This window comes from Marmota flaviventris, chromosome 5 (assembly GCF_047511675.1).
Source record: "Marmota flaviventris isolate mMarFla1 chromosome 5, mMarFla1.hap1, whole genome shotgun sequence".
In the NCBI taxonomy this organism is placed as follows: Eukaryota; Metazoa; Chordata; class Mammalia; order Rodentia; family Sciuridae; genus Marmota; species Marmota flaviventris.
In genome coordinates, this window is record NC_092502.1 from 63,044,335 (window position 1) to 63,116,423 (window position 72,089).

At 36.2% G+C, this 72,089-nt stretch overlaps 2 protein-coding genes across 2 annotated transcripts; both read right to left on the minus strand.

The window, feature by feature from the left end:
* Positions 1–11,652: 11,652 nt before the first annotated feature.
* Positions 11,653–16,542, minus strand: LOC114103543 (serine peptidase inhibitor Kazal type 9). The gene is made up of 4 exons (XM_071612800.1): positions 16,488–16,542; positions 15,390–15,418; positions 13,103–13,230; positions 11,653–11,698 (listed from the first exon to the last, which is right to left on the minus strand). The coding sequence occupies exons 1-4, from the start codon at positions 16,540–16,542 to the stop codon at positions 11,653–11,655; spliced, it is 258 nt and encodes an 85-aa protein (XP_071468901.1).
* Positions 16,543–25,508: 8,966 nt separating this feature from the next.
* Positions 25,509–29,047, minus strand: Spink7 (serine peptidase inhibitor Kazal type 7). Its single transcript, XM_027949279.2, has 3 exons — positions 28,987–29,047; positions 27,352–27,502; positions 25,509–25,554 (listed from the first exon to the last, which is right to left on the minus strand). The coding sequence occupies exons 1-3, from the start codon at positions 29,045–29,047 to the stop codon at positions 25,509–25,511; spliced, it is 258 nt and encodes an 85-aa protein (XP_027805080.2).
* Between the last annotated feature and the right edge of the window lie 43,042 nt (positions 29,048–72,089).

Below are 72,089 nucleotides of genomic sequence, written 5' to 3' on the forward strand. Positions count from 1 at the left end.
TTGCTCCTTTTTTTATTTCTCAGTGTCTGTTCACCTTACAGCTAAGCAGGGGCAACATGTGGGCAGTGTTTAAAAACAGGGGCTGCTGCTAGACTTTTTGAGTTCAAAGCTGACCTCTGTAGACTTGGGCAAATTAACCTTGCTGTGTTTTTGTTTTTGTTTTTTTTTTCTACCTGTATATCCTACCTTAATAGTCATTTTAAACACTGAATTAGTTTATGTGTGTAAAGTACAAAGGACAGTAGCTGGCATGTAGAAAGAGCTACATGTATTAGCTATAATTACTTTTACTATTTCTGTCTGGAGAGGAATTTTTCTGAAGCACAGAACTGCTTAGCAACTACCTGCCTATGATGCTGTACCTGTAAGGTGAAGCCTGAGTGGCTCAGCGCTGCACACGTTGGTTCTCACTGCCCCACACAACCTCACACCTTTTCGCAGCTCTGTGAGAGACCTCCAGTCCCATGAGCCAACCTGTACTTACCACCCTCAGCTAAATAACAATTGGCTGCTTGAGGCGTAGTGAAATTCTCCTCCAAAATAAATGTCATATATTTCAATGCCTTAGATACAGTGGCTTTTAATGTTTGCTTAGAAAAAAAATCTTATATATTCCTCCAAACCAGCTCACTTAGTCATCTCACAAACACTCCTCTATCACGCTTTTCAGAGCCCGCAAAGGGAAGCAAACAGGTAATAGCTGACACTTCCTCAATACTGGATGGCTGCCAAGAGCCAACTAAGCACTTGACATGTGGTTTACCTTTCAACCCTGCAATCCTTTGAAGTAGATATCATAAATTTCTTCTATAGAAAAGGAAATGAAAACAGAAAAAAAATTAATAGTTCATGATTACATAGTAATCAGCAAACCTATTACTAGAACCCAACCTTGTGACTTCGAAGTCCATATTCTTAACATATATGCTGTTATGGAGAGCTGCTTCAGAAAACACTCTGAAGTCAGAATTCAAATCAAAGAGAACATTATTTACCTGGCCAGGGACTGTCACCCATCCATAGAGACTGAAGCTCTGTGGGAGAACAGCAGTCTCCAGATCTGTTCATAAATTTTCAAGGAACAGGTCTCTCAAAGAACAGAACTGTTCCTTGAGAATTTATGACAAAAACCACAACTCAGGGGCTTGCTCAGCGTCCTGTAAGCAAGCCAATCACAGAAGTTAAAACAATAATAAGTGGGACCTGTTAACCCTAAGCAGGACTGGAATTTTCCAGTTAGCAAGCGAGCAAGTACAGAAGCTAGAAAAAAGCAATCAGCTTTGCAGTTCAGTTGACCACGATTCCCGGGTTCAAGCAGGTGCTAGACAACCATATCCTGAGTTTAAGCAGGGGTTGGTGGGGGCGAGAATCTATTTCAAAGTCATGTAGACCCACAAGTGCAGTCAAACCTAGAATGTAGCTCGCTATGACCACCGATGCATCCTGAGTAGGGTACAATTTATGGGGTACAAAGTACAGAAAAACAATTTTTATAAGAAAACAACTTTCATTTCAGTTTCTCCAGAAACAGCTCTTAAAACAGATTTTTATAGAAGGCAGCAAAATGGAGTCTTAGGCTTGTCTATGACAGTTCTTACTTTATAATTGTCTTATCTCACTTATATCTATAATCTATATTTTTTTACTAATCTATAACCTTTAACTTAGACTCTTACTGATTTTATGGATTAGTTTACACCACAACAATGCTAGTTTATTACCCTCTAACTTATAAGGCACAGACTCAAAGAGAACCAAGGGTGTTGCTTAAATAGCTTGCCCACTACTTGAAAGTTATTTATTACCATGTATTAGAATTCTCAAAAATGTATAAGTACTTTCAAAATGAACTAAAATGAAATTGCCAAATGATGTTTTTCATCCCCTGATGAGTAAGTAAAGATTTATAAGACCACTTTATAATACTATCAGCTAGCCATTCTACAACTGTTGTTATACACACAGGGCTATCATGAGCTCTTTGCAAAAATTATGGTATTTAAGCTCACAGTAATTCAGTGAGGTAGGTGTTATAAAAATTGTATAAGTGAGGATTTTAAGGTGCCTTTCCAAGTCACATAGTGACCAAGGTGGGAACCAACAGAGTTCCATCTGGCTCTAAAGCCATTGGCACTTGGCTACTCTTCTCTATTCATTCCAATTAATAATGGATTGAATCTAAAATTCTTTCAATAAGACAAGTTTTGGGCCCAGTGCAGTGGCGCATGCCCGTAATACCAGTGGTTTAGGAGGCTGAGATAGGAGGATCACAAGTTCAAGGCCAGCCTCATCAACAGTGAGGTGCACTAAGCAAATCAATGAAACCCTATCTCTAAATAAAATACAAAATAGGGCTGAGGAAGTGGCTCAGTGTTTGAGTGTCTTTGAGTTCAATACCTCCCCCAAAACAAAACAAAAAGCAAAACAAGCTTTGATATTAAAAAGTGTTAATTATAGCTACAAAGCAAAATTATAATTATTTCTGATGATTGTGGATACATGATTCTAAGTAATATCTTTTACAAATTAAAAGATACAAAAGAGCTTTTGATTTTGAGATAGAAAAAAATCCAATTTAACTTTTAGATTATGTAAGATAAGTAATTCTATACCACATGTTGTAATAATATTTTTTTTTTTCTGAAGCAAGTACATTTTGCATCTGGAGTAAAATCAAAACCATCTATTTTGGGGGATTTTCTTTTCAGCTCTTACTCTGTGCCAGCTTACATGGGCTTCTCTTCAAGACTTTGCATCAAAATAATGACCAGGTTCAACTCACTCAGCAAGAATGGGATTATGATTGCTTTTCTTGTGAGACTACAGGAAAAAAAGGACTTGACTGGGAATTAATCACACAATGAAGGATCAGTCTAGTATATGATACCAGGCTGTGTTCTCACTACATATGGACAAGTTCACAGTACATTTTTAAACTTTTAAAACCTTGTATTAGTCATAGATAATGAGTTGAATCCATATTGATTTTTACTCAATAAAGAATAGTCTATTGACATGAGCAGCTCAATAATGTGCTGTGTTTTTTTTGTTTGTTTTGACAAGAAAATTTTTGCATCAAAGCAGAGATTGGATGATGACAATCTTTTAAAGACCTCAGAGGAAGTTTCATTATCTAAAAGGAAATTAGGGCAGATGAGTCTTACGGTCGACACCTAACCATGAGATTATGTGATTCAGTGACTTCATAACAGAAAAAAAAAATTCAAACAAAACCAAAGCAGATTAGCTCATCTTTGATATGAAAAGATTCCAGGATTTTCTGGACATAGGTTCTCAATTAAGGTAGGAAATTAAAGTGATAGAGTCAAGAGGGATTATTGCTTCCATGCTGCTGAAAGTGGCTATAAAAGCATTATGGTGGAGGCAAGAGAAGTGACCTGCCATGATCAGCCTCTCCAATTTAAGGCTTGCATTATATCCAGGCCAGATGTGTCATCTCTATTAAGAAACAGCTCTTTTCATGAACAGGACCCTAGAACAAGTTTAAAAGATTCAATGAGTCATGGGAAAGAATATCACATGAAAGATGATCATACAATATGACCCAAATTAATTCTAGTTTACATTGAAATGGTGCATAAATAATTCTTAGTGTGTTCACATGTATTTTGTCATTTGACTAACATACACTGGATGTGGATATTACCGTCTTCTCCATCTTATAGAGGATGGAACTGGCCCTTAGAGAAGTAAAATAACTCGTCCAAGTTATGAGGACAAATAAATGACTGAAAAAAAGTTTTAAAAACAGGCTCTCTGTTGGACATTCTCATTCAAGATTCCAGAAGAAAGGGTCCTAGCATCTTCAAGCTAGGATGAGGATCTACGTGTGTATCTTAAGACAGCAGAAGCTGAGCTGTTCCTCACCCTTTGACTATGATTGCCTTGTTTCCCAACATGGTTAACTCTAAAAGGCCAAGTGTATTTGATGAATGGAGAACTGGAGACCATTATTACATTCGATTTGAAGGGTCAAATGTAGCTGTACTCATCAATTACATTGCTGTTGTTCAGCTTTGCCCTTCTTTCTCTTCCAAACATTAGAAAGCAACCTGCTTTGATTCAAGATTTTTAACAAAACATTGTTTATTCCCTTTTCTAAACTGACTGTGCAAAATATAATATTTTAGACCTGGCCTTTCAAGTTCAAAGGATTGAAGGCATTCTTTATCATTCTGATGGACATAGTACCCATGGCCTGAAAAGACTAGGTGACAGAGCTCATATTTATGTTTCTGTAAATCTAGAAATCTGTTCAGATGAGCTGCTATGGGAATAGGGATTCTGATGTTGCCTAGGAAGCACAATGCAGAGCTTAAGTCCTGAGGTCAAGTTGTGCACTTGTCTGTCATAACTCCATCATTTCCTATTAGTGTTGGACAGCATCTGTCTTCATTAAATGTCATTGTTCTTATGTTTTAAAAAAAGATTTATTAACTTATTACTCCTGATATTTTTGAAGTTCTATCTATGATCTATAATAAAATTAGATGTTAGGTATACCATGGTAAATGTGATAAACACTGTCTTCAGGTAAATGTTATAAACACTGTAAATCTAGTAAATATAGATTTACTAGAAAGTCTTATTCATAGATCTTTGTGAGTCAGATGATATCATCATGTGAAACATTTAGTATAACATCTGGTGCAAGGTTTTCCTTAAATTTATTAAACTCAGGAAGTACACAAGAACAGTCCTAAAAATACCCAGAGAGTTCTCAAGAGTTTTTATCTGGGATCTCATGACTATAGATAGGACAAATGAGGGGATAAATAATACAGGGACAATAACTAGACTGGCCTTGATAAAAATAAGACCATTTGATAGTAAGAGCTCATGATTGCCTCAGGCTCACTCCAGGGACTGAAGAAGGAGCCACACGAATGTGTTAGGAATTCCGTAGAGGCAATTCCTGCATCGTGTATAAGGATTAGAGCCATCAGTGTTTTGTATTTTTTACAGTAATAATAATGCTCATTGAGTTCTAATTATGTACCAATGAATATTCTAAGCTCTTCTCATTCACGAAGTCATTTAATACTTAACCAAAATTCTATGGGGTGGATACAAATTTAATGCCAATATAACTGAGGAAGAATGAAGTTGAGCCCAAGTTCAAAAAGCTGATGGACATAGTACCCATGGCTTGAGTGGCAAAGCTGAGGAATCCTATGTAAGCCAACAAAAATATGCATTTAAAAGAGAAACATCTCTGGCTCAAGTGGGACTAGAGTGAAGTAGTGTGGCTTCACTGTTGTGATGCTGTGGCAATGTCAGGGACTCCTGCAGCTCCTTAGAGTGCCCTTTGAGGACCACGGGTCTTTGTGTGTTCCTAAGTGCAGTGCCCAGTGCAGGTGAGACTTTTGGCCATTTTGAGGCAAAATGAAGAATAATAATAATATGCAATTATGTTGGAGATCCTATTATTTCAGATTATGAAATAGTTTTAAAAAGAGATGGTAAATTTTAAAGTACCGACTCAATTGACAACTCTATATTAATCTTCAGTCAACTACTTTTTAAAGGCCACTGTTTAATGGCAGTTTTTTAGGAGGTCATTGGGGAGGAAAGATAAAAAGGCAAAAGAAAAAAACATCTAAAGAAAGATTTATCAAGCAAAAGTAAATATGAAATTGTGTTTTTTATATTGACAATGTATGAAACTTAGATCTACATATGGGACTAAAATGAACTAAAATGGCAAGAAGTTTTCCTAAAGACTATGAGTGATTTTTTTGTTTGGAATTTCTATTGTGATTTTTACTTTATTTTGCAATAAATAATTATAAAAATGAAAAATAAATGGTCTGTGATATCCAGATATCTTTGTATTTCTGAAACATTTTTGACAAAATTTTTTTGCATGAAGATGCCCTTTTTACCATTATTTAAAATTTTTGCAGTATAGAGGATTGAACTTAGGGGCCTTGAATAGGCTAGCCAAGAAATCTATCACTGAGCTACACCCAGCCCTTTTTATTTTGAGATAGTGTTTCACTAAGTTGTTAAGGCTGGCATTGAACTAGAGATCCTCTTGACTCAGACTCCTGAGTTGCTGGGATCACAAGTGTGACATGCCCTTAATTCTTTGCTTTGATCCTCATGGAAACTTTCACAGAGGAGGAGAAAATATTCAAGCCAACTGAACAATGTAATTCTCAGGACAGCCTGTGCCACTTTCTCTGTAATACAAAATATACCTTTTGGGCTGGTTTCCTGGTCAATTTAGGATTATTTTAGAAGAATAGTGTCCCTTAAGGGAAACACGTCCTTGTAGTCAAAGACGACTGTAGATATTGGAGAAGGAAGAGAATTCCTTAAAGGGAAATATATTGATGCTATGAGTGAATCTCACATCCAGGGCCAATTTAGATTGGAGGACACCTTCTTTTCTCTTGGTTCTCCTTTTTATCCTTTCTCTATTTTGCCATAAATTAATGTATGTAAGAAACACATAGCTTAATAATAATAATACAAATGCTCAATTGTCTATCAGTATAAGAAATAGCACATGAGCATTATTTTTTAAGTCTTCGATGAGCATTTTCTCTAAACACCATTCTTTGCTGCTACTGAGGCTTCCGGTTCCCACCAGGGACTACTCTGCTTCCTTCCTTATACTAAGAACAGTCATGAAACTGTAGATTCTCAGAACATTTTCCATCTGTGGAAGTAGTGAGGTGGTTGTCCTGTTCTCTAAACTTGGCTAAATAATATTTATGCCCCACTACTACACACCCATACTAATTTGGTACCAGGAATTGAACCCAGAGGCTCTTAACCACTAAGTCAAATGCTTAGTTAAATTTTAAGATAGTTACTTAGGCCCTTGTTAAGTTGCTGAGGCTGGCTTTGAACTGCCTCAGCCTCCTGAGCCTTTAGGATTATAGGAATGTGCCACCATGTCCGGTTGCCATTTGTTGTTTGTAAGCAAGGTGTAGTATTCAGTGTGGGGCTCTTTATGACATTAGGATATTTAATACCTGACTTTAAATACATTCAATCTATAGTTTGTTTTTATGTTGTTTTCCCTGGCAGTTTAAAAACTACATATGTATGTCAGGCATTGCTTCTAATTAAGTCAAGGGGTTTCAAAACAAAAAGGGGTTTTGCATATGAGTTGAACTTATGAAAACCACAAATTTTTGTTGTCTTTATCATTTAAATCTACCATTTGTTAGTTAACTCTTGTCAGGCACAGTACTATATATCTCTATATATCTATATATATATATATGTTATACACATGTGTGTATATATATTATACATATGTGTGTATATGTGTGTGTGTGTCCAAGTCGTCTTTGACCAAAAGACTATATATATATATATATATATATATATATATATATATATATATATAGTCTTTTTAAGAAAAATCTGTAAAAACTAATGTTTTCTTGTTTTGAGAGGTGGGAACTGAAACTCATAGGTTAAGCTACTAACCCAAGGTTACTTAGAAGTGATGAACCTAGAAGTGACCTCAGGGCACTCTACCTTTCAAGTCAAACCTTACATTTTGCAGGCTTTACAAATAATTTCATTCTGACAGGGAGGACAAGTTATTATCGATTGGGTGTGGCAGCAAACTAATAGTAGTTTAAACAATTTGTGGGCTTTCAAAGACAGGAAAGTCCTCAAAGCCGGAACAGAGGTAGAGCAACCATGGAGCACAGTGGAAGTATTACCTGTGGTTTGGGGTGTCTGCCACTGGGCTCTGCTTCTCCAAGTGGTAAAGAGAAGAGGAGGAGGGAAAGGACACATGCTGCAGGGGTTGGGCTACCTGGGCAGGGACTGAGGCTGGGGATGTGACTGTGGTAAGAAAAGGAGACTCACACACAAGCAGAAGGAGATTCAGAACGGAGGCAGAATGCGTGCAAGGATAGAATAAAGTCCCAAATCCAGGCTTCTTGTTCTATGAGTCACAGGGCTTGGCTGGGCCCAGGCCAGGTGTTTCAACCACTGAGCCTATTTGTGAACACTAAATGCCTCATGTTCCAGGAAGAAGCACCTTAGAGTCTAGTGATTGGGAATGATTTGATGGTTTCCAGAAGCATTTTTCAGAACTCTGGTAGTCCTTTTCCTGTATTTAAGCAGGAGCTCTTAAAAAAGCATCATTCTGACTATTGACTTTGCACTGATAAGTTTTCAGGATCTCTCTGTGTGCATGTGTTTTGTTAAAGAATTTATTTGTAACCCTGACATCCATTTCCTTAATCTGAACCTTATTGTTAATGAACATTTCAAAGTTAATACTTGAGCTTAATGTTCTCTGACAGAGTAATGAGTTACCTGTTCCAGAAAGACTGGTCGAATGGGTGCAGTAACACGTGCTGCTTTGCTTAAATAGGAGGAGGAGTTAATTGGAAATGAAACAGTGAGACTCGAGTTTGAGTAGGCTTTGATACTAGCAACAGGTTTTGGTAATGTATTTACATTGTAAGGTAGCAAGCACCTTGACAGGATAATTTTTCCTGGTCGGGACGGGATAAGCCACCTGAAAAAGTCTCAAATGGCAAAGAAATAAAAGGCAAAGTCAGAAAAATAGTTTTAAATGCAGAGTGCCTGATGGGTCCAGCCCACACAGGTGCTAGAGCTGAAGAATTAGAAAATGGCTCCAGCGGTTTATTTAAGGGGGTACATCAAAGGCAAGGGTAAGGTTTCAGAGGTGGAGTCTTGCGTAGTGATGTCTTGCAGTCCAAAGGTTGATTGGCATCTTGGCGGGTTACACACATCTCAAAGAGGCTGTGTGACTACAGCAGGTCACCCCATCTCTGGTGCTGTGTGGGACCTTTTTGAGCAGAGCTGAGGGGAGTTCAAATGTATCTGGGCCATCTTACAGCAGAATTGCCTCTGTTAAGTTCCCAGATAACCAGACTTTCAATCGGCTTCCATGCAGATCTGATCAACACACACTTCACAGGAAGCTCTCAAAATATTTATGCGATTTTATTTGCATATCTAAAATATCATGGCAATTTTCCTTTCATGTTATAAGTGGGAAGTATTTTACAAGGTGGTCTTTCAAAAGGATGATAGGAATGTAATGAGGAGTCTTCCACTGTGGTGATTGCAAGGTAACTGCCATTTTGGTGACTTCTTCACAATCTTTATGAAAGCGTTCATGGATTATTTCTAGGGAACTTGAAGCAGCATTCAGAGTTCAAGTTGGTGCAGGAACACAAACAGATGTTATGCATTCTAATGTTGGAGCTGGATCAGGAGTTGACGCCTTGCTTCAAAGTTTTCTGGTATAAGACACCACGGTTTCCTCACTTACTTTTTGATAGAAACCAAATTTGTTTTATGTTAAGTCAGTTCATTCATAAGGCATTAGTTGAAGACATATGGCATGACAGCTGTAAGCTCACAGTATGGCAGAAGAGACAGATGGTTATAGAGCTGATCTGCTATATGATACATGCTAATCTAAGGGGGACCAAATATATAGAAGAGGAAGACAATGTGGAAATCAGTAAGATGGAAAAGTTGGAAAGAGTATTGTAGGAAGAGGGAAAAGCAGGTACAAAACTGTAGAGTGCATGGAAGATTCTGAGAGTGCTAACCACCCTGGTGTCATGTATGGAAAGGACACTGATGGCTTTGAAGAGTGAGGAGGCCAGTATGAGTGGGGTTGTAGGTAATGAGATTGACTAAAAGTGTTTTTAGGAACAGGATGATGAGAGGAGGCTGTGTTTTAGAAACATCATTCTGCATACAGTTGTAAAGTGGACTGTGAGGAGTGGGTGATTGAACCATAGGAAGGAAGAGTGATTGAAAAACGTGAACTGATCAACAGTTCTCTGTTGGTTTTCTATGGTACAGTCTCTCATGTTGCCTCTGCTTGGAATGATGCTTTGGCTGTTTTCCTTGGCTGTTTTCTCCTATCTGAATCAAACCTCACCCATCTATCTCCCTTTGCTAATTGTGGGGAACCACCTGTGAGCTACTTGAGGGGTCTTTACATGGTACTGAGTCATGGAGTCTTAGGTGTTTTTCTTGGGAACTATCCCAGCTTTCCCATGCATATCAGACCGTCCCAGACCATCTGTCTTCCCTTACTAGTGAAACAACTCTCATAGCTCTGGAGTTGGGCGTAACCCACTGGGAACTGGACAGCCCACCTCCCACCTTATTTGGCAAAGAACATTCCATCAAAAACCTTTGATGTTTCCCCATATAAATAAAGCAAGCGTGGGCTTCATCACTCTCTTTCCAGTGTGGAAGCTCATTCCCTTAGATTGAAGAACCGTCCTGTCTCCGCTTTTCAAAATTACTTCTTGGGTACTGTGGTTTTTTTCCACCGTTTTCTCTTTATTATCTTTTATTCTGCAGTCAGCTCATTCCATGAAGAGAGATACCAATTCCATCACCTGTGCAAGAGCTAACTTTTATCCATTTGTCAGATTTCTGGTTACAAATAACCTTCCTAGGGTAATTTCATGATTGCCCAGTCTAAGTCCAATTTATAAATATATGTATATACACACATACATATGTTTGGTATATTATTAATAACCATCACTGATGAATGTTATTATATTTGTTCACAGATACATTTCTAGAAGCATATTGTAGAGAATAGATATTTGAAAAGATGATTACGTTCATAATTATCCATTCACAGCACAATTTTTTGTAACTCTGTATATAAAGTATGTTCACACCAAATTATGCCATTATACATGAGCTCTCATTTTTTTGCATACAATTCTTAATACACCTTTATACCACCATTTATCATATGTCTGTTTGTATATAAGGTATGTTGACACCAAATTCACATCTTCATACATGTATTTTGTATAATGATGACCCTCTCCTTCCATCATCCTAGCAGTTTTCTAATTCTTGTGCCTGAAGTCACCTCCTTCATCTGTTCACATTTCTGGAATATGCAATAACTAAGAAATGCACAGTGTTTTTTTTTTTTTTTTTTTTTTCTTAGTCTGAGTAAGAAGGATATATTAGCTTCAGGGTTTTGATTTTTCAGGTTCTATTCTTTTTTTTTTTTGGTACCAGGAATTGAACTCAGGGGCACTCGACCACTGGGATACATCCAGCCCTATTTTGTATTTTATTTAGAGACAGGATCTCACTGAGTTGCTTAACACCTCGATTTTGCTGAGGCTGGCTTTGAACTTGTGATCCTCCTGCCTGAGTTTCCTGAACTGCTGGGATTACAGACATGCGCCCCACCCCCCAGCCCAGCTCTTATTGCTAGTCTTTTTTTTAAATATTTTTATTGTTGATAGGCTTTTCATTTATTTATGTGGTGCTGAGAATTGAACTCAGTGCCTTACACATGCTATGCAAGTGCCCTTCCACTGAGCCACAACCCCAAACCCTTATTGCTAGTCTTAATGACCTTTTTTTCTCTTCCTTGCAAATGTGGTCCTAAGATAGTCTACTAGACATGTCCTAAAATTAAAACTAATCTAGAAGATTCCAATTCACTCCCCATAGAAGAGTCAGATACATGTTTATTTCACTTAGGCCTATTTTATTCTACAAAGAAATCAACATATGGTGATAAGATTAGGCAAGGTGTGATGGATTTCTGGGAAATGAAATGTATCTCTTAGTAAGAAAATGCATTAAAAGGTATTTTGGAATCAGAAGATGGATTCAACATTTTCCAAAATGTATAAATTTAAGTCTTTCATCAGTTTCCCTGTAGAAAGAGAAAAGCAAGAAATAAGAAATGCTGAGCTCATTAGCATTTCATTAGCATTGAAAGTTCACCAGTAAAAACCCAAAGTGGAAAAGTCTCCCACTTACTGATGTTTTTAAAAGGAATGACTATATTTTAGCAGTATTTTCAAAACTGGTGCTGATTACATAAAGATGATACTCAAAAGATATCACAATTAGTTTATATCCTTGAAAATATTTTAATTGACTTTTTTTAATTTAAAGGAAACATTCATTTAGAAGGTTTTTTTTTTCAGGATGCATTATAACTTTTCATTAAAAAAGAACCAGGACAGTATGTCATGAATTTTAGATTTGGTTTCATTTCATATATATTTTGTCCTATATATTTTGAAAATACTTATAAGAACCAATATTTTTCTAGACTCTTTTTTTTTGGGGGGGAGGGTGGGTATCAGGGATTGGACCCAGGGACACTTTACCACTGAGCTGTAGTATATCCCCAGACCTTTTTATTTTTTATTTTGAGACTTATTCTCTAAGTTGCTGAGGCTGACCTCAAACTTGGATCCTCCTATCTCAGCATCCTGAGTCTCTGAGATTACAGTGGAGCACTATACTGTTCCTAACTCTAAACACTCTTGGATATCACTCAGCATTTCATGTTTTTTGATCTGATGCTACTCAAAGGTTATTTTTTAACCTTTGAAATGCTTTTGCCTATTTCATTTTAAAATATATTTTTTACTATATCTAAAATATACATTTCATTGAAATATCATACTGTAAAACAGATCAAATCTTTAGGTTTTTTTCAGATATGGTCCCTTTTGTACAATCATTAGGGGAATTTTTGCATTTCCAAACCTAGTTACTGAAGTTGAAAATTAATATAGCTCATTTTAACAGATGTGGATTGATATGCTGAGGGAGGGGGGCGGGCATTCCTTGCCTCTTGAAATAAGCATGGACTATGGGATTTCTTGGTGACGTCTTTGTACAGAGTCTCTACATAATATATTACAAGGTGAAAGTTGAACTAGATGATCTCAAGTTTCCTTCCAATTTGGAGATTCTAGGCTTCTCTGATTCTGAAGCTTAATTCCACAAAAGTACCCATTCTCAAGGAATTACCCAGAAGTATTCTGTATGAATTACCATGATACTTGTCTTTTTCACTCATAAAGTTCAATAGGAATGTTGTAAGAATAATTATTTTACTTTTAAGAATGAATGTACATCAAAATACATGGGGATATGACACCAGGGACTTTCAAATCCTCTGAGTCACAGGGTTCTGATTTTCCACAGTCAATATGATATGTTTCCCATAGTTTGTATGCCCTGAACTATTTCTCTAATTGTGGTATTTAGCACATAACTTTAACTCAAATATAAAAAAATATAATATTTCAGTACTTACTTAACTTTAAAACAAAAGATACATTCATTGGAATAGGTTTTGCCATCAGATCCACAAATTGGTTCATAGACTAGAGGACAAAATCTTAGTTCTTCTGGTGGTAGGTTTCTATAAGGAGTGCAATTAACCTAAAAACAAACATTAAAAGTTCAATTATTTCAATCACATATTTATTTCCAAGGATTTAGTATTTGCCAAGCAAGTCCAGAGCAAGTCCAAGTAAGTCCATGCATTTGTTTATTAGTAAAATTGTTGGTCCTTATCTAATCCATTTTAGATATACCATGTATAAAGATATTTTATTTTGGATAGAAAAATCATAAGCAGCCAGGCATGGTGGCGCATGCCTATAATCTCAGCAATTTGGGGGCCTGAAATAGGAGGATCACAAATTTGAGACCAGCCTTAGCAACTTAATAAGGCCTTAAGCAACTTAGTGAGACCTTGTCTCAAAATAAAAAAAATAAAAAGGGCTGAGGATGTGGCTCAGTGGTTAAGCCCCTGAGTTCAATCTCTGGTACCAACAAAAACAAGAAAAAGATCATGAGCAATAGACATCTTTATATAGTTGGTTATAAAAATCATAATTTATTTCAAAATAGAATTTTCTCACTACAGTGGTTGATTCATCAGTTCTCAACACACATAGCATATCCACAAATGTACCCATTCTCAAGGGATTACCCAGAAGTGTTCTGTGTGAATTACCCTGATACTTATCTTTTTCACTCATAAAATTCAATAGGAGTGTTGTAAGAATAATTATTTTACTTTTAAGAACTAGTGTACATCATTGGTAACTTTTAACATTAGTTATTGGTTATTCTCTTGTACACTTGCTATACATTTCACCAGCACACAGACAGACGAATGTATTTTAAATTAGAGTTAGGAATAACAGTTCTAAACTCTGGGAGCAAAGTCAAAGCAGTGATCTACCTATGGGAGTAGGTAGAAAATTTCTGAGAAAGAGTTTTCTGGATTTGTTATCTTTGAGCATACTGAAGAATGTGAACAATACAGTCAAATATGGAATTAAAATTCTACTATATGACCCTGGGGCAGTTACTTCACCTCTCCAATCTTTAGTTTGTTTACCTGCAAAATGAAAGTAGTAATAACTGCATTGTGAGGTTGAAAGACAAAATAAATATTGGAGAAGACATGTGTACAGTGCTTAGAACTACATGGCATGGAAAACACTGAAAAAATAATGGCTGTTGTTTTTGTCCTTTGTCTTTACTTCCTGGACGGCACAAACTCCAGTTCTGTAAAACATATTCTGCATCTTCAGCTCATTCAGTTCTAGAATTCCAGAAGCAGTATTGTACTAATTGTTTATCTCTGATGGTATAACTGGAAAGTGCTCAAACTCAAACCTGAATTCACCTTTGCCTCCAGATATGCTCCACTCATAAATTTTTTCATTCATCAATTGCTATCCTCCATGTACCTCCTACATTTAGGGAATGAGTTGAGTGTTGCTGATGCAAGGATCAATAAGCATGACACAAAGGCAGGAAGACCTCAGGGGCTAGTGTAGCAGGAGATAGTGGTGCCCCTGATAAGTCCATGCCGGCCTGGCTTTACTTCCCCTTGATTGCTCAAAGCCCAGAATTGGGGTTTGTGTGATATAATTCAGACAGTGACTACCAAGTGCTTAACCTTCATTAACCCTTTTCATTCTCACAACTATTAGATGGTGAAGGATGGCTTGAATTGGGGCCTGTAGGACTAGGCTTATATCTTAACCTTATTATTTTTTAATAGATAAAATAAAAGATTCACAGACATAAAAGAAATTGTCCGGGCCACAGGGTCACATAGTTAATAATCAACAGAGTTAAAATGAGTACTTAAAATGCCTGAGTGTTGGTTTTTTTACTACTATACCCAGTTTTTTTTCCAGCAATAATCATTATGTAAATAAACCATGAAGGACAAGTAGAAATAACAGTCTTTATTCTCTTAGAGGCCATTTTCAAATTCTGTAGGTTTAGGTCTTAGAACAATCTCACAGTAACTTTTCCTAGGGCCACATGAAAAAGAGGTAGAATTGAAACTCAAGACTTTTTAACTTTGATATTAATGTCTCATCAATTTGTTCTTCCACCTTCATTTTGGGGCGATCACTCTATAATGTTAGAATTAAAACCAATTTTGATACTCAGAAATTAAATCTTCAACATAAATATAGTTAATATATAATATCAAACATTTCCTTACTGATATTGGCCTTTAAAATTCTTTAAAATTAGGGTTTTTATATCAAGAATGATTAACTGACCTGGTACTCCTCTGTGGAACAGTCTATATCTGGAAGTAAAACAAAGACAATATTAAGTTAAACTCTGGAATAACCTAATCTTATTAGAGAAACGATATTTGATTTATGTCTCAGTTTTATAAGACAGTGTAAGCTTTTCTTCAGAACTCTGTATCCACTTAATATCAAAGGTCGAAGCTTCTAACACAGATTTTTTTCTTCCCTGCTTTTGGAAAATGATTGAAATGTCAAAAAAAATAATAAAGGTGCTATGATAAATGAGAAGTTTGTCTTATTCTTTTTCTTTTTATAATAAAAGCTCAGTAAATACTGAAAAAAATTCTTATATGAAAGGAACACTGGGGTTTGGGGAAATAACTCAGTTGCTAGAGTGCTTATCCAGCATGCACAAAGCCCTGGGATTGATCCCCAGCACCACCAAAAACCAAAAAAAAACACTAATATGAAAGGAACATCTGCTTTTATATAGTAGGCATAGGTAAGTGGCAGAAACTAAACTCATGGTTAAAAATTCTAGGGAGGTAGTTTTTTGGGGGAGGTTACTGGGGAGTGAATTCAGGGAAACTTAACCACTGAGCCACATACTCAGCCCCTTTTTATATTTTATTTGGAGACAGGGTCTCGCTGAGTTACTTAGGGCCTTGATAAATTGCTGAGGCTGGCTTTAAACTCATGATCCTCCTGGCTCACTGGGATTATAGGTGTGAGCCACCATGCCTGGCAGGGAGACAGTTTTTTAACTCAATAATAGAAGCAGAATCAAAGAAGAATTGCTCATGTAGCCAAACAACAGATTATAATGTTCTATGAAAAGAACACACCTCCACAAATGGTGCTATGAAGTCAAATAGAATCTGGATGATAACCTAAGAAGTTACACAAAGTGTTAGTATGGATTAGAATTTGGTCTTAGCTGACCATTGACATTGTTCAACCCCAGAGATGATGTGATTTAGTGATTCATTGGTAGAGACAAAAAAAGTAATGCTTCAGAAAGTTTCCTTATGACCTATGTGATAAGCACATTCTAATATTATGTAGGCAGAGATGGAGGAGCTGTTTTCTCAGGGCAAGGGTAGTGTTATGAGAGATACTCACTGAATATGGTTGCAAGTGCCACAACCAGGAGTAGGATAAAGGATGTTGTTCTCATAGTGCTGAAGTGGCAGAGGGCTGTCAGATACAGGTAAAATAAATGACCTTCTAGTATCTTTCCAGCTATTTAGATATTTTTATATTGTCAAGAGCTCCCACCTCAATTGTGAAATAGCAATTTCCAGTGACAGAATCCTGAAGTGATGTCAAATAGGTCTGCTAGGCACGGAAATTCTTTTTTTTTTCTGAAAGATAAGTAATAACACCACCATTTCAATAGCTAATAGAACCTAGTAAAACTGGTGCTATTCTTATATATTGCTGTTGTTTTCTCTTTATGAGCCAGAAAGCCTAAGATTTTATGAATACTTTCACTTTTATAGTTTGATTTTCATAACAAAGTTATCAGGTAGCCATTATCATTGCTTGTTCTGGTTTACAGATAGGGAAGTGAAGTCTCAAGGAAGTTCAAAAAGTTCACTGAAATTGATATGGATCAAGAATAAGATGGTAACATTGCCCTGAGCCACAAGCACATGCATGTTTAGTGACATTTTCTATTTAATATGGTACACTCCAATAGACCAAAAAAATTGTGCTTTTCTTAAGCCATGCTGTATTTGAAACTTTTTTAAAAAAATGCTATAAGAACACTGATATTATGTAAATTTTTAAATAGAGTGACTCTATAAGGAAAAAAACTAAGTAAATAGCAAAAAGATCAGTAGAGTAGAGGGAGGGGAACAGGAAGAGAAAGGAGAGTAGGAAAGAGGGAAGTACTAGAGACTGAATCAGAGCAAATTATATTCCATGCTTTTATAATTTATGTCAAAACAAATCCTAACGTTATGTATAACTAAAAGAACCAATAAAAAGAAAAATAGAATAAAATCAAGAAAAAAGAATATCTTGAAATTAGCTCTTGATTTTTGATAGACAGAGATGGTAGGGCTGTCTGTATCACTAATGGAAGGAATGCCTTTTGGGGGCTGAGAAACTGAAATTTATACTTGTGTCCCTTTAAAAGGATAAAGGTAGATGGAACTCGTGGTGGGATGGTCTGAGACCAAGCATCATAATGTTCCTGACATAAAACTGAGAGTCTTGTACACCTGAATTTATTGTTAGCTCCACTATATCTATATGATTTTGTACAAGTTATTTATCTGCTATATGTCTACTTTCTTTTTCTTCATTTTATCTTTAATTAAATATTAATGAACCTTTACTCTGTGCTAGAGACAGTATTACACCTTGGGCATGCCATGATCAATGAGAAACTTGTAGTTTCCCTCATGTAGTCATAAGGACTCTCCTCCACCAAACTTTCATCAGCATCCTCTGAACCCTTTTCTTGACTAGGCTTTGACCTTGGACCCTATCCTGTTTTTGGCCTACCCCCAAACAAAAAAATCCCATTAAATTATCCCAGCACCATTGATATCTGATCATGCTTGATACTTGATCAAGTTCCTCATCCTCCATCTTTGATATAGGACATTCTACCTTAGCAAGAATCCTGTTAGGTCAGTTTAACAAAAATCCCCCTACCTTGATGTTTTCTTTGAAGTAATTTTCCATTCACAGATCCAATCCCTTCTCCTTGGCTATGAATCCTCACTTGTCCTTGTACTTGGAGTTTAGCTTAATCTCTCCTCTCTATTACAATACTCTCATTGTAATAAGTCTTACATAAATCTTCCTTGTTGTCTTCACAAATGTCAGAATAATGTAAATAAACTTTCAGGATAAAGTTAATGATACCTCCACCACAACCTCACTGTGCATTTTAAATGAGGTCATAAATGTAAAGTACTCATATCTAGCTTGTGACAAGTTATGAACACACAAGAGCTTTTTGTGACAATGATCATGATGATAAAGGCAAAGATGGCATCTGTGATGTGGAGAAGAGACTCAGAAATCACTTGGAGACTATTTTAAGGTAAACAAGTTCTGTATGTTTGTGGCCTGATTGGAATAAAAGATCTTGGCATGATAGATAAAGGAACTTTGTGATGATCAGAGATGTTTGACAATGACAATGAAGTAATAAGAACTTGTCATTTGAAGTGTCCCATGAGTCTGGGTGGATACCTGTCAGAGCCTCTGAACAAGTGATTCCTGTATGCATTGTGACGTGGACTCCATCCATATTTTCACAGAAAAATAGATATTTTATAACAATTGTAATAATAACAAGAATACTTACTGTGAAGGTACTATGTGTCAGATACTATTGTAACTGCTGTATGGGTATTTACTCGTTTAAATTTTAAAACAAGTTTATGAGACAAAATATTATTACTACCAGACTTTAAAAATGAATAAAGCAAAGCACGGAGAGATTAAGCAGTTATTCAAGGTCACAAGAGCAAGCAGAGAAGTTGGAAACATTACATAGAAATATGATATATTAAACAGAAGACAGAGAAGCTCTGTTAGTTGAAGTGGGAATGAGGGAATGTAGTGGCCTGGGGTCTAGTCCCCATTTTCCCACTGTGATCACTGAGTAATGCTCATAAAATCCTCTAGGATACTTGGAATAATTTGAAAATCACTGATCTAGATAAAAAGTTCCCCAATTCTAGAATTATGCTGTGATAAAATTTCATCATTATGAGACAAAATAAGATAGTGTTATTACTTTTTCTTTAGTATGGGAATCCTCTTCAAAACCTCTCTGGATTTTAAAAAAAGCCAACAACTTTATTATCTTATAAGCTTCCCTGTGAGGTGAAACATTGGTATAGGTGATCACTGACATTTCATTTCTAACTTGAAGTGTGTGTCATTTCTTGATCGCGAGAGAAGGTGGTCTTGGCTTATTGTTGATCTTTTCAGGAATCAACTCAGAAAGCAGGTGGCAACACACAAGTCATGTGGTTTTCTGGGGAGTTTTCCTGTCAGTCCTCATGTGTAGTGAGCCCAATAAACTGCACCAAAAAAATTTAGTACAGTTTTAGGCCAGCCCATGACATTTCTTGAGGAATTACAGATTTTGGAATAGAAAGTCTGTTTAACATGATAACCTGTTCCCAAGGAATCTTTCAAAAAGCCTACTTACCTTAACCCCTTTTATTTACCACTGCTGTGTGCCACCCTTCCAATTGTTATCTTCTCAATGTTCTCCTCCTCATCTGTCATGGAAACTCATCTAGTTCAGATTCTAGAACATGTAGGCATTACTATTTCCTTCTTAGAGAGGTGAAATGAGGTTCAGAGTGGTTAAATCATATCTTCAAGGTTTCCGATTATATTACTTTGTATTGGAATTCAGAGTAAGTGTCTCAAAAACTCCAGTTCATCCTTCTCCTGAGAGGGGTAAACTATTTGGCAGGACCAATTTTCTTAAAGTCATAGTTTAAGAAATAGCAAACATCCAGGTCCATCATGACTTAACAGAGTCTCACTTTATACTCTAGAAACAGATATTCAGTGAGGGAAGTTCTACTTGAGGGATGTTAGGTGGACTAGAGCCCTAAGACACACAACTCTTTTAAATGTTAGTATAGAAGGGAGAGAGGATGGTCCAGACACAGCAGTTCCCATAGAGGTTGAGGGCTTTAACAGGGGATGCTCAAAGCCAGGGAATAAGAAAGTTATGTGAATTGAAGTCCAAGAAGACACAGCTGAATTTCAATATTTAGATACATGTCAGAGGAGGAGTAACATAAAAGCGACTCTATGATGAGTATCTGAGGATTGGGCTGATTGGTTACTTAAGCCTCTTCTCTGGTGAAAAGTCATCCCAGCATCTGCAAGGGTCAAGTGTTCACCTATGGGAAAAGAACCATTGCAAAATCTGGGAACTGGGAAATCCTTGACACAGAATCACTTGAGCTTCTCAGAAATATTTTCAACACAGTGCAGTCTTGTCTCATCATATAAGCAAGATCTTTCAGGCAGCCCCGAGTTTTATAACGAAAAACAAAATGAAATTTGAACTGATACTATGAAATTGTGATTGTTTTTCCAAAAGAGTCCTCAAATTTTTCTTTTCTTTTGTTTAATTTCTATTATCCTTTTAATGTTATAAAAATTAACATGTGAAACTTATGGGGGGGTTTGCTACCAACTCTTTTATATTTTTGTTTATTTTATGTGACAACAGAACGCATTACAATTCTTATTACACATATAGAGCACAATTTTTCATATCTCTGTTTTGTATACAAAGTATATTCACACCAATTAGTGTCTTCATACATGTACTTTGGATAATAATGAATCACGTTCCACCATCATTTCTAACCCCATGCACCCTCCCTTCCCCTCCAACCCCTCTGCCCTGTCTAGAATTCGTCTATTCCTCCCATGCTCCCTCTCCCTATTCCACTATGAATCAGCCTCCTTATATTAAAGAAAACATTTGGCATTTGGTTATTTGGGATTGGCTAACTTCACCTTAGCATTATCTTCTCTAACTCTATCCATTTACCTGCAAATGCCATGATTTTATTCTCTTTTATTGCTGAGTAATATTCCATTGTGTATATGTACCACATTTTTTTTTATCCATTCACCTATTGAAGGGCATCTAGGTTGTTTTCACAGTTTATTTATTGTGAATTGTGCTGCTATAAACATTGGTGTGGCTGTGTACCTGTGGTATGCTGTTATGTTAGGTAATTAGCAAGTGGGAAGAACTGTGTGGTTTATTTGAAAATTTACTTAAGAACACAGCCTGTGTTGCCTATCCTTCCCTAGTTCACACAGGATTGATATTTTAAAGTCACTTAGTACCTTGCTCTTGAAAACTGGTCTCCTTCATTGGAACAGGTTAATCAGATTACCAACACCTGCTTTTCATGACAAGCAAGAAGAACCAATTTTTTAAACTTTTAATTTTTTATTCTGAATTTATTATTATAAGAATAAACCAAGAGCTTCACATATACTCCTCATCTCAGGATCTCATACCTATTTTGGTATCTATTCCAATGCCTTTATAGCAAAATAATCTAATATTGCAAGACTTAATATTATTAAGATAACAGTATTCTCCAAATTGACTTACAGATTCAGGACTACCCCCACCAAAATCTTATCCACCTTTCTTGGAAAGATGAACAAACTCTTCTTAAAATTCCTGTGAAAATATAAATTGTGCAGAACTGGTAAAATAATCTTGAAAAAAAAAGGAAGTTGGAGAACTCATCCTTCCTAATTTTAAAATTTACTACAGAGTGATAGTAGTCAGCACAGTGTGGTATGACAATATCATATAGATTAATGTAATAGAAATGAGAGTCCAAAATAAGCTGTTACATTTATGGTGAATTGGGTTTTTAAAGTCTTATTTTATTTTTAACTGACAAGTAATAATTGTATACATTTATGGGCATCATGTACTCACGTATGATAGGCGAAGTTCAGCTACTGAGCTATATCACCAGCCCGCTTCATTCTTTTTTATACAGCCAGTTTTACAGATGTATAGTGATATCTTGTTGTGGCTTTAAATTACATTTCTCTGATTATTAAAGGTGTTGAATGTTTTTTTCCTTATACCTGTTGACCATTTTGTACACTTTCTTTCAAGAAATGTCTGTTCAGGTCATTTGCTCATGTTTTAATAGAGCTGCTTGTTTTCATGTTATTGAGTAGCTTGTGTTCTTTGCATATTTTGGATATATGGTGCACTGATTTTTAACAAGAGTGTCATTATAATTCTTTAGAGAACAGATTTTTCAAAACTTGGTGCTAGGACTACGGGACAACAATGAAAGAAACCATATGCAAAAATTAACCCAAAATGGATCTAAAACTTAAATAGAAGAGCTAAATTGGAAAATTACTTAAAAAAAAAAACAAAGTATAAGTCTTCATAATAATTAAATGGCAAATTCAGATAAGGAATGATTATCCTCTTAATTTTTTAAGTAAGGAGATTCTTGTAGATACCACATGACCTTCCTGGAAAATGTTCAGACTGGGGGAAGCATGCTTGATTTCTGTACCAGGTTTCCTGTGCTTTCTGAGCCACTTGGTGGGACCTTAAGATGAAGACAATGATGATGAGGATAAAATAAAGCTATCAAGGTACAAAAGCTGATGGTCACACAAATACATGAGCAAAACTGAACTAAATCATTTTTTCTTTTATGGCCTGAACTTGGAAAGGTAAAAATTTATCAGAAATCCACTTTACACTCGTTTTTCTCTAAGTTAGCAGCTTTCCATGTGGTGAAGATTAACTTTGACTTTTCCTGGGAAAATGGAGGAAAAAGGAATTGAACACATATGTGCCATACATGTAAATATGTGTAAACGTCGTTGATTTTAAACAGCTGCTGGTGGTCTGTGATCATCAATATCACCCGTCAGTGAGACTAATTTGAATCACTCCTATTTTTGGTTGTTCGTATTATAAACCCTGATTCATTAACTAAAATAAGGTATTAGAAAAATGCTCATTAAATTATTTTATAAATGATAAAGTTATGTTTGAAAAGAAAATTTAAAAACTTAAATGGATGCAGTAATTTCAAAACAACTTTTAAAACTTGATAGATAATAAATGGAGTCAAACTAATCTTATGCTTGGAACTACCAAGAAGATATAGAAAAAAAAGAAAACTGAGTGAAAAAGACAAAGACCAAAAGTTGTTCTTTTAAAATACTTTATATAGATTGAATTTAAAAAAATATGTATATAGTAAATGTGAAAAACTATTTTTTTTTGTTTCATATTACAAAATTTGGGTGATTTAGCACTCACCTGTTTTTCCTCCAAAGTATGCTTCTAAATTTTCCAGACAGGGAATGCTCATAGATGAGGAGAGACTTTCTCACCAGAGGAAAGCCAAAATGCCAAAGTGAGGAGACTCAGACAAGACGTGTCATTCTTGTGAAAAGGTTACTTCTTTAGAGTGGGCATGGTGTTGAGCAGATGTTCTGTTTAAACTCTTCTACCAAAGGTCATATTTAAATGAATGCAACCTCACAGTGGCTACTGTGTAGGAGTGTTATTATGGTCCAATTAGGAGGAGAAGTGAAAGCCAGTTTCAGTTCTTACTTGCCAAGAAGGACTCCAGTTCTGCCACATTGGATTTTGCTTCTCCAGATCTGGTTTCACTTTCCTAGTAATCTCATGATTTTCCTTTTCATGGGGACCCTGTTATATTGAGGGGGTTAGATAACTATGAGTTTTCTAGTGCCTAATGTACACCAACTAAATATTAAGATTGTTTAGGCTTCTCCACTTTGCTAAATTATAATAAATGGGGTGGAGTCCAGGCATCTTTATTTTAACAAGTTTCTCATTATTCTTATGCAGCAAGCCTAGCACTTGTAAACACATTATGTTTATGTTTAATAGTGTTTCTATATTATAATTATACTCCTTGGTGTGTTAGGCTGCATTAATAGAAGGCAAGGATTGGTAGGGAGGCAACAGTTTTGATTTTTCTGCATTCATCAGACAAAAATTGGGTGATTAGTCAATTTGGGGGTAACATACCAACAAACTTTAAAAAGGACAATGCCTGAGGCTGGGTTTGTAGTTCAGTGGTAATGCACTTGCCTTGCATATGTGAGGCATTGGGTTCGATCCTCAGCACTACATAAAAATAAATAAATAAAATAAAGGTATTGTGTTCATCAATAACTAAAAAAAATTAGTCTTAAATATGTTTAAAAAATGTACAATGCCTGATTCTAATAGATTCAGATGAAGAGCTGATTTATGATTGACATATATAACCTCTTGAGAAGCGTTGAATTAAGTGAGAATTTTATCATGGAAAAGACAAATTTTAACGAAGAGCAAACGTTGCAGGCCAGCCATGTGAACTATGGGCATTTGAACTTATGGGAGAACTGGCCTGGTGTTGTGTGTTCTTTGGGCCGTGCAACAAACCTGTACACTTTCCTCTCTGCCTGTGTTCCCATATGGCACCTAAGATGGGCGTGACTTGCCAAGATGTCAATCAATCTACTGCCCACAAGCCTGTCACAAAGCTAGAGTTAGACTCAACCCCATGAAACCTGACCCTTTGCCTTATTTGGAAAGAACACTCCATGGAACTTCCTTCTGTGTCCCCCTCTATAATAAAGAATTCAGGTGGCTCACTCTTTCCAATGGACTCCTAAGGTTGACAGCCATCACTGGACCCTGAGAAAAAGGTATTTTCTCTGTCTTTGTGTGATTATTTCGTGCCAACCCAAATTCACCTGGAGGGACCCTGAATGATTTAGTTGCGTGGTGAGGCAAGCAAGCATTCATTTTCAAATATGTGAAAGTGTACAAATTGGACAGAATGGTAAACTTTGTGTGATGGTCTCACTGGCTCTGGAGGTTGATGGCCTCTTCAATATGGTTTTCTACTCTAAAGAGTACAGCATCTCAGCAGTCAGAACTCAGGGCAGTGAATGTGCTTCCCCATAGCAGGAGCTTTCCCATATGTGTTCTAGTAGAGCTGGGCCATGAGAAATCATGGTGGGCATCTAGGAAAAAAATGGGCAGGAAAACCTTTCTAGGAATAACTCCTTGGAATGAAAATGTTCCCTTTGAGGGAACGCTGGAAAAGAGGTCAATATAAAGAACCAATATGATCCAGAGAGTAGTTCTTAGTAAATAGAGTTCAGGAGAGGGTGAAGTGTTCACTGGCATTTGTGTCTATGTGTGTGTAAGTATTGATTGGGTCTGTGTGTGTGTATACGCACACACACACACACATATTTCTTGGAAACCATTTGGGAATTTTTTTTCAAAATTTTCTCCTGAATAACAAGTATCATATTCAGGAGATAATAAATCTGATCTTAGAAACACAGATGAACAGAAGCCAAGATAAACTTTCTGTGGAGGCTCCTTTATTGAGGTGTAAAAAGAAGCCAGTCTGTCCATAAGACATGAGTTCATAAGGAAGAGCACAACTTTCTCTTTTCAGTAAAGGTGGCTCCGAATCTGGCTCCACCTGACCCAGAACATCAGCACAGACTGAAGGAAGTCAGTGAGAGCCCGGGGACACTGAACCATGAGGACATCACTGCTCTCTGTCCATGTCTATACAGAAGTCAGCAGTGTCCTTCGTGAAGAAATTGGACTTTTCCATTACTTTTCCTGTGGGAAGACATGATTAATAAGATTCATTAATACAAGAGGAAATCTTATAACATCTTAAAAACAACCTGAAATGATTTAGATTTGAGGTGTCCCCCAAAAGCTCACATGTGAGACAACACAAACTTGTCTATAGGTGAAATGATTGGATTATGAGAGCCTTAACCCAATTGGTGAATTAATTCCCTGATAAGGATTAACTGAATGGTAACTGCAGGCAGACAGGGTGTGGCTGGAGGAGGTGGGCATTGCAAGGTGTGCCTTGGGGTATACATTTTGTATCTGGTGAGTGAAGTCTCTCTGCTTCGTGATCATCATGCCCTGGCCTGCATTCCTTCATCACACATTTCCACCATGATGTTCTATCTCATCTCAGGCCCCAAGGAGTAGAATTGGCCATCTATGAACTGAGACCTCTGAAACCGTGAGGCTCCATATAAGCTTCCTCCTCTAAAATTGTTCTTGCCAGGTCTTTTGGTCACAACGGCAAAAAAGCTGACTAAAATACAACCATAGCTATTATGAGATAGAATCTTATTTTACAAATGACAAAACAGTTCCAACTGAAGTCATGCTCTTGCCACAGGCTATTTCTGCCAAAGACAGGAGCAAAATTCCCCAAGACAAGGGATAATTCCATTCTGTCTGCTGTCTGTGCAGATCACAGAGCCTGGCTGATCACCATGTCTTGACACAGCAAAGAGGAGGACTCTGACAGTGGAAGTTGAGGGGCTGGTCCTTCAGCTTTCTCTGGTTAGCAAGGCCTTTGATGGAACTGGACCTGCATTAGGGAGGACTTCCGCTCTGTCCTTTGAGTGTCCCTTAAATGCAGCTCATTACCTGGCCAAGGGCCCAGTGTGTCTATGTTAGAAGATCTTTCCTTTTGTGAAATAAAACTTCCTAAATAGAAATAAATCTGTAGATATGTTCTTCTGGAATCAGTCCCAACTTGATATTCTAACTTGCTGAGATAATTACAGAGATGAAAAACTTAAGATCTAAAACAAGTCGCCAAAATCTAGTAGCTTAAAGAAGAGTTTAAAATGATACCAAGTGGACTTAGCGTGAGACAGGAAGTACTAATTTGCATGTCTTGCATCAAAAAAGTGACATCTGCCTAGTTACATTTCTTCAAAAACATTGTGCTTGCCGAACAAAATACCTAAACAAAACATATCCTTGGGATTCTGGTCTAAATACTGACAGCTGGCATCCCATATTTTAGATAAAAGAAAAACAATCATTTTGGTTCCCTACCCCCCAGTAAGGATACAGATACTTAGAGCCTCTAGGAAAGGGAGGATAAAGCAACCCAAACCACGGTAGTCTAAGAAACGAGCGGCATTAAGGTTGTTATGTGCATCTTGGAAGCCATGTTTCTTGTGGAGTTCTGGACACTGTCTTCAAACAAAGTTGTGTGGCACTCCACTACTTAAAACTGAACTTGGGGTTAAAGACCACCCCAAATTGCCCACTTAATGCTTGTGGTGACTTCTGACTTGCCTTTGTAGGATCTCCGGGTTCAAGGACAGCAGTCTGAGAACTCATGGTTTCGTTAGGTTCCCACAACTGACAGATAGGAATCGGAGGTTCAGTAATTGGATGGGAGCAGTTCCAGTTGACAGAAAGCAGGCCCAACCCTGGTCTGACTGAGCAACAGCCAGTTTTCTGACCCTATCAGCTACTCTGGGTGGAGATTAGTATAGTTTATAGAGAGCTAAGCAGGCTCCTGGAGAGAGAATGGATTGTAGTTGAGAACCCTGGTCCCAGAACTTTTTCTTCCCATGTGATACTTACAAGGTCTCGATACACAAGTGACATTTATTTCCATATGTGATGTAGTCAGAACCACAAACTGGCATGTTTGTGATGGGGCAGGGGATGGCCACCACTGGGTACTTCTTGTAAATGCTGCAATCCACCTCCTGGTTAGACAGAACAGAATGCCCTGCTCTTTACTCAGACCTCAAGCAGTGTGACCCTGGCTACAAGAACTAGAAGTTTCAGCTTAGATCTTATGGTGTTGCTGAGGTTACCTTTATAAGTAATAATATCACCAATTTGATAAATTCTATTCTACTAGCACCATTTCTGTTTTTAATACTATACTCAGTTAGCAACTGATGAGCATTTCTGTGCCAGGCACTTAAATTTTACATGAATATTCTTTGTTTAATATTTAGAACAATTGAATAGGGAAAATTCTGCTGTTTCCTCTATTTCTGGAGGGGAAAGGAAAACTTAGAAAGAGATATTACTTGTATATAACGTCAATGCTGGTAAGTGGTAAGATTGGATTGAAATCCAGAGCCTGGGCAATTAATTGAGGTGCTTCTGTTCTGCCTCTCACATGTTTTTCCTTCCATGAAAATGTTACCAGTCTCTTGGCTGGAAGTCAGCTCTTTTCTTTAATTCTGGAGTTAATAAAAATTTTCAGGTATGGTCGTATATATTTATGTCATATTTCTTCAATTACCTTCTGTGAGCACTGTGTTGTTGTCCATGTTTGCCTCCCCATTTACGCTCCCCTAAACATGTTGAATTAATCATGCATCTATGTTTCACAAGTATTCATTGACTGACAGTCAACAGAAGTAGAAATCCAAGTATTATTTAACATACTCACTGTTTTTAAAGGTTGACTGGCAACTTCTGAAAGACAGATACAGATGGAAATGTTAAGAACAGAACAAAGCCTTGAAATCTCATTAACTAGTGTTTTGTTCTCATTCCTTTGGCAGTGAGTCTCAGCACACTCCTCAACTATATGTAAAATCTCAGTTCTTTGCTGAGGAAATTGAATGGCCAAAGGGTTAGGCAAGAGAATTATCTAAATATCCTTTCTTTATTAATGAAGGGCTGTCTTCTGGAGCTTGTAGTGCTTTTTATTGTGATTCAATGTCAATAACAGTAAGAAGTATTGGAGTGCTGCTTGTGACAAGGCTCCGTCTTTGCTATCCTCTCCCTCCCAATAGCCATAAAGGAATGTGATGGAATGCCTTATTTTAATCAGGCACATTTTTACCTTATAATTGTTTATTCTTGATCTCCGGATATGTGTTTTATGTTGATGCCCCTGTATTGATTTGGGAAGACACTTGAGTTTTCTTGCATCTTTGCACTAATAATAGTATCTAATAACACAGACAACTTCCCTTGTCCTTATAAAATGGAAGACTTAGGAAAAATTAGTTTTTTTAAATCCATGGATGCAAATAAGAATCTTTGAAAATGAAAACATTAGATCCAACTCCCTCAAGCTCCAGTTGAAACACAAGAGTCTCGCTTAAGCCAGAGATTTTTTTTTTCTTACAAACCAGCACACTTTAAATCTACCCAACCAGACATTTCTCTCAGACACTCACATCCCAGGAGGGATTATTTGGGAAATCTGCTAATGGCTGTGTGGAACACTATTCCCCCTTAACTCACCTGAGCTGCTGCAGAAATAGGTCAGTGTGCAGAGCAGAAGGAGACCTCCAGTGATCTTCATGGTGCCAGTGGCTATGTCACAGAGGCTGCCCAGAGACAATCACACCACTGAATGGGCCATGCCCTAGGAAAGGGATCGTGTTTATATGGCCAGCCTTGGATTCTCCACCTTCCCTGTGAGGTCATCCAGACTCAGTGTTGGCACTTGAAAGGATCTCAAAGCAGGTCACACCCAGGCGATGTTGCAGTCCTTGTCACTTAATTGTTACTTCCTATTTGACCAATAAGTTGGTTATTTAAGGTGAGAGGTATACTTCTGACTGTTACTTAGAATTCTAAAGTTCACATAGAAGTGTTTAACTATTTCACTTATTATGAAATCAGTGAAAAATTCAAGCTTTCTTTATTTTACTAATGGAAAATATCAAGCCCAGACTACTCAGGCTATACCTGTATTTATATTTCGGCTCCTGGGAAATATATTTTTAAAAAACCTTTTGAAGCAATGCATTTATAAAGAAAATGGGACCTGATGAAAGGAACAGGGGCTTTAGCATTTATGAGGCTGGAAGAGGGGCATTGCCATATTACTTTTGACATCTTCTAGCAGTGTGGTATTGGATAAGTCATTTATAAGCCATGAGACCATATCAGTCAGAAAAGCTTTGTTGGACTGTGGTAACACAGCCCTGAGATTTCATGACTTGTAACAATATAAATGGGTTCCCACGTATGGTAGGGTGCTGATATGCTGTGTTGCCTTCCCTTTGGCTGCCAAGTGGACCGAGGACTGCTTGGATTATTGCTATAAGGTGAAGCAAAGACATAATCCTGAGGATCTGCCTTCTCAGCAGTGAGGTATGCATCCCAACTCAGAAGCAACACCACTACCATTTCCCCTCTGTCACTGACTGGCCTTTCCCAACCACAGAGGTTACTTGTCTCCTGAAGGCCAGAAGGGGGAGATCTGGAAGTAGCTGGCAAACAGCCCAGAGATCACACCACAGTCTAAGTTTCATCGTCTGTCCAGTGAGGTCTGTTGTTACCCACAACACAGTTATGTAATTGGAACCTATTATGTGAAAGTCTGTCCTATAGCACAGTGCATTTGATTATGGTATCATGATTATTTATTTTATCAATGAGCAGCCCAGAGTCAATTCTATGAATTGCTTGTGTTGGCCAGGCACAATCGCCCAAAGAACTTCTCTTTATCTATTGAGCTCAGGGACATGTGTATGAAAACCTGGGGGAAGGCAATAGACTGTTCTATCAGTCCACTGCTTAGCAGGTTTATTTAGTACATTCTGAAACACAGCATTAACAAAACATATTATGTAAATAATAAATGACACAGAAGGACCTGCTCAAGTTTGAACTCTTTTATCTTATGGAAGCAATATAATCTTGTGGTTAAGAACATAGGCATTGAGTCCAGTGGATCTCATTTGCAATCTTCCTCTGAAAAATGTGATTGTGTGCCTTTGAATATGTAGGTTACCTCTAGATAGTTTAATTTCCTTACCTCTAAAACAGATATTTATCATCCAGGGTGTTTTTGTGTGTTAAGTAAATCTTCATAGACACACACACACACACACACACACACACACACACATGCTCACACACACATAGAATCATGTATTACTTAACAATGGGGGATGTGTTAAGAAACATGGGTCATTAGGCAATTTAGTTAATGTGTAAATATTGTAGAGTGAAATTACATAAACCTACATGACACAGCCTACTACACACTTAGGCTATTTATAGTACACATACTATTGCTCCCAGGGCCTTCTGAACAAAACATAAAATTAATCAAGCACAGGAGAAAATGATGCAATTAAGAGCTACAGTAAGCAAGAGATCCTTGAGATTGCAGCAGGCATCCCAAAGCATATTATTTTACAGTTATCTTTTTTATATAAGTAGGATCATATGGTAAAATAATGATAAAAGTGTATAGGATAGTAAATACATACACCAGTACCATTACTACTTATTATTGTTAATGAGTACTATGTGCTGCATATAATTGTATGTCCTATACTTTTATAAAGTAGTGGTACAGTAGAGCTATTTATTATAACAGCTCACCACAAATGTTCCTAATTCTTTCACTCTGACATTATTATGGCCATACCATTTCTAGGTAATGGGGAATTTTCAGCTCCATTGTAATCTTATGGAACCACGGTCATATATGTGGTGTGTTGTTGACTAATACATTGCTATCCAGTGCATGGCTTAATATATAACAATCTATTAGGGATGTGAATGTGTGATGAACGTGTATGTATCAGGGTGTCAAGCTCATAATTAGATCTGCATATAGGTAGCTGATGGTATGGAACATGAACTCTTTGAAGAAAGAATTTTATTTACCCTAATTTTACCAGTGAGTAAGTTAAGGCTCAGAGGGTTTAAGTCATCTTCCCAAGATCATGACATCAATTAGTGGAGGAGACTATGGAGTTCAGCCATGGAAAAAAAGTGAAGCGAAGGTTCTAATAAGGAAAGGTAATTGTCAGTTTTATTGTTTACTATGAAAGTATGAAGATAATGAATAATGAGAAAAAAAACTATTATGTTTTAAGTTGAAGTGTATTTATACACTCTGAAAATGTATTCTTAGCAAAGAGGTGTAGGAATGGATTGAGGGGTGATCAGGAGTATGTGTGAATGTAGGGTTGTAAGTTATGTTTTTAGAAGATTGGTATATTGGTTGTCAAAAAAAGAGGAATGGAAAAGAAGCAGAGACTTCAACAAGGTCTTGGGTAGATTGCATATGTCTTAAAATCAAAGGCAAAAAAAAAAAAAAAGAAATGTAAAATACATAAGGGAGGGTGGCTAACTAGAAGCTGTTGAGGGGTAGGGAACAATATTAAGAGCACAGATGAAGCACTGTTCCCACTGACACAGACAGAAGACAAGTGCACAGATGAATATGGTTACTGATATTTTAATAGGTAGAGAAAGAGGGACAAGGGGGACCCATTGTGGGGCAGACTTGGGTAATTGAGTGCTGGGGTTTCTTTCTGCAGTGGAAAAATTGAGATGGCTTGGTAGCTTGAGAAAGAGGGAGAAGGCATGGCACAGTCATTGATGGGAATATATCAGACAGTTAACAGTGGATATAAAACTGATGGCCACTAGACAAATTTAGCACTCATAGTACCACACTCTGTATTTTTCCCAAAGTTCATTATGACACTAAATGATAATTGAAGAACAGTGATTTTATGCCTAGGAAATGAGTATGTCAGAGATTTGAGGGGACCATAAAGACTGTGTTAGGAGGTAGCAAGCTTTGGAAGAGAGTCAAGTATTCTGAAAGATTCTGATGGACTATGCAAATTATAAACCTTTTTTGTGTTTAGAGGTCAAGGTTTAGGCAAAATGTAAACCTAGTAGGTGTGGAAAGCATGAAGGATTATTTACACAGGTTGTGGCTAAAGGGAAAAGTGTTAGATTTAATTTCTCAGGGGTGAGGCTGAGTTAATGATCCTCCAGATGTATTCAAAGATAAGGCACATGAAGTTTGGGTGGAGATGAAGCTCTCTAAATTTAAAAGGATGAGAAAATATGGATTAGGAGTAGTGTTGCTTTGGGTTTTGGCAGCTATTTATAGGGAGAGGAAATTTTCATGTTGGACACCAAGCCATGGAAGGTCTTTTGGAGATGAGGAATGAGTCTGTGAAGATAAAATGAGTCCATTTCAGGCTGCGGGTAGCTTGTTTATTCCTTCTTATATTCCTGCAGAGGTGGGGGCATAAACTTGAGCTTTGTAAGAGGATCTATCATGGAGACAGGTTCATCCTGGGGAGGGCAGAAAAACATAAAAGTGAAATAAGACAAGAGTTTGAGAGTACTAGAGATTTCTTTTCCAATAGTTTGGGGGTCACAGGAGGGAGCAGGATGGTTCCTTAAAGGGATAGAGAAAAATGAGGGAGTTAAATTGAAGTAGAGCCTGAACCAGGAATTCCTGGGTCAGTAAGTTGAAGGGACAGAGAGAACCCAGAACCATAGCTAAGGCAGTAATCCAGGGACAGAACAGTGGCTGTAGGAATGGAATATCATCAGGAAAACAAGCATATTGAGTATTTACTATGTGCTAGAACTGTGCTATGCCTGCTATGTGCTCTATCTCATTTAACACTTAAAGCAATCTTAAGAAACAAATATGGTAATTCCCCTTGTTATTCAGCTGAGGAATCAGGGACTTAGAGAAGTAGCTAGTTTCAGCTGAAGGGCCAGTACTTTTTAGTCATTTTGATGTATTCCCTTTAAATCTGAATCTAAGAAGTAGATTTGGAGACACATTGATTATGAAATAATAGGAGTAAAACTGGCAGAACCAGAGCAGTCAGGAAGGACAACTAATGTTTTTTTTCAGTATTTTTATTAATACATTATAGCTATGCATAATATTGGGTTTATTTTGATATACTCATACTTTTATGTAATATGATTTGCTCCATTTCAACCCCTAGTACTCCACCTTTTCTCTCTTCCCTGCTCTTCCTCTACTCTTACTGTTCTTCCTTTTATTTTTATTTTTATTTTGCTTTTTAATTGGTGCTCTATAGACATTCATAAAAGTGGAATTCACTGTGGCATAGTCATGTTTGTACATAGCATAGTTTGGTCAATTTCATTCAGTAGCTCCTCCCTTTTCCTGTGCCCCTTCCTCAGTCCTCTCCCTCTACACCACTGTGGTCCTTTCTATTTTCATGGTACTCCATCCTCCCCACTTAATATCTTATTTCTCTCTAGCTTCCACTTTTGACCCTTGACTTTTTGAGTTCACTTAGCATGATGTTTTTCAGTTCCATCCATTTACCTGCAAATGCCTTAATTGAATTCTTCTCTATGGCTGAGTAGAACTTCATTGTGTATGTGTATATATATATATATATATATATATATATATATATATATATATATATATATATATATTATATATATATATATATCACATTTTCTTTATCCATTTTTCTGTTGATGGGCACCCATCTTGGTACCTTAACGTAGCTCTAATGAATTATGCTGCTATAAACATTGGTATGCAGGTATCACTAGAGTATACTGATTTTTATTCGTTTGGGAAAATGCCAAGGAGTGGAATAGCTGGGTCAAATGGTAATTTTATTCACAGTCTTTTGAGGACTGTCCACATTGCTCTCCAGAGTGATTCTACTAATTTGCAGTCCCACTAATATAGGAGTGTACCTTTTCCCCACATCCTTTCCAGCATTTATTATTATGTGTGTTCTTGAAAAATGCCATTCTGCCTTCAGTGAGATGAAATCTCAGTATAGTTTTGATTTGCAATTTCCTTCACTGATGGGGGTGTTGGAACATTTTTATCATATATTTTTGGGCCATTTATATATTTTTCTTTTGAAAATTATCTGTTTAGTCCATTTGCCCACCCCCCTCCTTTTTAATTTTTTTTAGTTGTCAGTGAACCTTTATTTTATTTATTTATATGCAGTACTGAGAATCAAACCCAGTGCCTCATACATGCTAGAGGAGCACTCTACCACTGTGCCCCAGCCCCAACCCATTGCTCCTTTATTGACTGGGCTATTTGTTATTGTGATATTAAACTTTTCGAGTCCTTTATATAGTCTGGTTATTAACTGCCTGACAGGGGGTAGCTGGCCAAGGTTTTCTCCCATTCTGTAGCCCCTCTCTTCACATTCTCTGTTTCCTTTGCCATGCAGCAGCTTTCTAATTTGATGGCATCCCACTTATTAATTAGGTGCAGGTATGCTTGATCTTAAAACATACTACACCGAATTAATAAGTGGGACGGCATCAAATTAAAACCTGGGAATAAATCTAAACAAGAAGGTAAATGATCTCTATGATAAAAACTATAAAACATTGAAGAAGTTGAATAATACCTGAGAAGATGGAAATACCTCCAATATTCTTGGATAGGAAGAATGAATATTTTCAAAATGGCCATATTACCACAAATGATGTACAAATTCAGTGCAATCCCCATCCAAATGCCAGAGATATTCTTCACAAAACTGGAAAAAACAGTCAGAAATTTTATTTGGAAGAATAAAAGGACCTAACTAGGCAAAACAATCTGAGTAATTAAAATGAGGCTGAAACCATCACAATACCTGATCTCAAGCTACACTACAGAGCTGTAGTAACAAAAACTGTGTGGAATTGGTGTCAGAACATGAAGACCAATAGAATAGAATGGAGGATGCAGGGACAAATCCATATATCTAAAGCCATCTTTTTCTATTCCCTACTTTTTCCATCAGTATCTCCTGCCCATAGTGATTGCTTATTTTAGTCAGGCCCACATTTCACCCTACCAATACTTACACAAATTCATTTCTTCCTACTGCACTATTTTGCCTCATCCTATTAGCAATGACAAAAAAATAAGTTCAGAATGTAAGAATGGGGGAAGTGTGATTCTTGAATTTTACCTTTATTTATTTTTTCTATAGTAGAGCCACTTATCTGCTGGGTATGATTTCTGAAAACCATACCATATGCTTGAAACAACGAAGAGTACCAAACCCTAAATAAACTTTTTTTCCCCTGTACGTCCATACCTATAATAATTTTTTTTATAAATTAGGTACATTAAAAAATTTGGTATCTGGTAATAAAATAGAATAGTTATGACAATATACTGAAATAAAAATTATGCAAAGGCAATTTCTCCCTTGCTCTTTCTTTAAGTATCTTATTATACAGTACTCACTCTTTTTCTTGTGATGATGTGAGATGATATAATGCTGATATGATGAGATGAGATGAAGTGAATGATCTAGACATTGTGATGTTGCACCAGGCTCTTGTGTAAGGGTTACTTGAATACAAGCACTGTAATACTCAGATAGCCCATCAGATAACCTGGAGTGATTAATAACAACCTAATAAGTGACTAATGGGAGGGTAGTGTATACAGAATGGATATTCTGGATAAAGGGATGATTCATGTCCTAGTTGAGCTGGAGCAGATCAATGAGAGATTTTATCATTCTACTCAGAATAGTTTGCAACTTAAAACATACAAATTGTTTATTTCATACATTTTTCATTTAATATTATTGTACTCTGAATAACTGAATAACTTAAACCACAAATAGGGAAACTGGATGAGGGGTGGATACTGCCTTTACTCTCTCTATTAATTTGTTTTATATTATTACAACAAATTACCTGAGGCTGGGCAATTATAAGGAAAATGGGTGTTACTTAGATCACAGTTTTGGAAGCTGAAAGCCCAAATGCTCGTTCTGGTGAGAACACAACTGGCTACATCACCTCATAGCAGACGGCATCATGGTGGGAGAACATGTGAGAAATACGGGGATTGTATGACGAGACAGGAAGTCAGACTACAGAGAGGGGTCAATTTCTGCCTCTTTAAGCTCCCACTGCCTCTCAACCTTACACACTGAAGATAGCACATGAAACTCTGGGGAATATACTTCAACTATACCCAAGCCATGGCTCTGTCTGTGGAAATAATAGGGTTTATTTGGTTATTAAGTTTGTGTGCTAGTGTTTGTTTCCTTATTTTTTCTACATAAAAAATAAAAAATTAAAAAGTAAAGAATATATAACCTCTGTTTAAGTTGAGAGTGAGAAAATTGACACTGTAATAACTCAAGAAAACGGTTTCAAAGCTTTAGTCATATAATAAACTCTGATTCCCATTTAAGTGCTAAACCTAATCCTTACCTCTTCTCAATCTCATGACATATGACCCATTTCAGGGCTGCCCCAAATAACATCAATAAACTGCATAACTCTTCCAAGCTCATTTTCCTCCAGTTATATCTACACTATTCAGTCTAAAACACAAATATGACCACAGCACACTCCTTCTTATAGGTGCCATTAGCTCCTATTTATTTATTTATTTATCTGAGTTTTTTTTTTAAGTTTGTTCTAATTAATTAAAACATAACAGTAGAATGCATTTTGATACATCATACATAAATGGAATATAACTTCTCATTCGTCTGGTTGTACATGATGTAGAATTCCACTGTAGAATGGTCGTGTAATCACATATGTACATATGTACACAGGGTAATATTGTCTGAGTTATTCTACTATCTTTCCTACCCTCATACCCCCTACCCTCCCTTCACTCCCCTTTACCTAATCCAGAGTACCTCTATTTTTCCCTACCCCCAACCCTTATTGTGAATTAGCATTTGCATAACAGAGAAAACATGCTTCCTTTGTTTTTTGGGGGTTGACTTATTTCTCTTTGCATGATATTCTCCAGCTCCATCCATTTACTGGCAATGCCATAATTTAATTTTTCTTTAAGGCTGAGTAATATTCCATCGTGTATATATACCACATTTTCTTTATCCATTCATCTGTTGAAGGGCATCAAGTTTGGGTCTATGGTTTGGCTATTGTGAATTGAGCTGCTATAAATATTAATGTGGCTGTATCACTGTAGCATGCTGATTTTAAGTCATTTGGGTATAAACCGAGGAGTGGTATAGCTGAGTCAAATGCTGGTTCCATTCCAAGTTTTCTGAGAAATCTCTGTGCTGCATTCCATAATGGTTACACCATTTTGCAGTTCCACCAGCAATGTATGAGTGTGCCTTTCCCCTCACATCCTTGCCAACATTTCTTGTTGTTTTTATTCTTCAGAACAAGATAACAAAATAGCATGCAGTCTATTTAAAACAAATATATTTTATTCAGAATAAGATAATAAAATAGCATGCAGTTTATTTAAAACAAATATATTTTATTCAGACAAGATAATAACATAGAGTGCAGTTTATTTAAAACAAACATTTTGTTAAGATCAAGTTAATAAAATAATGTGCAGTTTATTTAAAACAAATACATTTTATTCAGAACAAGATAATAAAATAGCATGTTGTTTGTATTCTTGATATTTGCCATTCTGACGGGAGATGAAATCTTAGAGTAGTTTGATTTTGTATTTCTCTAATTGCTGTAGATGTTGAACATATTTTTTATATATTTGTTGATTGATTATATTTCTTCTGTGAAATGTGTGTTCAGTCTCTTTAACCATTTATTGATTGGATTTGTGTGTGTGTGTGTGTGTGTTAAATTGTTTAGGTTCTTCATATATCCTGGATATTAATTCTCTGTCTGAGGTGCACGTGGTAAAGATTTTCTCCCATTCTGTAGACTCTCTCTTCACATTATTGATTGTTTCCTTTGCTGAGAAGAATCTTTTTAGTTTGAATCCATCCCATTTATTGATTCTTGATTTTACTTGTGCTTTAGGAGTCTTGTTAAGGAAGTCAGATCCTAAGCTGACATGAAAGATTTGGGCCTACTTTTTCTTCTATTAGGTGTAGGGTCTTTATTCTAGTGCCTAAGTCTTCGATCTACTTTGAGTTGAGTTTTGTGCATGGTGAGAGATAGGGGTTTAATTTCATTTTGCTACATATAAATTTCCAGTTTTCCCCAAACCATTTGTTGACAAGGCTATCTTTTCTCCAATGAATGTTTTTGGCACCTTTGTCTAGTATGAAATAATTGTATTTATGTGGGTTTGTCTCTGTGTCTTCTATTCTGTACCATTGGTCTATGTGTCTGTTTTGGTGCCAATACCGTGCTATTTTTGTTACCACCATATAACCAGCTATACTACTTTTGGTATTTAGCCTAAAGAATTAAAGTCATCATGCTATAATAATGTATGCATACCTCTGTTTATAGTAGAACAATCACAATAGACAAACTACGGAATCAACCATAGGTATCCATCAACAGATGAATGACTAAAGAAAATGTGGTATATATGCACAATGAAATTTTATTCAGCCATAAAGAAAAATGAAATTATGTTATTTGCAGGGAAATAGATGAAACTAGAGACCATTATGTAAGTGAAATAAACCAAATTCAGAAGGTTGAGGGTTGTGTTTTCTCTTATATGTGGAAGCTAGAAAGGAAAAAATAAAAGAAATGTATGTGTGTGTTTGGCTTCTTATGAAAATTAAAGGGAAATCTAGAGAACAGGGACTGTTTGAGGGAGGAGGAGAGGAAAAGGAAAATTCTGGGGAAGGATATTGACCAAATTATATTGTTATATTGTGTGCATGTATGAATATGTAACAACAAATCATTAGATACAACTATAATAAAACAATAAAAATATGAAAAAAATTAGAACTTGTCACTTAGTTATAAAAATGTTTTTTGAGAGATGTTTTACATTATATATGTATATATAAAATGTATATACAATGTGTTAATTTCCTTTATAAATTTCTCTAAGCTAGTTTTGTTTTTAACCTACTAAAATCAATATGTAGATAGAAATCTCCTACTACTTTTATAAATATGCTTATTTTAATTTTTTCATATTTGATGTTGAAGATCTTAAAGAAAATCACCTTAAAGAAAAATTATTAATTATAGTACTTTTTAATTTGTTTGATATAATCATATAGTATTTTAAATTATTTAACAAGGACAGGGTAATATATCCTTTTTGGATGTCAAAAATATCTTAAATTAATATTCTTTTTTTAATATATTATTTTAGTTATAGAGGCACACCTGTCTACCTTTATTGTATTTATTTATGTGGTGCTGAGGATTGAACCCAGTGCTTCACACCTGCTAGGTGAGTGCTCTACCACCGAGCCACAGCCCCAACAACCCAATTAAAATTCTTTATCAGAAAATCCACAGCATTGAAAAGCAATAAAGATGAAATTTCAACTTTTAGATTTGTATAGTTACACCCTCTAAGTTGTTCTTTGCTATTAATGAAATGGTTATTTAATGGGAATTGGAGTGAAGTTCTTTACTATGAAAATCACCCTCATGGTTTTGTTTCCACACCAAAAGAATTTTTTTTTCAAAAAATGGTAAGGAGAAATGAGACCAGATCTTGAGCTTGAGCCTTGATATAGGAGTTGGTCTCGGGGGGGGGGGGGGGGAGAGTAGCAGGAAAACGGAGTCTCCATGGACACTGGAATAATATTGAGGGAAATCTGTGCCACAGAGATGCATGCCTGGCAGGTCAAGAGGACTGGAACACAGGTGAAGCCAGTGGTGGCATTTTAAATTAAATTGTGAGCTCTTCTTATAGTCTGCAATGCCAGTTTTATCTAGGAGATGAAATAATCAACGTGTGTTATAAAAGAGGAACCAGGGAAAAGAAGAGGTTATTTGGACAATTTTTGAAAAATAAAAAATAGGACAAAAAAGGCTAAAGACATAGGATAACAATTATGAAGAAGAAGAGCTAATGGCATGTGTGAGCACTAAATTAAACCCTAAGCTGAGTAGGACACAGTAGCATCAGAGAACATGGGATTGCATGGTAAAGAATTTGGCCTTGCTCAAAAAAGGGTCTGGCCTTTGCCCCTGGCATCTGGGATAGGATTTATGTTTTTTTCTGATAGGAGTGTCTTTGTTTAGAGGAGGGGATGGCCACACCAGATTTTAGAGTAGGGCCTGTCGTACCTGACAGTTGAGGTAGGGCTGGCCATACCAGAAAGACCAACCATGTGATTTAGGGTGGGGGCTTTAGGTTACTAAGTGTCAATTGACCTGGAGTCTGGGTTCAACGATGTGGGCAATTAATTAATCAGTTAGTCATGCTTATGTCATGAAGCCCTAAACAAATCTCTGGACACATTGGTTTATGGAACATCCCTGGCTAGCAGTACTCTGGGTGTATTGTTGTACATTGGTTCCACACAGAAAATAACACATCTTGACTTCACAGGAAGAAGATAAAATAAGCTTTTTCTTTGATTTTAACCTGTATCTTTTCCTGTAATAAACTGTAACCATGAGTAAAATAGCTTTCAGTGAGGTCTGTTAGTTCTTTTAGAAAATCTTGGAAAGTATAAAATCTTGTAAGAACCCCTAAACTTAGAGTTTGTGTCTGAATACAGGCATTCTTGTGAAGGATCATGCCCTCAATGTTGGTAGTTCAGTTAAGTTCAGATAGGGATTATTACTGGATACGTAATGTAGGGTATGGTATCAGCTTAGTAAATAAACAGGTGTATAATTCAAACATCTGCTAGAAGTCAAATGAATAGGAGACGAGCAACTGGATGAAAAGAGAAGGTGAGCAAATGAGGGTTGCAAATGATGTCCTTGGGAAAATTTGGAAACAATTTTAAAAGTCTGAGAAAGGCTAAAAAATAGAATTCACTAAAAAGTTTTAAAGAACTAAAGAAACGAGACAGCCAGGCTAATAAACAATCGAAAAAATTGTTTTTCTATGATGATAGAAGCATTTGTGGACAGGGTCTGGGGATTGGTGGAGAGCCTCAGAACAACTTGATTGTGGGCAAGGGAGAGCTACAATAGGTGCCTAACATCTTAGAAGAGAATAAGAAAAGGTAGAGAAGTGAGCAGGATGGAAATGATGGAATGCACGTCAAGTGGATTAAATGGTGGAGGAGATATGACTGGGAAAGAAATGTGGTTTATGCTTTGGAGTAGCTGGGATCAGTGAGTAACTGAGGAGTAAAAGAACCAGCCAAGAGCAAAAATACAATGTGTATTGGAAAAGGTGTGCAGCTCTGGTCAACAGCAGCAGACAAGCAGAGAGCAACTGAAGAGAGCCAAACCACCATGGCTGGAAGAGCCATGAGGGACAAGCCTCCTTATAATCATCTCTGGGAAGATGAACAGCACTTACAAATGACAGAAGTTGATGTAATAAGGACAGCAGATGACAGACATCTGGCTACATTAAGATGACGACTGGGGAAAATGAGGGAATAAAAACTGTTGAAACGAGAGAGTCAGAAACTGAACAAGAGCCTCACAAGAGACCGAATGATGGGATTAATAAATAAACCAGGAACGAATGATGAAAGAGCAGAGGGTGAGAACAGAGAGGAGGGAGGGAGCAGAGGAGATGTGAGTGTTCAGGAATGCAGGAGCAGAAAATTGAGGTCACAGCCCAGATATTAAAAGAAGCCTGGGAGGTAGTATTAGCCTAAATGAGAAGAGGAAGTGGGTGTCATTGTAAAAGCCACGGAAGCATTCATTGTGCTGGAGGTAAAATAGCCCCTAGAGAAGCTCTCTTCCTGCTGTCACTTCCTCTGCAACCTCATTCCTTGTTTTTATCATTCTGCACCCATTGCTGAGGATAGGCTGGAATGGGGACACTTGATTTAAAAATGGTTCTCAAGTGTTTTTAAGTGTGTATTAGAATCATCTGGAGAATGAATACAGAACATGGAAGCCACACTCATTAAAACAAGATAGACTTGGGTCTTTGTATTTTTACCAAGTTCCCTAGGTATTTTTGGTATTGACCAAAGTTTGAGAAGTCATTGATTTAGAAAGATAATCTAGAAGATAAAACTTGGGAATCATCCCACACCAACAGGGTGGGAAATAGAAGGGACTCCCTTCATTATTAAGTGGCAGTAACTTAAATGAAGATAGAAAGGACAAAAAGAAGCCACCTGAATAAACTGACTGCAAATTGAGAGCTGGTAGGTAAATCCCAGGCAGGGAACAGGTGGTGGGTAATAGAAAGAATTTACACATAGGCTTCTTGCTCATGAAATGACCAGTGCACTGGCTAACTTGGTGTGGACCTGCCATAGAGGATTACCTGTTATCTTCTCCAATGCTTCTTGCTCCATCAAGAAGAGGCCAGGCTGAAAAGTTCTGGTTATACATGCTGATGGTAAGGTGAGGATATTCACCAATCAGATCCCTAACCTATGACATGTCAGACTTACCAGCTGAATTCCTTTAAAATTCAGGTATTCATTCTAATTATGAGAAGTTTTGTAAGCTCTATTTGCTTCTAAGATGTTACTTTGATCTTTAGTTAAGGATAAACAATTTCTATTACCATTTTGGAAAATTGGAACATCCCTGCAGAATAACTCAAACAATAGCTATACTCTACAGTTTTTCTACTGCTTTTCTTTCCATAACTTTATTTCCATTTCACTACAGCATTTCTACAATTTTGATTTTGTCAAAATTGTTCATTTTCACACTTTTCTGCTCCCCTCTTTCCTTCCTTTGCTTGTTATTCTTTTCTTCACCTGCCTGGGATTCATGCTTTGCCCTGTCTGGATATGCTACTGAACCTCTCAATTGATTGACTTATATAACATGCTTCTCCTTTCTTGAAATTGGAATATATGTAGTTTCTCTTTCCTTGTCTAAATTTTCAGTGTTTGGAATTGACCCAGAGAAACTCACATCTTGGCCTTTTTACATAAATCCTTTTATTTTCGACCCTGACATACAACATCAAATACATACATTTATTTAATCTCTCTCTCTCTCTCTCTCTCTCTCTCTCTCTCTCTCTCTCATCTCTTTTACCTACATCTAATGATAGCTCAGGCACTATGTTTAACCTTTCTTTTTTCATAATTATGAACTATTCAATTCACATGTTTATTATTCCCTATGTAATATGTCAACTCTTCCTTCACTAAAGAGACCCTCCATGATAATCTGCCATAAAAGTTTTTACCTCAATACACTGGGGATTGTATCAACCATTCACACTTACTTCTGCCTGTCTATCAATCTATCTGACAAGCACTGTGCTACTTCCTATTAGCCTTATCATCCTCACAGCACCACTATGTGATATATACTGTGTTCAGCCCATCTTAGAGAGAAAGTAACTGGAATTTGGAGAATTAAATGTGTTTGTTGCTGTATTATACTGCTAGAAATGAGCAGATCTGGGAATTAACTCAAATCTCTGTTTTCACTTCTCTGACCATTACCCCTTATTCTAGAATACTATTCCTTCCTTTGTTTTCAGATGTTACCCTCCAGCAATTCTCTTGGCCTCATTCTGTCAGCTTGTTGCTCACTTATCACTTTCCTGGCCTGCACTTTTGATCTCTTTTCCTGTGCTGATCTGTAAAAGTGAGCACCATTAGCCTCTCCAAAATACTGCCTCCCAACTCTAAGAATCCATGCTCTGTGGGCAGAGGATCCTTTTTGAAAATAAAACTTGCCACTGAAACTCTAATTCAGAGTTCATTGATGACTTCAATCAAAGTATGTATTAAGTATTTCTTAAAGTAAGATAGGAAAGGATACTCTCTATCCCTAACTTTCCATATTGAGGCAATGATTCCTGCTAGTTCTATCTCCCTAGTGTCCCTCTTTTTAATTTTTTTCACTCAACAATCAAGATACAATTTCATCCATTTGTTCAGTCACTTCCTAAGTACTTGACTTTACATGTTCTCTTTTCTGTCAAAAGAACATCCATGCATATGATGTAATTTCACATTAACTATAACTTTACATTGTGAATTTTGGATTGGCTACTGGTGAAGAATTGAAGGTTAATTTTCAAAATACAATGTCACTTCCATCATTTTGTACAAAAGGGAAAACTGAATATCCTGAGCTTGCTGAAATCACTTTAAAATATGATTTTCTAAATTTTATGTATGCTGTTTTTAAGTCCTTTGGGTATAAACCGAGGAGTAGGATAGCTGGGTTATATGGTAGTTCCCATTCCAAGTTTTCCAAGGATTCAGGATTCTCCATACTACTTTCCATATCGGCTGCACAAATTTGTAGTCCCACCAGCAATGTATGAGTGAACTTTCCCCCCACATCCTCACCAACATTTATTGTTGTTTGTATTCTTGATAACTGCCATTCTGGCTGGCATAAGATGAAATCTTAGAGTAGTTTTGATTTGCATTTCTCTAATTACTAGAGATGTTGAACATTTTTTCATATATTTGTTGATCAAATGTATATCTTTTTCTAAGAAGTATCTGTTCAGTTCCTTGGCCCATTTGTTGATTGGGTTATTTGTTTTTTTGGTGTTAAGATTTTTGAGTGCTTTATATGTCCTAGAGATTAGTGCTCTATCTAATCTGCTTATGGTAAAGATTTGCTCCCATTCTGTAGGTTATCTCTTCACTTCACTGATTGTTTCTTTTGCTGAGAAGAAGCTTTTCAGTTTGAATCCATCCCATTTATTGATTCTTGGTTTTAATTCTTGCACTATAGGAATCTTAGTAAGGAAGTTGGGGCCTAATCCAACATGATGGCGATTTGGGCCTACTATTTCTTCTATTAGGCACAGGTTTCTGGTTTAATTCCTAAGTCCTTGATCCACTTTGAGTTGAGTTTTGTGCATGGTGAGAGATAGAAGTTTAATTTCATTTTGTTACATGTGGATTCCAGTTTACCCAGCACCACTTATTGAAGAAGTTATCTTTTCTCCAATATATGTTTACAGATACAGCTACATCAATGTTTATAGCAGCGCAATTCACAATAGCTAAATTGTGGAACCAACCCAGATGCCCTTCAGTAGATGAATGGATAGGGAAACTTTGGTATATATACACAATGGAATATTACTCAGCATTAAAAGGGAATAAAATAATGACTTTTGAAGGTAAATGGATCAAGTTAGAGAATATAATACTAAGTGATGTAAGACAATCCCCCCAAAAATAAGGCCAAATGTTTTCTTTGATATGAACATGCTGACTCATAATGGCCATGGTGGCGGGGAGCATGGGAGGAATGGAAGAACTTTAGATAGGACAAAGGGGAGGGATGGGAAAGGAGGGGGAATGGGGGTAGGAAAGATAATGGAATGAGTTAGACATCATTACCCTAAGTACATGTATGAAGACATAAATGGTGTGAAAATACTTTGTGTACAAACAGTGACTTGAAAAATTATGCTCTATATGTGTAATATGAAATGAATTGCATTCTGCTGTCATATATAACAAATTAGAATAAGTGAATAATTTAATAAAAAATAAATAAAATTCATGTAAATATTCTCTGTGAGATTGTCTTTTAAAAGGTAGTGTTTTTAAAAATAAAATAACACAAAGAAGTTTTAAAAATTCATCGTTTTAAAAATATATTACTAAATACATTAAAAAATATATATTATTCTTTGGGGCAGCATTGTTGGCAACAGGTTAAATAAGTTAACAAGCAAGGAGTATATTAGCACTGTTAATAGCTACAAGAACAGTGAACTTTCAAAATGCTCATGACAGTGTTACCTATGGGCAACTGCTATTTAACTCAATATTCATAGTTGCAGAAAAACAAAAATTATAAATTTAATAGCAATTAACTGAATTAATCTCCTACAAGTATAATTTGCAGTAAATTTTTGTACTTATTTATTAAAATTATCTTTATGTCTGACTTAATAATAAATTTTGAGCTTGTACATTTAATGATTATTTCATCATTTAAGTTTTAAACCTTTATTTTATTATCTTCTACAAAATATTGGTCTCCAAAGGCTTGGAAAAGGAAAAAAGAAATGTCATTAACACATGTGGTTTAAGAAATTCACTGAAGTGTTTGGCAACTATGTTCCTCTAGGTGGAGTCATGGAAAAATAAAAGGAAGAATAAGTTTTTTGAGCCTCAGGACTGAGAATATGAAATTCCACAGACTGAAATGGGAATAGCTGGAAGAGGAGCTGGCCTGTGGGAAGACATGTATAATTACATATATTTATGGTGTACAACACATGTTTTATTTAGTTAGTTATTTTGTAAGTTGGGTTCTCAATGTTTTTTTTTTTTTCTCTTTTCACATTTTTTATATTGGTGCATTATAGTTGTACATAATGAGGGGATTTGTTGTAACATATTTGTACACACACACAACAGAACAATATAATTTGGCCAATATCACTCCCTAGCACTTCCCCTTCTTTCACCACCTACCACCCCCTTGTTCCTTTGATTTCTATGAGATTCCCTCTCCCCACTTTCTTTCCTTGTTCCTCTCTGGCTTCAACAGATGAGAGAAAACATATACACCCTTTGATTTTCTGAGTTTGGCTTATTTCTTGGTGGTTATAGTATTAAGCATTAATTCCTGACCACTAAAGATGCTGAGGTTAACCTTGTTTATACACTAAACCACAAAATGACTTGAGAATTTTCATTTCTCAGGGAAAAATCCAAAACCATTGATTAAAAAAAAAATGACACTTATCTTTCTGAAAGACTCCTCTAAGGGCTCTAAACAAGTGCTTCTCAATTTTTAATGTGCATTAAAAACTCCTGTGTATCTTGACAGAATCTAACCCAGTATGCCTGAGATGAGACTGTAATTCTTCATTTTTAACCAGAAAAGAGTGAGAGCAAGGGGCTGGAAAATCTGAAGGTTGAAAAGAAGTGAAAAATCTGTCATTGTATTTATAGGTAAATGATGTTACAGAACTGTATCTGGTCCAGGCTCAAATTTTCAAAATGTTGAAGTGTAAACCCTTTTAATGGTTTTTCATCCCATTTAGAAAAAGACCGAGACAGAATGTGGACTGTGAGTGCTACCTAGAGGACATGATTTGATTCCTGGATTTTCTCTGATCTCAACATTGGATTTTACTTCTCCCAGATGCTCTGGCTATTTCTGCTCAACGAAAGCCACATTTACTCTGAACCTTGCAGTCCCTCTTTCCTAGCTTTCACATGGCCTTTTCCTCCATATTATTCCTGGCTGAGCTAAAAGTCAACAGTTTGAAGCCACCTTCCTTGGCATCAAATCACTTTCCAGCCATCATATTATGTTTGCTTGCTTTCTATTATTATTTTCCCCAGTACCATGTTCTTGGACAAGCCCATTGGAATAGGAACTCCAGAGGAATAGGGCCTTTATCTGCTCAGTGTCGAGGACTTTATAAATATTACTTTTTATTTTCTTGTCTTCTAAATCTTTTTTTTTCTATTTTTAAATTAGAGAATAAATTAATTTGAAGACAAAAAATTAGAAAAATAGTAGATTAAATCCCAAAACATTATTTTAAGGGAATATTGGCTCTTTGATGTTGAATGTCTGAAAAGTAAGCAAAGAATTATACCACCATCTGAGGATAGCTTTCATGATTTTGAAAACAGAATCTTATTTTGATATGCTATTAGTCCATCTAGTCACAATATTTTCTTTTTTTAATATTATTTTTTAGTGGTAGTTGGACACAATACCTTTATTTTATTTATTTATTTTTATGTGATGCTGAGGATTGAATCCAGGACCTCGCACGTAAGAGGCGAGCACTCTACTTCTGAGCCACAACCCCAGCCCCCACAATATTTTCTTTAATAGTGATGGATTTGGGGGTGTGTACCGGGAATTGAACTCAGGGGCATTTCACCACTGAGCATCATATCCCCAGCCCTTTTTTGTATTTTGTTTAGAGACAGGGTCTCACTGAGTTGCTTAGTGCCTTGCTTTTGCTGAGGCTGGCTCTGACCTCACGACCCTCCTGCCTCAGTCCCCCTACCCTCTGGGATTACAGGTATATACTATTGTGCCTTGCCCAGAGATTGATATTTTTAAAGGAATATGAGTTTGTACCTTTTCAAAGATCTTTTATAATTGCTCTGCCTACCATCTTTTCTCTAATTACAGTGGGGTTCAGTTAGATAACACAGGGCTGTGATTCGGAGCACATAATTTGAGCTCAAATCTCAGTTCTCTTTTACAAAGTACAAGATGGCATCACGAGAAGTAAGTGCCACTTGTGAATATAATATCCTCATCTGTACATAGGGGGTGACAATGAGAATCAGGCTGATAGTACTGTGAAGGGGACTAATTGAGATAAAATGCACCATGACACTTGGCATGGTGCAGGTGCTTACTGAATAGGGCTAATTTTGGTGGAAATTCCTCCTCTGCCAGTGTCACATTGCCCCCTTGCTATGCTGGAGCACTGTGTTCTCATGTGGAGTCTGGGAAGATTATGTGCAATCTCAGTTCACACCCAGAAGCCCTCCTTTGTCCCCTCTGAACTTGTTACTTTTCATGCCTGTGCTCACATCTGTCTCACAGCCAGCAGGGATTCTCACACAGCAGTGGTGACATGAATTAATCAAGAATTTCTAAATTATTCCCTTTTTGTTCCCCCACTAAAACACAATAATTGCAGACCCTCTACGTTTTGAAGAGGGAAAATGAAAGTTTAGAATTTCCCTTAATCCCCCCATTTTATTATGTGGTAGGTAGGACAGGGTTGCTCTCTTTGGAGAGAGTATTTTGGTTTTGTTATTTTTGTGAAGGCAGAGATGGAGAGACCAACTAATGAAACAGTGTTAGGAGATGTTGATATGAACAAGAAAAGATCTACATTTTAGGAGATGCTTTATGATTTTGGACCTGAAAGACATGAAACTCTATTTCCCCAGGTCTGAAGATATCCAGACACCCCCAGAATCTAAGGGCCAGGGGGCACAGGGGAAGCGAGGAGGAAAATGGAAAAGGATGGAGGTCCCCATTACCAGTAAAGATAGATTGTGCACTCCTCAGGAGAGGTGATGGAGAAGGGCAAGTTATGTACTGCTCTCTGGACTCATCTAGGGAAATAAAGAGCAAGTCAAATAAAACAAGGAGAGAAGAGTGAAGCTGACATCTAGTGGTTACAGCAGGCAATGGCCCAGAACCCATGAGGCAAAGGCAAACAGCTTTTACAGATTTTATGTCCCCAGCCTTCAAACACAATAATGTCCTCATCCCTCTGTATTAGGTATTTCAGTTATAAGTGATGTATTATGAACCAGGGTAAGAACAAAAGTAAAGGAATTTATTGACAGATGCAATGGGAAGGATGAGATGGGGTGGACATTAGCTACACTGAGACTAAGTGGTCAAATGATATTGCCACATTCTCTCAGTCACAAATGGTTCCCTCAATTTGAGACCCCCCCCCTCTCCCTCGTTCAGTCAGCATATGGCCATTATTCTATTTTAATGACATGGGCTTTGCCTGTGAGATTAAAGCAGAAGGCTGTGAGCAGCTGTGGGTATGTGTGGGGATGGGCTGTTGAGGGGAGCGCATCTTACCTGATCTTCTTTCCTCCAGGACCACGCACTAATGACTTCCAAATTTTGTTCATCATAATTCCAGTCTCTAGAACCAGACATTAGAGGGTGCTTTTACCTAGACATCTTGTAAGTGAGTCAACTCCACAGTAATCAAAATTGAAGGTGCTATTCCTCGTGGTCTTATTTTTTTTAAAAAATATTTATTTCTTTTTTAGTTATTGGCGGACACAACATCTTTGTTTGTATGTGGTGCTGAGGATCGAACCCGGGCCGCACGCATGCCAGGCGAGCGCGCTACCGCTTGAGCCACATCCCCAGCCCCTTATTTTTGGATATTTGTTTTTCTCTTCCATGCAGACAGTAATACCATCTGTAATTTCCTCTTTGGATCTGCACAGATACCAGAATCTATAAGCTTATTAACACAACTCACTGAACAAATGAAGCAACATATGTAGAATGTGCAAAATGGAAATGGATATCCTCATGAAAAATTCTGTTGTGAGGACTAAATGAAATAACATTGGCATGACATAAATAGTTTCATAACCAAATAATAAGGTTGATAAATATAATATTATTTTAAATTTGTATCTTTTCTATCATGAATTCTCAAAAGTAATCTCACCACCAGAACATTTGTAGCATGTTCCAGGTCCTGCTTTCTACCTGGGGGTGAAGTTCTGTTTCTTTTCATTTGTTAATATAAGTGGGAAAAGAGAAGAATGCTTTCTCTACCATAAGTAAGCCTAAAAGCTGTCCCTGCTGGATCCTGGGGTCTTGTCCAATGTAGATTTTACCTCAGCCTGAAGCCCTTGTGAAATGAGTCGATTGAAAGAACAGAATGGACAGATATATAAAGCAATAAACCACTTTCTAGAAAATGTACTGACCAAAATCACACACTTGTTCCTCTAAAATGTCCCTCTTTTTAAATGTTAGCAGTAATTCTGTACATTAGGTGTAAAAACCTTATTAAAGGTAGGGAAGGAGATGCTCAGGGAATGTAAATCACATATGATGAGTGAGGAAGTAAGCCCTAGTCTCTGGGCTGCAGGTCCCTCTCTCAGTTCATCAGTTCTCTGCATCACTGAATGTTCTTTTGTGTTAGGGTCAGGGCATTTTCTGCATAAGTAAAATTCAATCGCTAATACTGAGCCTAGAGGTGTTGAGTGCCTTGCAATCTAATTTGTCATCAACTGTTATAACAGGACTGAATCCTAAGTTAGAATGGCCCACATGTGTATCACAGACATGTAAGTACCCTGGGTGCATCACACCTGACAATTGAAATATCTGGGCTGGGGAACGGTGAGGCCAAAGATTTGGAGGAATAAATCAGGTGGTCATTGAAGCTGCCTAGGTTGACATGAATGTCAGCAAAGCAAGGTTATCTGTTAAGGGCCAAAAGCACTGGGTTACTAAGAAACAGAGATGAAGTATGCAAAAGGATTGATTCAGATGTCATGTGCCTTGACATCACTTTTCTAGCAGGTAGAGAAGCAATGTCCTGGAAGCAGCCTCAGAAAATTAAGACAATGTCAATTCCTTCTCCAGTCCTCCAGGAGCATAGGCATCCCCTCCTCTCCACTACTTCAACATCTAGAGTGTCCTTGGGAGGCATGTGGTGGCTTATGCATGTAATCCTAGCACTCAGGAGGCTGAGGCAGGAGGATTGTGAGTTCAAAGCCAGACTCAGCAATTTAGGGAGGCCCTAAGCAGCTTAGCAAAAGCCTGTCTCAAAAGATAAAATGGGCTGGTTCCATGATTAAGCACCCTGTTTTCAATCTCTGGTACCAAAAAAAAGTGTCCTTTTCTATATGCCAGAGTCAGTGAGGGCAAGAGGTGCAAGTGGCACTTAGTGACAAGAATGAGCATATAGGTGAATTTACCTGACATACAGCCGAGGATCTTGGTATTATGGTGAACATGTTTAAGAGGGAAGGAAGCCATGGAAAGAAGCACTGGAGAGAAGGGGCACAGAATAGTAAGAGGATGTGAGAAACAACTGCAGCAAGGCTGCTGTCCAAAACTATGCCCAAGTGGCAGGACAGCTTGTCTTTGTTCTCTGGAATGCTCTATTGCCCTGATTAGGAAGGTTCTATTTGAGTATGTAGCTAGTGAACCTTCTGAAATTGTTTTGCAAGGTGACTTTCCATAACCATGCCATCTATATTAAACTTTTTATAAAAGTTATCATGTTGTATACACAAAAATGCCCCTGATGAGATGCCCACACTGCCTTTGTGACCAGAGAAAAGCCCCAGTTTCCAATACAAATAGGCTTTGGGAGAGGATTTTTTTTTTTTTTAATTAGACCATTATAGTTGCACAAAATAGTTGGGTTCATTTTGACAAAATCATAGAAGCATTGATTTCAATCCCTCTTTCTCCCCCCCTTCCCTCCCCCATGCCTCTCCCATTCTTCTCCATCTAGTCTACCGATTTTCCCTTGGCTTCTTTCTTCCTTTCTTTCTTTCTTTTTGATAGGTACTTACTATATACATGAAGGTGAAATTTCTTTTATATTCATAAATGCATACATTGAGATTTTGTTATTCCATATTTTTTCCTCTTTTCCATCCCTCCTTCCTCCTTCCACAGATCTTTCTTATATCTTTATGATATCTGATCCTCACCATGGTATTGCCCCCCTACCCCTCCAGGATTTTTGCCAAAACAAAAATCCAGGGATTCTAGTTTTTTTCTTCCAGATCTTCCAGATCCAGATCTGTCAGGAGCCGCTCTGAACAGTAGCTGTGTACACACTTTTAAGTCCTGAGTAAAAGGTACTGAACAATTATTGCACCCTGCAATACCCTGAACTTTTACCTCCCTTGGATAATGCGGTGTGGCTCCAGGAGTAGGCATCTTTCTCTCTGACTTTGCTTCCTGGCTTTTACAAGTTGAACAACTTTCCTCTTCCAAGATGTTCTGCTCCACGATGGGCCCAGAGCAGTGGAGTTGGGCTGACCGTGAACTGAGATTTCTGAAACTGTGAGCCAAAACAAACCTTTCCTCCTCCAAGTTGCTATTGTCTGGTAGTTTGGTCACAGTGATAAAAAGTTGATTAACATAACACTAATTTCATTCACTAGAATACAGATGACTGGATATTTAGACAGCAGCAAAAGATGCCCAGTCGATTAGATTCTGATATCCTTGGTTCCATGTCCACTACTAGCAATACTTCATGTTGTTCCCTGGACTATTTCTGATATCACTCATAAGCTCATAGTGGATTGAAGAATCCAAATCTTTCTTACTAACAAGTGGAGGAGCAACATTGACTTTCATCAGAATGTTCATTACACTTAAAGTCAGATACCTGTTAAATTGGATGGCTACTTTTCAGCATACACAGTACAATAAACCAAGCCAGGAAAATTTTGTAACCACTATGATCAGTGACACAGATAGATAATATGACCCCAAATTAAGTAGTCAATGGCAAAACTGAGGGCAGACTTCAGATCTTATTTCTATACTAGTGTCCTTTCTTTCTTTGAGTAGGAACCTCTATTAGTAGAACACTTCTCATCCCTCTCTGGTATTTTACTTCTCCAACCATGGGAGGTATAACTTATATATTTGAGGAATTTAAATGTTGCACCATTCCTGTATAACTCATTGACTCCCTCCTCTGGAGTCTATGACAGGAAGAATATTTTCTCCTTAGCTTTGTGTCATCAAGTGAGATTAGTGGGGTGGGGTATAATCCTGCAGAGAGGCCTGAAGTTTGTAATAAGTTTAGTTTAGGGGAATTCTAGAAAGCTAACTTGATTGGCAGACCTTAGAAATCTATCTCCCCACCCCCCAGCCCACCCGTGGAAGGTAATTTTAAGCAATCAGTTTACAAAAATCATCTCTTTTGTTGTTATGATTATTTACAACAAATGTAATTTTTGGTTCTCCATTATCTTGATTCCTCTGTGCCCCATTTGGTTCCAAATTTGGGTACAATGTAGGAATGAATTGCTTAATTTGTACCATTAAATTCTAAAAGAAATTATTTTTAGAAGCAAGCCATGAAGAGAATAAGCAAGTGAAAGTGCTATGTTACCCATTAGCTACAATCTCCATATTTCACAAATTGAACATAAGCACCGAATTCCCTAGAGAAAAGAAAAGAAAGATTAGGGTCATGAGGAGATTGGGCATTGCTCTTTTATGTACTCTCCATTATCTTCTAAATCTTCTAAATGAAATCCCATAAAGGGAGCTACAATTTGCTTTATTCTCACTGTTTCCATTTGTCACCACCAGTTTGCACCTTCCTTCTCCATGTCTTGACTATTCAAAAGGTGTCCTATTAAGTTTTTCAATGTTGTTTTCCATCCCTTAATTCCAGTCCCAACTCAAGCCTTTTCCATTCAACAAGGCAGTACTAGAATCTTTCCTCAAGAGGTAAAAGACAACCATGGCAATAATGGTACCCAAAATTCACGCAGCTCAAAACGTATACAGAGTTCACATTGCCCATAGAACAGAGTCTATTCTCTTTGTTCTATTTGTGTTACAGAAGACTAGCTTCTGCCTGACTTTTCATCCTTATATATTAATATTCTCTAAATCTCAACATTCCTTTCACTATAATGTACAATTTCTCAATTCTATGTTTTACAAATATCACTGTGTAGATTAATGAATCCATTTTGTTTTGTGTATCTTGTTTCTTTAAAATCCTTTACATATTTTTTTTTCCACTTAAGAGATTCCAACCTCAACCACCATAATTGGGAACACTATTGATATATATCTGGTCTACGTTAATGCTTGGCACCACATGGGTAATATAAATAAGTGATGTGAGCCACCTCTACTACTGAAGGAAGGTGGGAATACAGCTCTCTGGAATGCCCAAATTCAATTTGAACAGCAAGCTGCTCCAAAGCAGATGTTTCTTATTTACTGCTTGTGAAATCCTTGCTTACTCTAAATATAATGTTTGTAATTTATATTTTAGGTAAAAATCTGATTTTTGAAATGCTGTCAACTATTTTAAAATTTATTAGAATACGATTTTGACCCAATACAATCAAGGCTGCTTTCTGTTATCAATTTTGCTATGCATTTATTTATTTATTTATTTTTTGACAAATAACATTGCAAACTTCTAAAAAGTCTGGGGTCTGTTTCATACAACTAGTTTCTTGGTACCTATTATCAGGATTCTAGACTGATTAAGTCTAGTGTCACTTAAGGTTTGGATTCCTTTCAGGATGGTGTCTATGATTCTGTATCAATTCTAGCCAAGACATGCTATCTTCAATGTTTTTCAATTGTTTTCAAAGCTTTATATTGTTTACAAGTGGTGGTTATTTCACTGGACTTCAAAACATTGCTGAGAACAGAGATTAATGAATTACCCTTCTCTGCACTCAAAAGAGAATTGGTACTTTTTGCTCCAATTTATGGAAATGGCATGAAGGTTAAGTTTATATATGCAAGTTAAAGGGAAATTTAAAGCAAATGTATAGGTCACTGCATTATTCCTGCAATAGCATTAATTTCCTGTGTTCCAGAATTAAATTATATTTGAAATGAACTGTGCTCACATTGGCTACAAAGTTACTAAACCATGTTGCTCTTTTAGCCAACAAGGACACTTTATTTATTATCAGATTGAGAAATAACACCTAAAGTGGTCACTGTACACCAGTCAGAATTATAAGGGAAGATAGTCTGATGGATAAGAGTGTTTGTGTATACTCAGTACTTGGGTCTGCTTGTTAATAGTATAATTTATGGTGAATACCTGTTTTCATTTGCTTAGGGTTCTGAGCTGCTTGTATCAGTGAGCTTTGGGGGTTAGAGCTGGAAAACATCAGCCATGCAAGTGTTAACATGCCTATGTAACTGAGCTCCAATATATATCCCTGAGACCAAGCTGTGAGTGAGTTTCCCAGAGTGGTGATATTTCATATGTGTTGTCACCCATCATGGCTGGGAAAATTAAGCATCTTCTGAGTGGTTTCAATAGGGAAACTGTAGCTGCAAGCTTGTGCCTGATAACTTATGGATTCTTCTCTATATGCCTTTTTCTTTGCCTGATTTTAATTTGTTTCTTTTCGTTGTAAAAAATAGTCACCATGAGTATAGGAACTTTTCTGAATTTTATGAGTCCTGGTAAACCTACGATCTGAGAGGAGCTTAGGGACAACAAATATAGAGGATTGGACAGGTCATGGAAGAGTTACTCACAAGACACAAGCCTGACTTGTGAAAACAGTTTCAAACGGAGCTAAAATATATCACAATGAATATTACTACTTAATCTAAATTTCCCACTAAATTTATTTGAAAGGCAAAAAATACTAAAAGTCAACTATCAATTTTTATCTATGTAAGACCATATAAATACTTTGGTACATTGTGTGTCATATTTAGATCTGTACCTATGTCTATAGATATGAAATCCTAGACATAGATACAGATCTCTCTCTCTCTCTCTCTCTGTATGTATATATATATATCTTTGTTTATATCTATCTTATATAGATACAGATAAATGATATCTATATTTATAGATATAGAGATAAATACAGAGATATAGAGATGAATAGATATATTTATAGATATAGAGATGAATAGATGGATGTTATCCATTACTGTGAAAGAAAATTTGAGTGATTTTTTAAAAAACGCATTCCTATTTATTGCTTGAATATTTTCTATGGACTTCCTACACATATGAACTCTATAATTCTCTCAAAAAAATCATGTAAACTTTTCCTTCTAAGTCAATTTTGAATGTAACTAAATTTTAAAAAGATACTTTTCATTGTGTATGTAGTATCTCCTCAATCTTTTATGAAGAATAGAGGACATTTAAGAAAATATCCATATACTAGTAAAACCCATTCCCTTGCTTGCATTACTTGAATTTCTGTGAATTAAAAAATTATATCCATACACCAGCAAAACCCAATTCCTTTGCTTGCATTACTTGAAGTTTCTGTGAATTATAGAAGAAAAATACAGTAACTATATTTTAATTTGAACTTACCTGTTGGAGTCTGTAAACAAGTCAAAATGACACCTGGAATTTTGCCAGGGGAATGTTAGGGTTCGTAAACAAGTCTGGATGGTGCCTGGCAAAATGCCAGAGGGAGTGGTTTGAGAAGTAACAAAAGCGAGCCATTAAGTGTGGAGATTCCTTATTGGTTGACTGATGTATCTAGTTTATGCTAATTAGATAAGCTGTGTGGAATGTATGAATACTGCTCCTGTCCTGCAATAAATGGCTCCTACTCCTGCTGTATCAACGTACACAAGTTGTTCGTCACCCCCTGGTTATTTTGCAGCCAGACTGCGGCACTTACCACTGATCAAGACAAAAGAAACACTCATTCTTGTAAGTCAAGCCATTGGAGCCACAAACACGTGCCTCTATATTTGGACAGGTTGCAGTATATAAATCATCTACTGGGTAATACATTTTGCATGGAGGCTGCAAATATAAAACATTAGAGAAATAACAAATTATTCTGTCATATATATATATATATATATATATATATATATATACACACACACACATTTTATTAGACTATAAACATTTATTTTACTAAAATATATTATTATATTATAATAATTATACTACATGAAAGTTTAAGCTTAGAGGTTAAGGAACATACCTAAGGCCACAGAGAAGCTGGCCATTCTACTTTACCTCTGTGAAGTTTCAGATCACTCTCATGAAGAGAGTGATCAGATTAGAATGAGAACCCATTCTGTGGAATTTATGTATTTATCATTTTAAAATATTTTGTATGTGATTTTTTTGGGGGTACTGGGGACTGAACTCAGGGGCACTCGACCACTGAGCCACATCCCCAGTCCTATTTTGTATTTTATTTAGAGTCAGAGTTTCACTGAGTTGCTTAGTGCCTCACTGTTGTGGAGGCTGGCTTTGAACTCATGATTCTCCTGTCTCAGCCTCTTGAGCTGCTGGGATTACAGGTGTGTGTCACTTTGCCCGGCCTGTGTATGATTTTTATTGGTACATTATAATAATACATGACAGTGGAATTATTATGCCATATTTAGACATGCATATGACATAATTTGGTCAACGTGATTTCCCAGTACCTTCACTTTCCAAATTTACCTGAGGCCATGTAGAAGGGTCATGTGGTTTAAAAAGTGCTGTGAATAAAGTACAAACGTGACAAGTTAAAAGAAATAGTCCTCCACAAGATATGATTCCACGCTTGCATCACTGATTGAAAAAAGAATGCGATTTACCCAAGTTCACAATCATACTTAAAAAAGAATTTATAGCAACAGAATTCATAAGTGACACTTTTGTTAACTACTTTATTCACTTATTAATTCTAGACCTTATTTTTACAATTTCAGCTTCACTTATAACTTTGCTATATCATTTAGCAAAAAATGGTTTGGGGCTGTAGGTATAACTTAAAATGTTATTTTATGTAATTTTAAGTAATTTGATTGGCTTTTGCTATAGCTGTAGATTCTTCTTGGTACAAGTTGGATAATTATATGCATTTGAAAGATGGTTGTAAAATTAAATATGTAACAGTAAGAATTGTGTTAGGCCAGCTCCTATTAAGATACTGAAATAAAAAAGGTGCAGTCATAATAAGAAAACTGAAGGAGATTTCTCTCTTTCAGGAGTCTAATTTTGTGGACTGGTTCGGTGAGGAGTACAGTGTTGTCTACTGCAGCTCTGTTCTTACCTTTGTTAGATGATATTTAAGATGTCCCAGAATATTCTGAATTTCTAAACATTAGAATTCAAAAAATTTAAAAGAAAAATCCTAAATGGTTTTTAAAAATATTTTCTTTTTTTCATACATAGGATCTAATTTCTCATTTTTATGAGTATACATATTGTAGAATCATATTGGTCATACAGTCATATACATACATACAGTAATAATGTCTGTTTCATTCTACTATTTTTCTTACACGAAACAAGCCTATCAGTCTTTCCAGGAATAGATCATGCAGATTACTTATACACTTTGCTTGAGAATAAAAAGATAGAATGATTTTATCTAATTTTATAAAGCCAGAATATTTTTTTAAAGAGAGAGAGAGAGAGAGAATTTTTAACATTTATTTTTTAGTTTTTGGCAGATACAACATCTTTGTTTGTATGTGGTGCTGAGGATCGAACCAGGGCTGCACGAATACCAGGCGAGCGCGCTACTGCTTGAGCCACATCCCCAGCCCCCCAGAATATTTGACTGATAGAATAACTGGAGATGGGCATTACAAATGAAAAGTAGGGACCTTGATCTAGTAGAAGTAAAATAAAAATTATGCAGTTATATTGCACAACATACATAGAAGTAGCTCCAAATTAATAAGGATCTGAACGTTAAAAAAACGAAACCATAAAAGGATTGAAATACAACATTACAGAATTCCTCTTTAATCTTAATATAAGAAAAACTTTCTGACAATGATTTCTCTAAGTATGTTCACAGAAGAAACTAATATTTTATTATATGAAAAATAACTTTACAGCAGAACAAACATACAAACTAAAACAGATGTTAGATAAAGGACTAATATTCCTGACATATAAAGTACGCCTTAAAATTGAGGGCTGGGGAGTACCTTAAGTGTGGATTGCTTACCTAGTATGCATAATGCCTTGGGTTCAATCCCTAGCATCACAAAACCAAATTAAAACAAAAATACAATAACATAAAAATAAAATGGGGTATAATAGTAATAAAAAACCCAGTTTAAGAGTAGACAATATATATGTGTATATAATTCACATCTACATGCCCAACAAAGACACAGAAATGATCCTTAAATCAGTAAAAAATATTAATCTTCTTTGTAATAAGAAAAATGCTAATTAAAACTACTGAAATGCAATTTCTCACCTCTCAGGTGATTTGTTGAGAAAGAAGTACTTTCATGTTTTACTGGTAGGAATGAAAGTTGGTACCATTATGGAATAAAATTTGTCAATTGTTGAGTAAAACTGTATTTGTGTTTACATTTAATTCAAGGAAATTCTCTTGCAGATACAGCTCCAACAATAAAAAAATTCATAAAATTATTTATTGCTGCACTGTTAGCAGTTGCAAAATACTAGAAACAAACTAAATGCTCAAACAATAGAACAATGTGTAAGTAGTTTGGTCCATCCACCCCGCGAAGTTCTAGGCAGTTGTATAAGTCAATAAGGAAGATCCCTTCAAACACACAGGTAGTGACTTCACAGACAAAAAACAAGATACAAACTTGTGCTCTTTTTAATGTAAAAAAGAAGAGGAATAGCAAAATGTATGTGTATAAGTTTATTTGAACAAAAAGAATTAAGACACATAGAGACCAATGTGATCAGTTAAATAGCTAATAGCACAATTGAAATGGAAATGATGTGTGAGAGCTCTGAATGAATTGTGGGCTCTTTGAGTCACCTCAAGAGGGCAGTGGCTTGCTCTTCTGAGAACTCTTGGTGATATCTCACTGATTGGAGATAGCTCAGTCATTAGTGATGCCCTGCTCTGAGAAAATTCTGTCTTCTATGTAGCTGCTCTGGGGTGGAAAAGATATCAGTGTGCCCAAATGGCCTTGAGGCGCCTGCTGCCTGAGGGGGAATACTGTGTAAGTTGATAAGCTCTCACAGTCTCACTTTTGTTTATCTTGAAGAAATTCTTTCTCACAGTAAATCCTTTTGCTGTTCTTGCCTATAAAATAAAACACATGGGCTCTTGCTCTTAGAAATCAGACCTGGCCAGGGTTGATCCACCCACCGGCCGCTTTAACCTATAACTGTGTCTTTGTCTTTATTTCTTATAGTTCTTATTTCTAATCCCCTCATCAGCCCAAGTTTGGGAAAACTGAGTAAACATAACGCTGGTCGTGGCATCTTTGAATACATCTTCTTGCTTGTTTTATTTCACTTCCCTAGATCAAAAAAATTCAAATTGTTCTTATAAGTTTTCTTCACCCATGTATTATGTAGAGACATGTTATTTAGTTTTCAAATATTGGGGGACTTTTCAGAGTAACTTACTTTTCCAATGACAAGAAATCTCTCTTTTTATACACAGTATATTTACTTGTTTGCTCAATCTTAGAACCTGACAATATAGTTTCCAGAATTCATATTTCATGATTCTGTGACAAATTAGAATTCAACATATGCTTAAATTTCTTTTGTCTTTAGAACAAAAGTATAGAATTAAAATATTGTATTTAAATATTATTTGGATTTAGTTTTATTCTACCTAGTTCAGTGTGGAAATAGTTTTCTTTTGAAATGTGGTTTAGTTTATGTTTCTATTTATATTAACCTTTATAGTGTTTCCGCAATTCTTGAGGATGTTATAAACTAATTTCTTTGTATGTGAGACGTAGCATGGATCCAAAATATCAGAACTACAGTGAATTAATATGGAATAATATTGGCATAAAAATGGACAAATATACCAATAGAACAGAATAAAAAGTTCAGAGGTATTTTCATCTATGAAGAAGTAATTTTTTCAAAGGTCAAAGGGCAATTCAGGGGGGAAAACCTCCACTTTTCAACAAATGATGTCAAAACAAATATATATCATGATATATATTTGTATATATATATGCATATGTTTATATATATTATATATAAAATGATTGAATTTATATAAGTTTGTAGAAAGTGAAAGCTAATCCATGATGACAAAAACATATCATGGGATATAGGGTAGGCAGAGTGGTAAAAGTAGGAGGAAGAAAAGCAAAAGAAATCAAGGTAACTTTTATGAATGAGGGCTGCTGTGCTCATTATCTTGATTATAGTGATAGTTTCACAGATATATAAATATATCAAACTTATATTGTACACTTCAGATATGCAGTCTATCATATATCAGTTATACTTTATTTAGTAATTTATAAACATTTCTTAGTTGAAAACATAGATGCATAAATTTTAGATTTTAGAGGAAGAGAGGAAGAATTTATTTGGTAAAATAAGATAATAGAAGGTTGTAAATGAAAGGTCTGCTAATGCTTACTCCTTCAATATTAAGAATTTCTACTAATAAAGAAGACTTATTAAAGGGAATAACAGTTTATCATGTTATAGAACTATTTTGAGGAAAAATTGTTCTAAAACAAGTTCATAAAGTATTTGCATCTGTGAGTCAGAACAATCCAGTCTAAAAACAGCAAAAGATTTGAAGAAAAATAACACACACACACACACAAAATGCATATGGTTATAAACTGTATAAAGATTCCCAGTGGTTAGGGTAATGCAAATCAAGGTGAAAGTGAGATTAGATTGGCTAAATTTTTGGAAAGTTGAGACAATATCTTTGTTGCAAATAATGTGGATCAGTAGGATGTCTTACACTTTTCTAGTGAAGTTATTAACTCACAGACCAACTTTTAAAGATCATCTGAGCATAATTTTTGTTACCTAACTAGTAAGGCCCAAATGACAACCCAATATAATCCACACAGATACCTTTTGTTCTTCATTGGCTGGTTTTTCATTATATTTTAATAAACCTTTGAAACCCAGAAGAAAATGCAACATTTTTTTAGGGAAAGAATTATATTCAGATGATGTATTGGTTAAAAGTAAAACATTAGAACTTTCTCGGCTCCTGAGAATTTCTTTTGATTAAAAGAAATGAGGATTATAATTGACAATGTAGAAAAAAAGGCTAATTTTTCCATCTAGGAAAACACATTTTAATGATATCCAATTTGGATTTTTCAAGCCAAACATTTGCCATCTAGTCCCAAATGATTCTTTTTCTTTCCTATGAATTTAAGAAAGTCTGGTATTTATCTCCTCAAAACTCCAAGATTACTCACCTGAAAAAGCAGGATGTGTCAAGGTAGAGGACACCAGAACAAAGGTGACCTTGCAGAGCAAGCAGCCATTTGATTGCATTGTATCACTTTCTTGGTTGAGGCCTGAGAAAATGCTCAAGTTAGTTCATTTCTAGTCTATTACACAGCTAACTTTCCAAACATGAGAGAATCTAATACTCTAAGGTGGTGTCACCTATACCTGTTGGGCCATGATAGTCTCTGTTCCAGGGACTCAGGCCTCAGAGAGCCTTTCTGCTCAAGGAAAGATAGAAAATCCTAATTCTCTTTTTCTACCAGTAACCAATTTAAAATCACAGTCTGGACCTGGAAGAGTAAGTCCATTTCCTCAACTTCCTCATACCTTACTCCATTCCGTCTTTTCTCAAAATCATAGCCCATGGTCATAGAAAGCAATGAGGGAGATTCTTCTTAAGAGTGAAGTTTCTCCTACTTTTGTATGCATAGGAAACAGAAGGAAGGTATTGGGGGAAAACAAAAACTAAAAAACAAGATAAGCTCCTGAGAGAGTGGAGAGCGGAAGAGATTTGACTACCAACTTGGCCAAAGAATAGATGAGGAAAAGAGAAGTTACCTGAAAGAGGAGGTTGAATATGAACCTACTAAAGTCACCTTGAAGTCACAGCTAGCTTTGAGAAGAGTTGTCCTGTGAGTCTATGGCCAGGGGCATTCAGGACAAAGGCACTGGCCTCCTTGCTTAATTGAATAACCACTTGCTTGGCATGAGTTGACGCTAATGACTACTATTAAATTTGATCCCTTTTTGAACCACCCACTCTGAGTTTTCATGCTCCAGCAGGCAGGGACAGACCTGGAGGTTCTGTACTTGCTGCTTTCTGGTTATGATTCATGAGAAGAAGTAATGGCTTTCCATACCAGGCTGAATCTTGTATCATTCCCCAGTATATTTCTAGGCTTCATTTTTTCCCCCAATCTTTTTTCCTGTTAGCTTTGGAAAACAAATATCCCAATCAACAATATTTGCAATGTCCAAACACCCCAAATTTCTATATATGTTGCCCTCTACTACACCTCCATGAAGGCAAGTTGGAAAATTGCCTTTGAGTAGTTGGTACCCTGCATTGCTTTATACTCCCATATCAGGCTCAGTCCTATAGTCTGATATTTATAGTTAGCTCTTTGACACATCCATCATCTCTTGATGTCCTACCCTCTTCCAAAATCGGGACACATTCTGCTGATTTTCCTGTTCCAGACTTTTGCTATGGAGAGAAGAAATGGACTGTATACACTGGAATCTATAATCTATTTTTCTCACTATTTGCTTTGATCTTCTAGATGCCTGAGACAGCCTCTCATTTAACGTGATGTTACTATATATGCTGCCTGTCCTATAACATCCCTTTCTTTTATCTACTTTTCCCCAATTATCTGATCGTTTCCCACCCACATTACTTTACTGGAAAATTTCACCTCTTCTTTACTAAGTAAACAAGCTTCAGGATGTATTGGTCTCACTTTACCCTTTTCACTTTAAAATTCTGGAAGTTTCATCATCTACCTTTTCCCTGTGTTTTATCCTCCATTCCATATCATACCTTGGGATCTGCGTTTTCACTGATCTTTTCCCTTTCAGCAGTTGGCTGTGTAGTTTATTTACATTCTTCATCACATTTATTCCTTGCAACAGTACTACAAGGTCTATAGCATTCTGGATTTTGTATAATGATGAGGGCCACAACCAAGTTAAGATGGCGTCTGGCAGTATGCTAGGAGGAGTGGTTTCTGAATAATACCAGCAAGCCATTAAGATGATGGAGATTCCTTAATGACTGACTGCTGTGTCTAGATTATGTCATGTGTAATCATTAAGATGATGAGGATTCCTTATTGGTTGACTGCTGTATCTAGTTTATGTTAATTAAATTAAGCTGTGTGTAATTAGTTGGGTATATATACTTCTCTGTCCCGTAATAAAGTGGCTCCCGCTGTATCAATCTTCACAAGTTGCTTGTCACCCCCCCCTTTTGTTTGTCCAGCCAGACTGTGGCAGTATAAGAGTAAAAGAAATGGGGTCTTAGGATGATTCATTTGCTGGAATTACTGACAACGAAGGAGAACAATGGGATTAACTAAAATTTTTTGGCTTTTTCTACATTTATCATAGACAATAAATTGAATACTACAACAGTCTTAGAATAGTACTATGAACATCTCAGGTGATAGATGCATTTTGCCTTACTTAGCCATCGTCTTTAATTTTTGCCATTATTAGATTTCACTTGTTTCAAAACCAGTGCTTTTAATTCTTTCAAAGTACTGCCTCCCATGTAACTACACTGTAGGCTTTGTAAAGGAAAAGAACCTGTATGCCTGATTTCAGCCATAGTGAATAAATTCTCTCTCTCTCTCTCTCTCTCTCTCTCTCTCTCTCTCTCTCTCTCTCTCTCTCTTTCTCTCTTTCCACATTGTGGGAGGCCACCCTGCCCATGAGCTCAGCATCCTCTCTCAGCCTTGAGTAAGGGGATGTTTGGTCTGGCATTGCGTGCCACACACTGTGTGAAGCAAGTGGCCTCCACCTTCGCTAGGCAAAGAAGTTTGCTCTATCCCTGGACTTGGGCATTACCCAGTGGGATTGGACAACCTCCCTTTGAAAATTTATCCCCTACTTTATTTGGTGAAGAACACTCCATCGAAAAATCCTTTGTGTGTCCCCCCTGTAAAAATAAAGAGATTCCAGGCACACTCTTTTTCCAGCGCCTTCCAGCATGGAAGCTGATCCTTAAGGGTGTAGAGCAGTCCCACCCTGGATCTGAGAAACTCATGTCCATGGGTTGCATGATTTCTTCACTGTTTTCTTAGTTTAATGTGGCAGTCATCTCTCTCTCTCTTTTTTTAGAATCCCTGAAAGCCTTTTTTTTTAAGTTTTATTGATTTTATTTTTTTAAAATACATGACAGCAGAATGCTTTATAATTCTTGTTACACATATATAGTAAAATTTTTCATATCTTTGTATATAGAGTATGTTCATGCCAATTCATGCCATTGTACATATACTTTGGGTTTTTTTGCATTACAATTCTTATTACACATATATACCCCATTTTTTCATATATGTTATATATAAAGTATGTTGACACCCAATTCGAGTCTTCATACATGTACTTTGGATAATGATGTCCATTACATTCCGCCATCCTTGCTAATTTCCTGTCCCCTCCCTTTCCCTCCCACTCCTCTTCCCTATCTAGAATTCATCTAATCCTCCCATGCACCCCCTCCCTACCCCACTCTGAGGCAGCCTCCTTATATCAGAGAAAACATTCAGCATTTGTTTTTTGGGGATTGGCTAACTTCACTTAGCATTATCTTCTCCAATGCTATCCATTTACCTGCAAGTGCCATGATTTTATTCTCTTTTATTGCTGAGTAAAATTCCATTGTGTATATATGCCACATTTTTTTTTTATCCACTCATCCACTGAAGGGCATCTAGGTTGGCTCCACAGTTTAGCTATTGTGAATTGTGCTGCTATAAACATTGATGTGGCTGTGTTTTTAAGTCCTTTGGGTATAGCCCAAGGAGAGGGATAGCTGCATCAAATGGTGGTTCCATTCCCAGATTTCCAAGGAATCTCCATACTGCTTTCCATATTGGCTGTACCAATTTGAAGTCCCACCAGCAATGTGTGAGTGTACTTTTTTCCCCACATCCTCGCCAACACTTATTGTTGTTTGTCTTCATAATAGCTGCCATTCTGACTGGAGTGAGATGATATCTTAGAATAGTTTTGATTTGCATTTCTCTGCTAGAGATGATTAGCATTTTTTCATATATTTGCTGATTAATTGTATATCCTCTTCTGAGAAGTGTCTGTTCAGGTCCTTGGCCCATTTGTTGATTGTGTTATTTGTTTTTTCGGTGCTTAGCTTTTTGAGTTCTTTACAGACCTTAGAGATTAGTGCTCTATCTGATGTGTGAGGGGTGAAAGATCTATACAATGAAAACTACAGAACCCTAAAGAGAAAAATCAAAGAAGACCTTAGAAGAGGATTAGATGAATTCTAGATAGGGAAGAGGGGTGGGAGGGAAAGGGAGGGGACAGGGAATTAGCAAGGGTGGTGGAATGTGATGGACATCATCTGCTGTCATGTATAACTAATTGCTCTTGTATAGGCAGAATTTATATTATCAAAATGACCATACTACCAAAAGTACTATACAGATTTAATGCAATTCCAATCAAAATCCCAATGGCATTCTTCATAGAAATAGAAAAAGTAATCATGAAATTCATCTGGAAAAATAAGAGACCCAGAATAGCTAAAGCAATCCTTAGCAGGAAGAGTGAAACAGGTGGCATCACTATACCAGAACTTAACTATACTATAGAGCAATAGGAACAAAAACAGCATGGTATTGGCACCAAAACAGACTGGTAGACCAATGGTTTTACAGAATAGAGGACACAGAGACTAAACCACAAAATTATAATTATCTTATATTAGATAAAGGTGCCAAAAATATGCACTGGAGAAAGGATAGCATCTCCAACAAATGGTGCTGGGAAAATTGTAAATCCATATGCAATGAAAGGAAATTAAATTCCTACCTCTCACGATGCACAAAACTTAACTCAAAATGGATCAAGGACCTAGGAATTAAACCAGAAACTCTGTGTCTAATAGAAGAAAAAGTAGGACCTAATCTTCATCATGTGGGATTAGGCCCCAACTTCCTTAATAAGACTCCTATTGAATTAAAACCAAGAATCAATAAATGGGATGGAATCAAACTAAAAGGTTTCTTCTCAGCAAAAGAAACAATCTGTGAGGTGAACCCAGCTCATCTCATCAGTGCGGGTCACTGGCAAGACCACGTAATACTTATTCAATAAATGTGTATGGGAAGAAGAAAGAAAATATTCCATCCAGTCTTATAATTTTGTGAGGGGTAAATTTGCTCCCAGGAAAGAGGTGAAAGATCTATACAATGAAAACTACAGAACCCTAAAGAGAGAAATCAAAGAAGACCTTAGAAGATGGTTTCCTGCATTCTTAGGTATTTCACAAAACTGTCTTTCCAGATACATTTTAGAGATATTCCTTCTCAGTTTATCAAGAAACAACACTTCTGAAATTTTAACTAGGGAAAAGTAATAGCTTTATGGTATAGTCTTTCTATACATGAATGAAATGTGCCTTATTTTTTTACCTGCAAGGGCAATTTTTCCATTTTCTTTATTATATAGGCATTTCAAGAATGATACTTCTAAATTACAAATCTGATCTTGTTAGCCTGCTTAAACCATCAACTTGTTCTTCACTGCTTATATTCTGGGTTTATGACCTATGGTAAAACTTGGAAATGGAAAAAAGTTACCTTTTGCTTTGTTTAACAAAAATCAACTAGTTATCAACTGAGGATAAATTTACTTCCTTTTCGTCTTAGCAAAAACACATCCTACATTCCTCTATATTTTTATAAAAATTGTTTCCTTTCACTTTAATTTTTTCTAATAGCTTGATGAAAAACATATCTATTATAATTTTAGCCATTTGTAACCTCTCTTTTTTAGGAAAAACCAGGAAGTAGAGAATTGTGAATTATATATAAGAACTTTGCATGTATTTCTGTACATATGGTATGACCCTACATCCTGTACAGAGAAATGAAAAGTTGTGCTCCATTTGTGTACAATGAATCTAAATGCATTCTTCTGTCATGTATAACTAATTAGAACAAATAAAAAAGGAACTTTGTATCATATTAGCCAATTTTATGACTGTATCATATTTTTATAGGCATATGCCTTTTCATGGTACAGCTTTTCAGTATGATAAAAATATGCTTATTAAAGCAGATTCATATATAGTTTCTCTATAAAATTATGAAACCAAAAGTTCATAATCTTAAGTTGGTCTTGGTGGTGAATATTTCAGTAACTTTTTAGTTAGAAATGATCTAGGTATTTAATAAATCTATTATTTACCAAACTTTGGTAATATTGCAGTTCTTAAACTATTTTTAGAAAGACATATCATAAAGCATACTTGTTAGTATTGCTTTAAATTTTATTTTATTTTAATTGAAAAATAATAATTTTATGTACTTACAGGGTACAATGTGATAATGCATGGATAATGCTTGAATCAGGCTAATTAACATATATATCACCTCACCTACTTATATTACTTTGCATAAAGAACATTTAAAATCTACTTGTAGATTTTAAGTCAATTTAATTTCGAAACGTACAATTCATTATTATTAACTATAGCCACCATAATGTACAATAGATGGTTAAAATTTGTTCTTCCTAACTTAACCTTGTACCCTTTGACTAAGATCTTCCCTTTCCCTGTCAACATTCCCACCCTCTGTCCCAAGGGCATCTGGTAACCAGAATTCTGTCCTTTCTTCTATGAGTTTGACTTCTTTAGATTCCACACATAAGTGAGATTATGCAGTATTTATCTTTCTGTGCCTGCCTTATTTTCCTTAGCATATTGTTCTCTAGATTCATTCATGTTACTGTAAATGAATTTCTTTCTTATGAAAGCTGGATAGTATTCCATTGCCCATGTGTGCCACATTCTTTTTTATCAATTTGTTATTAACGGCTACTCAGTTGATTCCATGTCTTAGCTATTGTGAACAATGCTGCAACACCACATGAGCGTGGATACCTCTTCAACACACTGATTTCAATTCCTAAAATTGGGATTTCTGGATCAAATGGTGATTCTAGTTTTAATTTTTTAAAGGCATCTTCATAATACTTTTGAAAACAAATGTACCAATTTGCATTCTCACAAAGAATGTACAAGGGTTCAGCTTCCTCCACATCCCTGCCAATGTGTTTTTCATCTTTCTGCTAATGTCCATTCTAATAGGTGTGAGATGGTATCTTCTTGTTGTTTTGATTTGCATTTTCCTGATGATTAGTGATAAAAACATTTTTTCTTCTATTTATTTTGGCCATTTGAATATTTCTTTTGAGAAATGTCTATTCAGGTCTTTTGCTGAGTTTTTAATAAGTTTGTTTTCTGGCTTGTTATTAAGTTCCTTTCATATGTTGGATATTAGCCCCTTATCAGATGTATGATTTACAAATACTTTCCCCCATTCTGTGAGTTTTCTCTTGTATTCTTCAGATGTTACTTTGCTGAGCAGAAGCTCTTTAGTTTGATGTAACTTCATTTGTCTATTTTTGGTTTTGTTGCCTATACTTTGGGATCATGTCTAAGAAATCATTGGTCAACACAATGTCATGGAGATTTTCACCTGTATTTTCTTCACTAATTCTACAGTTTTGAGTCTTACATTTTAAGTTTTTAATCCACTTTGAGTTTGATTATGTACACGGAGTAAGGTAAGTGTCCATTATTTCTTCTAAATGTGGATATCTAGTTTTTTCCCAGAGCTATTTTTTCCCTTTATGGGGAAAAATTAATGGTAAATTGAAGAAAATTCACCAATCTAGAATTTTATATCCAGTGAAGTATTTATATCAATGAAGGTGAAAAAGGAAATATTCAAACTAAAAATAGCTAAAGAAATCTCTCATGAGATTTACACATAAAAACAGAGTGCAGAAATGTGAAGATGTGAGTATACATAAAAGAGAATTCTCATATTTCTTTAAAAAGATAATTGACAGTTAAAGTAAAAATACTGACAAAACATTGTATGAAAGTAAAGAGGCTGACAACAGAAGCACAAAGAGTAGAGAAAATGAAAATGGTGCTGCATTACAGATTCACATATTTTACTCAAAATTTTATAGTATTACTTGAAGGTAGTCTTATAAACTGAATATACACTGAAAAACTTAGGGCAACTATTAAAAAGATACATTACTAATAATCCAATAGGAGAAAGTAAGTAGAGTTATAAGAAAGTTGATAATCTAAATGAAGTCAGAAAAAAAAAAGAAAAAAAAAAGAATTGATGTTACAAAGAAAAAGAGCAATAAAAAAACTAAACCAAATCATATTAATAATTACACTAAATTCAGATGAGTTAAATGCACTAGTTAAAAGGAATTGTCAGTGCTCAGAAAAACTCAAGATGCAAATTTTATATTCTATCTTCAAAAATCCCACTTAAAATATAGAATAATATGAGGTTCATTTAAAAGTAAATGAATGGTGAATTATAACTATATAAAACTTGGATTCATTGTAATAGGTTATGTGCATTTATGAATTTGTCACAACAAATCCCATTATTAGTTGTGATTATTATGCACTAATAAAAATATAAAAATTAGATGAATATAAAGGATATATTAAGCCAATACCAATTACAAGAAAGCTGAAATGGTATATAAATTAGATTTCTGAATAAGAAATATAGCCAGAGATCCTTAAAGAGAGATATTTTAAAATAAGACTTCAAGAGATAACAATCTGAAATGTGTCTGTATTAAGTTACAGGGCATCAAAGTAAATAAAGAAAAAAATGGACAAAAGTGAAAGGAGAAATAGATGAATACTGAACAATAGTTAAAGATCTCAGCATCCTTTTTCTTTAACTGGTAGAACAAGATGACAGAAAATTAGAAAGGCTAGAGATGGCTTGAAAAACACTATTAACTAACACAATTGAAATATGTGAAACATTACAGATGTTTCTGAGAATATGGAGTAAGTATCCATTGCCTATTTTGACCAATAAATAAAACCAATAACCCTGGAATTTGCATATTACATAAACATGAGAAGATTCTGAATTGGGGGGAAAAGACAGACTAGCTAAGGACCTGTGGGACTGAACAATGACATGAGGGGGAGTTCCCTGATGTTTCTTTTTGCCTATAAATCCCAGTCTAGGAGCTGAAGAAGGTGACAACCAGGAAACCTCAAAAAGAAAAAAGGAAGGAAGGAAGGAAGGAAGGAAGGAAGGAAGGAAGGAAGGAAGGAAGGAGGGAAGGAAGGGCCTGTACTCTCTAGTCTATGGACCAAAAAAAGAATCACAAAAGGCAAAATTCTCTATGTAAGAATCTGTCACTCCCACAAGCCCACTTATCACCTCGTTTTCTTATAGGATCTGTTTCATAAATGATGAGAAGTGTAGGCAAATTGGAGGTACCTAAACCCAATGCAAGGCGTTAATGTTAACATCTTTCCCTCCACTCCATTTAATTTATAAGGTCTTGACTCTATTGTAGTTTGGAAGTCTTATATTAATATTAGAGTAAAAAATGCTTTTTTGGTGCATTGTCATTATAATTGGAGCATTATAGTGGGGTTCTTTGTGACATATTCATATATGCACATAATGTGTTACATTTCATTCCCTAGCACTTCCTCTTTTCCTATCAGCCTTTCTACCCCATCCCTCACTCCACTAGTCATGTGTGTGTTTGTGTGTGTGTGTGTGTGTGTGTGTGTGTGTGTGTTGGTGTATTATAATGAAACATAAAAGTAGTATTAATTGTGATATGATTCCTATATGCATATAGTATAATTTATTTATTT

What these genes read in the sequence shown, in the direction of transcription:
- LOC114103543 (XM_071612800.1), bottom strand. Translation starts at nt 16,542, where the DNA reads ATGAGAACAACATCCTTTATCCTACTCCTGGTTGTGGCACTTGCAACC. An exon ending in GGCACTTGCAACCATATTCA is followed by an intron (nt 15,419 to 16,487) that starts GTGAGTATCTCT and finishes TTTTACTTCCAG; the next exon opens with ATATAGACTGTTCCACAGAG. An exon ending in ATCTTTTGTTTTAAAGTTAA is followed by an intron (nt 11,699 to 13,102) that starts GTAAGTACTGAA and finishes CTCTTTCTACAG; the next exon opens with GGAAACTGATGAAAGACTTA.
- Spink7 (XM_027949279.2), bottom strand. Translation starts at nt 29,047, where the DNA reads ATGAAGATCACTGGAGGTCTCCTTCTGCTCTGCACACTGACCTATTTC. An exon ending in CTATTTCTGCAGCAGCTCAG is followed by an intron (nt 27,503 to 28,986) that starts GTGAGTTAAGGG and finishes AGTAAAGAGCAG; the next exon opens with GGCATTCTGTTCTGTCTAAC. An exon ending in CACTTGTGTATCGAGACCTT is followed by an intron (nt 25,555 to 27,351) that starts GTAAGTATCACA and finishes GTCTTCCCACAG; the next exon opens with GAAAAGTAATGGAAAAGTCC.